The sequence below is a fragment of the Bidens hawaiensis genome, unplaced genomic scaffold (genome assembly GCF_021521415.1).
Source record: "Bidens hawaiensis isolate Kalapana, Puna unplaced genomic scaffold, B.hawaiensis_p1.1 tig00021352_1, whole genome shotgun sequence".
Lineage (NCBI taxonomy): Eukaryota > Viridiplantae > Streptophyta > Magnoliopsida > Asterales > Asteraceae > Bidens > Bidens hawaiensis.
Genome location: NW_027493308.1, coordinates 2334 through 74422, shown reverse-complemented (window position 1 = coordinate 74422; position 72089 = coordinate 2334). Strand labels below are relative to the sequence as shown.

General features: G+C 35.9%; 1 protein-coding gene and 1 pseudogene across 1 annotated transcript; both read left to right on the top strand.

Moving 5' to 3' along the window:
• The first annotated feature begins 23134 nt into the window (after positions 1 to 23134).
• On the top strand, positions 23135 to 24493 carry LOC143563279 (uncharacterized; annotated as a pseudogene).
• A 44437-nt stretch (positions 24494 to 68930) lies between these two features.
• Positions 68931 to 71937, top strand: LOC143563278 (uncharacterized). The gene is made up of 5 exons (XM_077050858.1): positions 68931 to 69075; positions 69160 to 69233; positions 70537 to 70669; positions 70762 to 71037; positions 71607 to 71937. Exons 1-5 carry the CDS (start codon positions 68956 to 68958, stop codon positions 71841 to 71843), a joined length of 840 nt encoding a protein of 279 aa, XP_076906973.1. The 5' UTR covers positions 68931 to 68955; the 3' UTR covers positions 71844 to 71937.
• The last annotated feature ends 152 nt before the right edge of the window (positions 71938 to 72089 follow it).

The following is a 72089-nucleotide window of genomic DNA, read 5'->3' as shown; positions in this document are numbered from 1 at the left end:
TCAAACATTTTTTATTTTTATTTTCTTCATTTCATAACTAGCGTTAGTTAAGGCTAGTCTACCCATAACACAATTAATAAAGAGTGAACTAGTTAGATTATTACTTTATACGTGATAGTAACGTGACATGTTAACAAATACATACTAGTTAACCCACAAGAATCTAAGTGGGTCTTCAAATATACACATGACACGAGTCACACGACAGTCAACAACGAACATGAGATTTTCACATTTAAATATGTGTATGCTTTCTTGCACAGAAACCAGGACCAGAACAATTATTTTATTAAATGTTTACACTCCATTGGACATTGGTAAGAGCTGTCTTTGACTTATTCAACACTAACTTTATATATATAAATAATATAAAACCGTTAGAGCACCAATAACGTTAAGGTTGTTGGTGTTGTCCGTTCAACATGGCACCCAACAGATGAAGAGGCAAGGGCGTCTAGCAATGTGGAGCAAAGTCCGTGTGGTGGTGGTTCGTACTTGCAAACGAGAAGACGGACAAGGAAGTGGGGCCACCGTAGCTCCCCTCACCCCCCTCACACACACATACATTCATATAAACATTATATATACCATTTTAAACTAAATCCGTCGTTCATTCTTTTTATACAAAAGTAAACATGTAAATCCAACTCGTTTGATGGCAAAACTACATGTTCTAAAACCCTTAGAAACACAAGGGTGAGAAAAGCAAGTACGAATAGAATGCACAACCAAATTAACTCGAGAGCTTTGCATGTAGCCTTTATAAGCCATAGATGTCGAAAAAAATGATCTTACAATGTAGAAAAATGTGATAAGTTGAAAAATGATCTCACAACAAAATTAACTTGAGATAAGTTGTTCTATTTTACGTATTTTTCGTATCTTTGTCTTACATTTATTAACGAAGGTGAGAAAGACGTGACATGTGGAATAAATGATAACATTGATAACATATCCTAGCTTCATGATGTAAGATGTGTTTTATAAACGTCTCAAAAGAGAAATTGATCAATAAGATCAAAGCGGCATGTGTAAGTCTATATGATTTGTCGGTCATTAAAAACTAAATATTAAAGTTTAAATCACATTTTTGGGTTGTATCCGCTAAAACTAAGAGTGTGACCATCGAATAAACTAGAACGACGAACTCTATTTACGATCAGGCCAATCAAATTTTCTATCATTATGAGTAACCAATGTTTTCTTATAAACTGAACTTCAAAGTTGTTATTGTTAACTAGTTAAAAATGTGGAAAAAGAAAACAATTTATAACAAGTCATCAATCAAACATTAACACATATACATTATAAAGTTTGCCCTTTTTAAATGTTACTCAGCTTTTTATATATAAAAAAATTAAATAATTAATAAATATACATACTCAGTTTGAACACATGCTTCCCCATGCAGCTTTCACAACAAAAGTTTTCAAACTTTTCTAGACAGATTTTGACTTCTTTACACACATTGTAGATCTTTGAAGACTGCCTCCTAGCAACCTTGCAACCACATTTTCCTTTAAAAAAATATATGTTTTTTAAATGTGGGAATCAATAATTAAAGGCATCTTAATGGTTGTAAAGAGCATCCAAAACAAGAACAACTTGCATTAAATATTAACTAATAGTGACTAATCTTGTTTTCTATTCCTATAATTGGGGGTTAATTAGATCAAGAAAGTGCAAACCACTCATTCACCAATGATACTGGTTTTCCCATTTAGATAATAATATTTAATTAACAAGTGGCTCAAATTCATAATCATGGAGATACAAAAGCAATGGACTCAAAACCTCCACAACTTTGGTTTTTTTTAAGATTCAAGAAACCACCCAAATATATAAGCAAATGAACAAAAAGATAAATATTATATGCTCATTAAACTTTGCTCCAAAATATATATATATATATATATATATATGCTCATTAATCAAACCCTAGTAACCTGTGGGACATATAATATTTAGAGGGACTGATAAAAAAAATTAAAACTTTTAAAACAGCAAGGCTTTTTTCATAAATTTGTACTAAATCATTAACATTGTATTCTTGAGTTTTTTATTTAAGGGATTGGAAAAAATAAGAAAATTTTTCTTTTTTCATTCTTCAGTTTTTTCATTATTATAAAAAAAAAGAATGAAAAGAAAACTTATGCCTTTTTCCTTCAAAACTTTTCTGTCAAATATGGCATGATTGTGAAGGAAAAGTTTATAGCTTATTACAATATTACTAATTTATCCTAACTTATTTCTCTTTTCCATGTTATTTATGAGGACATAATTGTAAAGTTACAATTTTTTTTTCATATCATTTCCTTCCGATTTAACTCAAGAATTAACGTTATCAACACTTTCTTTTCTTTTATTTTAACTCGAGAATTCATTTTAAGTATATAATTTCTTTTCCTTTCTTCCCCTATCCAATCTTATCATTTTTTTTTCTTGTATTTTAAACCCGAGGATGCAGTGTAAGAGATCTGACCCAATCTAATTCCCTATTTTGATGTTTATTTTATTATTTTTCTCATTTTATACACTCAGACAAATTTGATGAAGAATGAATAATAGATACTCTTATTCGTTAATTTTCAAATACAATATGTATATATTTTGCTCTTATAAGTAAATTAAAAAAAATATTGATGTCGGTCAAAAAAAACATTATACATCCAAATTGTAGTGTAGGTTTACCCCGCATCCTATATACTAAGTTCGTGTCATGTTTTAGTGAAGCAAAAGAGACCTCAATAATGTTAATACTAGCTAGGGTTTCTTTTCTTCTTTAGCTTTAATATACCTTTTGATATTTATGGATAATATGAAAGAGGGAAATCTTTTTTTTTCCTACATATTATGCATGAAATAAGATAAGATATAAGCATATATTTCTTTGGATGGTGCAGCATTCTTAGAACAATTAAAACAAAACAAATGGAGAAAGAATAAATTAATATAAATCTATGGGACAAAACAAATGGAGAAAGAATAAATTAATATAAATCTATGGGCTAATTTGTTGGCGTGCTAAGAACCATGAAGTTTTGTTGACGTATAAGTGGTGACATCATCGTATGGTGATACTTGTGTAGTATTTTTTTTAACCACGTATAAAACTATACCTAATACTCAAGTGAGTCTTTCTGAAACACAATATCAATTATTTATACTGATTTTAAGCTCCAGACCTAAATTACCCAGAAAAGAACCATCATTGTGGAAAAAACCCGGTGTCATATTAAATCAACATTTTTGGTTTTAAGTAGTTTAACATGAAATTAATAACAATCATAAGATAACTTTTAAATTTTAACTACAAAACACTACAAAATAATTTTTACATATGTTACAGCCATAATTGGTTCATTAGTTAAAAAGTGTAAAGATTAAGTTTTTTTTAACGACCAACAAATACTTCAAATGGACTACTAGATATATTCACCACATCGGGATACACACGTGTTCCAATATGAGAAAATTTATATAAACATTTAAATATTTACAGTATTCAATGTGGAAAATTTATTTAAATTTAAATGTTTAAAAATGTAAAGAAAAATTTGTTATATATCCATCCCATTCATATACAAGCATATAAACTTCATGTCGGCATTTAAAGTAGAAAAATTCAAAACTGTTTTAAAAAGTGTATAGGTTTTTAATTATTGTTGTCATTTTTTTCTTTTTTAAGGGGAACTTTTTTTGTTTTCCAAAAAAAGTTTTTTTTTCTTATTCTTTATTTTTATTTTTTGAATAATACTATGATGAATAGGATTATAGAAGAAACGTGAACACACAAGGTGGGTAAGATAAAAAAAATGCAAAGTGAAAGCAAATTCATAAGATACATGCATATATATTATATATGATGCTTTGCAACAATTAGGAAAAATCTATATTTTCTTTAGTTCATTTTAAAAAATGTATTATCACCGTATGTAATTAATCTTCAACGAGAAAATAAACAGAATCAGAAACTTACTCCATCATAAATGACACGTAAGCAATCTATCGAATCAACTAAACATCTATACAACTGTTTACAACAGTGTGTGCAACTATCATGTAGTGTATAAAAGCCGGATGAAGTGGGTTGCGCTCCCTTGTGGTGGTTACACTAGTTGTTTGGTGCGCATCTCTAGGGGTAGCGCCCTAAACTTAATACAATTTGCAAATGTATAGGTATGCAAGTGCGAGTTGTTATGGGTTTTGACGTGTATGTATGTAACAATGTGTCAACTTGATAACAAAAGTACATCGACTTCTAGAGTTTGTTTCACATTTATAACTACATTGATACACATATATTTAACTCATTATAAGGATACGTCTAACCTAATGTAAGTGTGCGCCTAACATCATATGTTTGACTCAAGATTGTCATTAGTTTTGATGTACATGTATATAACAAGATAAATTGCAACAACGTTTCTAACTTCTTGATGATTCTAGTTGCGTATGTTTGATTCAATGTTGTAATTAGATTTTAAATTGACGAGTCCCACATTTAACATTATAGTATTAATTTTTGTAATATTAAGTGAGTCCTAATTTTTTTATTTTAATATTATATGAATACTTTTGAATAGTAAAGGTAAGAACGGCATTTTACTTGTATTTAACTGAAAAATTTATAAGTCATTCCTAATAAAAAGCACCATTGCTACATGTGATAAAACTATTTGGTAAACCAATGGAATTATCCGTGTAATTAACTTTATAATAATTTTGTAACTACTTATGATCTTTGTGTACTTAATTAAAGGAAAAGTATTAGGTATTGAAAGAGAAACCCACTTTGAAGAGGAGAAAATATCCATTGTGTTGTTGAAGTGTTGGACTCCACTTGAAAAACACCACCTCAAACATTTATTATTTTTGTGAACAACAGAATAAATGTTGAATGATTAAAACATAATATATATTATATCAGTTATCAAGACCCACATTGAACATTAGAACCCTTAAAAGTTATAACTCACTAAGGCCAATAAATAACCCAATAATAATGAAAAAGACATCAAAATGAAATATATATTACTCGCATATTTGTTTGTCCATGATGTTAATAGTCATAGGATAAGTACATTATTACTTATATTTTCCTAATTATATGAAATTAATCCTATTATAAAAACAATTTAGTATTTTTATATTTTTAATGATCTCATATGGTGTTATGACAAGAATTTTAAATGAACAGTAACCAAATATTGACAAACTGTAGAAAAAGCTGTGCTCCAATAGGTATATAATCCTTCACATGCTCTGAGACTCAACAAGTAATTAAAAAAATAAAGCATAAATAATAGATTTATGAGTACATTGCAGTTTCGTCCAAGCGGTTTGCTAAAGTTTGCTATTGCAATCTAATAGTTTAAAATTTTCGGTTTCAGTCATTGGCCTTTCTTTTTGTTGCAATTACTCCAAGTCATCTAACTCCATCCAATTGTTTAGAAAGTTTTGTGTGTAATAAACATAAATGAAAGATTAAGGGCATTGTGGTTATTTCACACAAAACTAACAGAATAAGTGGATGGAGTTAGATTGCTTGAGTTAATGACAATTGACAACAAATGAAAGGCCACATATTGAAATCACAAATTTTAAACTAATGAAATAACCAAATTTTTAACAAGCCACATATTTAGAAACCACAAGTTACTCTTGGATTTAGATAATTTATACTGACGTTTCACTATAGGTGCATAAACATGGTATTTTTAGGAACCGGAACCAGTTTCGAGTATGATTAATAAAAGTCAAAACCGTGTCGGTTAGGAACCGGTTCCGGGTATATTATGGTATTTGACCGGGTTTTTCGGGTTTCGGGTCAGGTCGGGTAAATGTGGAACCAGTTCCGTGCAGGTCTGGTTCCGGGTACAGGTGTGGGGAGAAAAACAATACTAGATTGTACCCACGGGTTAGGTACAGATAGGAACCAGTTCTGGGTCAGATTGGAAACCGGGTATTTTGTGCACCTCTACTTTTCACTTTCACTTTCGCTTCCAATAATTAACTTATTTGGGCTTCAAAAGTAATTTTAATGAACATAACATCTTAGCCTACATACGTAGCCCAATCATCCTAAGATTGCAAAGTAGTTAATTGAAGATAAGAGTTAATTATACTAATATTAAACCTCAAATATGTTACATAAGTAAATCATAAGGACTTCTAATGTAATTAGCTACAAAGACAAAACTGGCACTTTCAAAAAGTGTACATTCTTAACTTATGATAAGAGCTAAGTTATTCTGCATAGTCTTTTAAATTTATGAAGGGTAAAAAAACACATTGAAAAGAAAAAATATAATACAATGCTGAGTAATATAATACAATGTCGAGAAAAAAAATACACAATGACGAAAATAAGCAAAAATACACAATCACATGAACAATAATTATAAAATTTATGAACTAGAAATCAAAAACAGAAATTTGAAATCTAATATCGTAGAGTTTGACGACATGGTTACAACGCCGTTAATTTGAGTTCAATCGAAGTCCGTTTGATACCATTTCTAGTTCCTACAACTTTCTCGTTTTAAATGACTACAAAAACCATATAAAACTAGCTAAAATATTTAACATAAGAAAACAACAATTAAGTTTCATAAATGTTGAAGTTTAAAACCAAACACAAATCTTTTAACTCATAGATGATAGATAATATTGGGCTAAATACCATTAAAGGAATGGGTTGGTGTCAATAAGACAAAACCCCAAAAGATAAATAAACTTTTTAGGCGTGTAAAGAAGACTTTCCACGCTCATAATTGGTGCATCTAAAACCCATCTCAAACTCACCAATTATTGTTCAAACCTCTTTATTCTTTTGATTCCTTTAAATAACTTTAACCTTACAGTGAATTTATATTTGTTTAGGGTAAACACCATATTACTAGGGAGGTGAGAGTGGTCTCGGGGGTGGGCTCCGGGAGGTCTTATGAACGCTCGGAACACCACCCCATGTCCCTCAAACCCAAAAAGAAAACATCCCGACATAGGGTCACTACATTGATTCGGGAAGGAAACAAATAAGAAAAAGAGAGGGAGGTAGGAGCAAATAGGGAAGACTGGCTTGGGGTTGGCACGAACACAACCACGTACATGGTGGTTGTGGCCTAGCGAGTTTCTGGGAATCAAGAAGACCGTACCATTCCCTCCTTTATTAGACCAATAGGTCATGGATATTTATTTTCTATATATGTAATCGAGAACAATAATATACTTCTTAAAGATCGAAGTCCTTGTAAAAATAGTAACTCGCATAAAATAAAATTAACAAAGACTGGTTGCTAAATTAAGTACTCTTTTTTCCCTATATAAGGAAAGCAAATATGATCACACTTTAGGTGCATTTTCTTTTCTGTTATATATTATCTAAATTCTAAAATCATTAATATATAAAAATCTAGACTTTTAGTTGTAACCTCTCAAGGTTTTATAGTTACTTATAAAATAATGAAAGATGAAAACAAAGGTTAAAAAACTATCTATAACACTAGGTATAGGTGTCTATGTAGCTACCAAAGTTTTATGCTAATAGTTGATTCTAGAACATCTTAACTAAAAAATAGTATACTTAGATCTCTAAAACCACATTAGTTGGACAAGTGTGATCCAAATTAAGTTCAATAATAGTATAAATTGTGAGGTTGATATGTGCATGTTCTTCGTGTCAAAAAGATATACATTGAATGTAGACATAAATCACATAATAATTCTCTTACCGTTTTCTTTAAGCATCTAATTGACAAAAGTAAATTTATAAACTCAACTAGTTATTTTGGATAACAGTTTACATGATTTATATTATATATCACATATTTTTTTTCAAGGAAATTGAAGTTTATGAAATTTATCATAATGAATAAGTTAAATGTTCTAATTCTCAACCAATCAAAATAAAAATCAATCAAGCTACAACAGAAGATTGTGAAATTCATTTTTGGTTGTGGGGTTGTGGAATAGCTTGTCGTTCGCTTATCTGTCTCTCTATTGTAATTTGACCACTTTATATTAAGTTGCATATTTCCTACATGTAACCTATCATCACAAATAAAATTTCATTTGTAGTAAAAAGAAAAGCCGAACATTGCCCTAAAAATCTAAGATCATAAAACTTGATTAATATAGTTTAGAGAGATCCAAAATAGATCGGTGACTTTTTTAAATATGCTTAAACTATTTGTGTGGTTTCCATACATTTTCTTGGGTCAAATATTTTTGTTTTTCTTTCCGGATCAAGATTCCGAAAGATGTTCCAAACGAGCTATTGTACGGTAGAGCCGGTTACTTATGGGCATGCTTGTTTCTCAACAAGCATCTTGATCAAAACACAGTTTCATCTACACACATGGTAAAGTTCAAAGATTTAAAATATTATTAGCTTTACGCTTGTCATTTAATAGTTGTGACAATATTTGGTTTGCAAGAAGAATTACAAATGAAATTATAAAAGGTATTGGGGAGCGGCCCATGGGCTTGTTGGTATGATGCATGTGTTAATGGGAATGGTTTTAAGTAACAAAAGATGTAGAAAGTAAACTTTTTAACATGATTAAGAATCGTTTCCCGAATGGAAGTTATCCTTAAAGCGAAGGAAGTGAGTCGGACCGGTTGGTGCATTGGTGTCATGGTGCTCATGGTGTCGCGCTTACCCTTGGTTACAACAATTCCAACCTTTTTTATTTAGTACTATTTGCATTGAATAATTTCTTTCAACATAACACAGTTGATTATAGTAGTAGTTTTGAACGGGACAGTCTGGGCTGTTTTATGTTAAATGGGTCAAATCAAAAAGTTCGGGCTAAAGGGACTATGGGTTTGTTAGAAATGGGCTGAAAGGTGTTTAGCCCAGAGGTACACAAATTGGGTTCTGGCCCAAACCTGTTCAGGTTGGAACCGGTTCTGGCTTAGGTCAACAAGGCTTAAAGCTGGTTTCTAACGAACCGTTGAAAAGGTTCAAAGATCGGGTTTGACCGATTTCAACGTATAGCAACCCGATTACAACACACTCATTACACATGGTGTTAAAGTCTTGCATTCAATAAAAGCCAAACTTAGCAACTAAGACTGAAATCTCTGATTTTTAACTGTGTTTGTTTTTGTATCAAGGTTGCATCTACTAATGATATCCACATGACAATGCAGTGGCACTTAAGGAACAAGGAAAGCTGATAACAAAAGGATCAATGAAAATAGAGTAAACTGTAGTTTTCGTACATGTGGTTTGTCCAATTTACGGTTTTAGTCCAATAGTTTTTAAATTATCTATTTTCGTCCTTGTGGTTTCATTTTTCTTGCAATTGAACCCGAATTCACTAACTCCGTTAAGTTTGGTCGTTAAACCTATCAGTGTGCCCCTCGCGTGAGGGGCAATTTTGTTATTTTTCTTTTGAAATACAACCCAGACTCTCACGTGAGGGGACTTAAAAATTAGGACTGGGGTTTATTATGGGAGAAAAATGACAAAACTGCCCTCACATGATAGGCACACTGATGAGTTTAACGACCAGACTTAATAAGGTTAGTGAAATCGGGTTTAATTTCAAGTAAATTGAACCACAAGGACGAAAATCGCAAATTTAAAATTATTAGACTAAAACCGCATATTTGAACAAACCACAGGGACGAAAACCGCGGTTTACTTATGAAAATATTATTAAAAAACTGCTTACGAATGCGTACGTTTTCGAAAACCCAAAAGATCAAGTTTTGTTGTTTCTGTTTCGGTTTAAGCCCAAAACTGAGCCAAAATTTTCAAACCAAAATGACAATATCAAATAGATCAAATCGAACCAAACCTATTGTAAAAAAAACAACTTTATTTAAAAACCCAAAAACCAATTTCTTTTTTTTGTGCTTTTGGTTCTGTTTGAGCCTAAAACCGAAAACTCAACAATCAGCTATAACAAAACGCTAATTTAAACTAATCATAATCTTTACCTAAGAAATGTTGAAAATATGTAAAAAAAATCAATTAAAAACTCAGGTTTTTTTTTCCAGTTTTTTTCTAACTTTCACGATTAAAAAAATGGTTTTTTAACCGGGTCAGGTATTAACCAAACTCGGTTATACCTTTCCCGTTGATTAACCGGGTACTACCCGACTCGATTAATCAGCCTACCCGGTTATTTCCCTTCAAATAATTAACCGGGTAAAAGATCAAATAATAGTCTGTCAAACTATACTTATTATAGATGCCTAACTATGTTTAACCAAATCAACCAAACTCACATACTTAACCATATCAAACAAACTAAAGAAAGACATTTTAAACCTCAAATAAAGCAAAAATGTATATAACAAAGTCAAAGCAAAAATGCCTAGGCGCATGATATGGTAGCAAACGTATACAGAAAGACCCAATAATAAATACCGCTAGGAAGACCTATAGCATGATGGTCCCGGGTATCACCCCCATAATAGCAGCACAAAAAACGATAATTGCAAAAGCAACGCACGCGAAGACTGCCATACGGAAGAACTGGTCATCATGAGGCTTGTGAGAAATGTATCTCCACAAGACATAGGCGCCAACCATCAATGATACGATGACAGAAGCCAACGTGAACACAGCACAAGCAATCAACATGTCGACAGGGAGCTTGGCCTTGGTCTTCTTCTCAATTTCCTCGATGATTTTATAGACGAATTCGAGTGTGACCCCCGCCAAAGTTATCCAGATTCCAGCCAACGTAACGATGAAGGTTCTGAAATTAGACAAATCAAGATAAAAGCATCTGCAAATTTAATTTAAGACAGAATAGTAAAAGACCTCCCTTATGTTTTAATGTTTTTTCAATGGACGCCATTTAGCAAAAGAAATGGCTATTAACATACTTGCTCAAAACTCAATGATTGAAGAAATTGCAAAAATAGGCACGTCTATTTAAAAAAATGGGTCAAAGCTGTTTATTTTGATAATTTTCTCTTATTATATTATATTATACTTTATTAATATTATTATTATATCGTTAAACTAAATTAAATAAAGCTAAAAAGGTGTGCATTCAATGCTGGTTAATAATACGTCAATAGACAAACTAATTAAATTAAAAAAATCCAAAAATACTGGTAAGAATATTACCTCAAATGGAACAAATCCAGCCATTGATGACATGTTGCTTTTCTCTCACCCGTGATGTTAGGGTTATGACGGTAAAATAAGTGTTACTTATTTTTATTTATTATTCTTGTTTTGGGCGTGGGCTCACTCTACGTCATTATTGTATTTTAAAGTCCGTTAACATTTTAACTAATAATGCAATGGGCGTAACAAATTTAATCTAACACATGACCAAGGTTTTGCTAAGTTGGTTAATAGGGAACGTTATCTCGAAATTATTAAAGCTTTTCGTTCTACGAATTTTAATAAGTCTTAACCGTCTTCGCAACAAATGTGAAGGCGGAAGAATAATCTTGATGTAAATATCCAAAACCATGCATGTCACTGATATTGCGTTTGCGTTGGCGTTTGTTCTTGTCTCGTTGATTACTGGAGTGTACACCCGCGGACCCACACTTTGAGTGTATAGATCGGCAGACCCTGTGATATTTTTTAAAAGGTATATATATGTTAAAAACCCTACAAACCGTATAAAATTATAAAATTATGACACTGACCTTGTGAAATTTTTTCCTGGGTCCGCAATTGTGTACACCATCATTAGATGTAGGCTGACCACCCCCATGCAGATAAGTTTTTCATAATGGCTAAGTTCGTATACTTCTCTTTTGACACTATCACTATCTATTTCGTTGTTCACACTCTTATTGTTCCAAGAACGTGTTGTTCCGGACACGCAAACCGGCCCACGTCAAACTGTCTGTTATTTATCCTTTCCTATTTTTTTTTGCCAATGTTGGTGACTGGAGATAACTCTCTTCAATTATTCCTGGGATGGGAGTGAGTATGATGGGTTTCAAACCCACGACCTCTAAGTTATTGTTCCAAGTCTTACGCCCCCTTAACTAACTTGAGCTACACGACGGAGACTATCCTCGTTGTTGTCCTGTTCTATGGTTTCTCAACCATCTGCTGCAATTAAGAACAAGGTAGTTCCTGTTACAAAAATAAGAATTAAGACTTTATATTTGTGTTTTTGTTTGTTAAAAATAACACAAGGACAAGGCAACATATTATGTTGGAACAAAATGGCTCTCTATGGGATTTAGACTTATATTTGACTTTTTTATTGTTATTAAGAATTTGAAATTTGATTGGTTTATTGTTGTCAAGCGGGTCACCATAACCGAGTTTGGATAACCCGTTTGGAAAGAAGAGGAATGTTGTTATCATATTGATTACGAGTTCATTTTGCTCTTGCATTTGGAGGCATAGACCTATGATTGAATAACATATAAGTAATTTAAAGTAACGTTTGACTCATATGCTTAGATTTTTAACATTATTAAAATAGGCAATGCTTATTTTGTATGTATACATTAGCGAGAAAATGAGCGTGTTCATTTTTGTTTGTTCTTCAAACGCTTGGATAAAAAGTCTAATCAGGATGATGGATTCATGCAGGATGGACCAGTTAGTATGACTAATACCTAACATTTAAGTCTAACTATGTACACGAATGAACAAACAAACATAAACAAATTAATACAATGAACAAATAAGATATGTTTGCACCTTCCAAGTTGTAAAACATGCAAAGTAGAACCAAGATACAAGTAGTTAAACTCTCATATTAGTAATAGAATGATAAACATGCAAAACATAATATTATTCAAAGTATATGTGTTACATTTACCACTTCTAAGGATGAAAACAGGAGGTTTTGGCTCCTGCTCGCCCCTATTAGTTTCGCCTATGCCGGTGGTGTGACAATACCGACCAAATAACATCAATACATATATCTAAGGATGAGCATAGGGTACCGAGTAACGATACCCATACTATACAAGTACCCACTTTTTCAAAAATTCGGCACAATGTTCGGCACCCACTTTTCTAGAAATTCGATACCCGGTTGTTCCGCACAATATTAATAAGACAAAAACACTTTATCAGTACGATATTCGATACCCATGTTTTCAGATATTCGATACTAGTATTGTACCATTATCATCCTTACATACAATAAATTTTTTTAGCCCTAAAATCATTATTTAAAAATCTATACTTTTAGTTGCTTCATTTTAAAGTTTTGTAATTTAATTTAGCTCTCATTTTACAATGCTTGATGGTAACAAATGTGTAAATTTAAATCAAATGGTAATAAGTGTATAATTACATTAAAATATGAAACAATAGTTGATTACATGACAACTAAATAACATGATTATGTTTAACATGTTACTTATTTCAAATAAAGACTTATAAGAACCACACAATTACACAAACACTTTCAACTTTCAAGTACTAACTTTGATTTTACCTGCGTGTTGCCGCGTGAAGGTTTGTTGATGGAACATAGATAAGCAAAGGCTGAAAAACATGGCTTGTACGCATAACTAGAAAACTTGTACAGTTTTACTAATTGTACTTAATTGTGTGTGTAGTCATTTTCATAATTAAAGGCTTTTAATGAAAGATTAAAAAAGGAAAAGTTTAAAATCCTTCTCATATATCATAATTATACACCAAGTATAGTTGTCTATGTGGCTACCAAAGTTTTATGTTAATTGATTGTAGAACATCTTAATTATTTGTGGGTGAGAAATAGGGGAAAAATCCCCACATTAACATGGAAAAGGTGGTGTGGGTTACGTTTTATATGTGATAGTATCTTGCTTGTAACGTCTCGTTTTTCAAAGAATAAAATTTGCTTTTATTAGCCATTAAAAAAATATAAAATAAAGAACATCTTAATTATAAAATAATATACTTAGATCTTGTGATTCTTAACTGTGTCACTTTAAGATTTTGTGATTTCATTTAGCAATCATTTTACAATTAATGATGGTCAGAAATAAATTTAAATTAAACGGTAATTAACATTACATTAAAATATGAAACAATAGTTGATCACGTATAATGACAACTAAATAACTTGAATATGTTTATCATGTACCTCTTTCAAATAGAGATTTAGAGCATCCGCAAAATAGAAGATTGTTAGGGTGTTTTTGAGAAAAAAAGAGTGTTGTAAATGAGAAGGGTGGGGTGAAATTCTTGTGAAGAATGGGTATGTGAGGGGAGGAGGAGGAGGAAGAGGATATTTATTTGAAGACTGTACAAGAATTCTTACAAATTTTCTGCAAAACAAAACTTATTTGTCTTATCGAATTGATGAATTTGTCCTATGATAATGATAATGACCCATAACAACCTCTCAATAGAACTCCTTCATTGCACCAAGTTGCTTTAAGCAACAACTTTATCCTTTATATGTATAAAGTTGCATCGACAATGACTTCCTTAACGTACCATAAAGTTAAAGTAGCCTAATTGATATAATGGTTAAAGTTTGTTACTATTTTATGAAATTTTCTCATTAATTATTCTAGCGACACTAAGTTGGCATTAGTGTTATTGTATTAGTTCGAGCTTTATGCTCTGGAATTCTTAAACCAAATTACAAATACAAATGGATAAAAAATAATTAATATAAATCTATGAGCTAATTTGTGTGCTAAGAACCATGAAGTTTTGTTGACGTATATGGTATATGTGGTGACATAGTTGTATGGTTATAATTTTATAATACTACATTATAAAATGTGAATGCATGTGGTGATTGGAGAATAATCAAATGGGAAACATAATAAAGTTAACAAACTATAAAGTTACCGTTTAATTAAGATGTGATTTGATTTATTTACATTTGAATGTGAATGACCGTGTCGAATGTGGTAATTTTCACAATGTAATTCAAACGTAATTAATGTTTTTTTTATTCACCTTTTATAACATTTCATTTAACTATAATTAAGTACTCATATATATTACTGAATTAATCACATGTCAAATAACGTGTGATTACTGATTAGTGTTTATATGGGCATTGTCTTTCAAGCACGATGTGATTACTGATTAGGGCTTATATGGGCATTGTCTTTTACGTGTAAAGCACATGGCACTATTGGCTCAGATAATGATCGATAAACAAAGCACACGGACAAGTTTGCTGACGAATACAACCTCAACTCTTTTTATAAATAAACTCAACTAGACACGTCCAAAACAATTACAATGACTTGATCTAACCCTAATTCGAATCATATTCTAACTCTAACTCGATTAAATTAACGAATATAATCAACTAGATAAACCTAATATGTTTAAACTATCAAAATCCAATTATATGTTAACCCGTTGTTTAACACACCAACCAACCTCTCGGAAGCCTCTTGCCACATCACATTAGTTTTATGTCCCGGCAAATCAATCTCTGATTCAATTATCTCCCACTCGATTTCAAGTTGCTCTACAACTACGTCTTCTCTGTTATATTCTTCATCTGAATGGAGAAAGTAACGGGTTGCATCAGATGTATAGTCTTAAGACAAATGCATTTCATATGCATTAGTATTAGTATTTAGTACATATACAAATTTGTTAAGGGGATTATTATAAAACACTTCTATGAATATATACAAAACCTGTGTTGGACGTAATTTCAGACTCCAGCCATGAGTCGGTGAATTTGAGGGACCAAGAATGACAAGTAGGTCATAGTTGGTTATGTTTCCTAATTACGTTATGTTTTCTAATTGTATTGTAATTAAAATAGGTAATGTCTTGATTAACAAGTTATGGTTAGATATTATAGAACGTGTGAGATGCAACCGAGTTAGGGTTTATCTAGATGTAACCAAGTTAAAGTTCATCAAGAGTCAAACCGAGTTAGGGTTTAAGAGATTGTAATAAGTTTTTTGAGTTATATTTTCTGATTAATATAAACACGAGTTATTTGTTTAGTTAGTGTTTGATTATCGATCCGGGACTTGAATTGGTATAAGAGCCAAGTTCAAGTAATCGATATGCGCTAGTGATAGCTCCTCCTCAAGCTACCGGTCACCACCGCCGATTATCGATTTCTTGAACTCGGCTCTGATACCAATTCAAGAACGAATTGATAAAAACACAAACGAACACACGATATCAATTCGTTCTTGAATTGGTATCAGAGCCAATTTTAAGAAATCGATATTCGCTAGTGTTCCTCCTCAAGCTACCGGTCACCACCGCCGATTATCGATTACCTTCGGATCATCAAACATCGCATTTACAAATTTCAACACTAAACCAAGCATATTGAATATGACATAATTAACTGGTGTGATGCTACAGATCACCAATGGTGGCATGTAAGTGTCTTGGCCGGGTAACACATCTAGCCTCACGGTGCACAATTCAAGCCGCTAGAATCAGTTATCCGGCCCCATGCTTTAGGCTTCGCTTCCTCCACTGTTACATTGCCCGAATTGTTACACAATATAAATCAGATCAATATACCAAATTATGAATTTTACATGAATCACAATTAAACATTAAAAATTGTGTCTGAAAAATTAAATGATTAAGCAATAATAACACACTTGTGAGACTGTCCATGCATTCTTAAACTATCATTGTCAATATCAATTCCGGTGCACTCCTTAATTTCCTTTTTAAGCATGTCATGATTGATCAAATGTAAGCTACACCAATACCACTCGACAGTTGCAAAAACAATACAAAGATATTTTCAAGGTGTGCACCTACTTTTTGTAAACTTTAACGTAGTTTAATTTTATAAAAGCACATAAAATCTGATATTTGTGTTGATCTAAACATTTTTTTAACCATAGTTTATTAAATCCTTGATTAATAAAGCAAAATACACTAAGTTTCCCTTTTTAAAAACTTTAACATAGATTAGGTTCGTCTATGATAATCCTCTAAAATTGAGGACTCGGAACGAGAATAAAAAGGGACCCACAAAAGAATCACTTTTTTATTATTCGTCTCTGATAATCCTCTAAAATTGAGGACTCGAAACGAGAATAAAAAGGGACCCACAAAAGAATCACTTTTTATTATTGTATTTCCAGACCAAAGCAACACAAAACGTAATAAACAAGTTACTAATATGACAAGTATAAAACACAAAAAAAAAAATAAAAATTAAAAAATAGTGCCATTCTTTTTAACCTGAAGAGACCTGACCCAACAAACTAAGCGGCATGCTTAACCTGAACTCGAGCAACTATAAAACTTGAACCCGAGGTCCCTTAAACGGTTTGGTTATTGGATGACACGTACCAACCACCCACGTAGCTCTATCCACATCCACATGATGCATGCATGCATATGCCTCAACGCACGCTCATTTTATTATTAATATTTCTAAGTTATTTGTTTCCAATGGTCTAGTAATGGTAGTTAGTTATTTGCATTATTTCTATGTTTTCTTCAATTCTAGGATAGTATTGTTGCATGATGTAAGCCTTTATAAGGGCCTTTGTTTTAGCTAATGAAATTAGACAAAAGTTGGAGTAAAATTCTGACGTTTTTCTCTCTATATTTTCTTACAGTCTCGCTCGCTTACGGGTTCTATCAATGGATTTGTGTTTTGGTAATTCGGGTTCACCAGAATAACACGATCTAGTTCAACAATCAAATCTCAATTTTTTTCCTACGTAATTATCCCTTACCTATTATAGCATTCATGCAATTTAATTATACAACTTTCTTTCTTTATTTAAGATGTTACACTACAAGAAATTTGCTCTGATCAGACCGCCTTTACATTACAAAGCTATACGTTCTACTATCGTCTTCTTGCGGACAATGCTTTGAGAATGCATGGATTATTGTTTGGTCTCTTTCATTTACCAATTTGTGTTTCTAACCACAATGCTTGGTAAACCAATATTACTAGTATATGTTCGAAGACATAGATCGCAAATAATAAGATACTAAAGGTTAAACATATATCAAAACGACAACACAAAATCAAAGAAATGAGCTCCGAAGAAGCATCAGTTATGTCCCAAAACTTGCAAGTAATTCATTCAGGGAAAACCGTTGTTCTTGTCTTGTTGGATCACTTCCAAGTTGCTCGGTTTTCTTGATTTTTCAACGATAAACAACAAGTAGGTGATAAAGTGATATGCAGTTTCAATCGAAAGGGCCACGCACATAACCGGATGTAGTATCCTCCTATTGTTGCTTTTAAAGAAGTAAGTGGACACAATCACGATGGGTACGAGAACAAGTACCACGTAATTCAAAATAGACGATCCATTTTGTTGTCGATCATCCAAATAAAGGCATGCCGAGCATTACATGCGACAAGCATCCCGAGCATTACATGTTGGAAGCAATTTCGGACTCAAGTAACAAGTCGGTGAACTTGAGGGACCAATGTTGACAAGCTGGTCATAGTTGGTTATATTTCCTAATTACGTTATGTTTCCTAATTGTATTGTACTTATAATAGGAATGTCTTGGCTAGGTAGTTAGGTTAGTCTATATAAACATGTCATGGTTTGACATTATAGAATGTGGTGGCGTGAGGTGTAACCGAGTTAGGGTTCATCCAAGAGTCACACACAAAATGTAACCGAGTTAGGGTTCATCTAAAGGTGAGTTGGTGTAACCGAGTTAGGGTTCATCAAGAGTTAAACTGAGTTAGGGTTTGAGGGTTTGTAATCAGTTTTTAGAGTGATATTTTCTGATTAATATAAACGCGAGTTATTCATTTAATATTCGTGTGTTGATTATCGATACAGGACTTGATTACACAGGCGAGCAGATACCCAACCCAAACTAGCTTAGGGGGGAGAAGTAACACCATCATAAGCATGAAAGGAGCAAGGAGTGCCGAGAAGCTACCAACAAATTTCAAAATGGTGTAACAGGTATTCCTCAATAGTGATCCATCATACGAATAGTAAGTGATCTTGAACACATTAGTAAGTGATCTTGAACACATTATTATTTTTCAAAGGAGACTGGCTTTTGTTTTCATATGAGTGATGAACTCGTGTCCCCGTAAATCCACAAATGAAGATAGTGCGAAGCATAAGTATGATGTATGCTAAAATCCTGAAACGATAGTTATTATCGCCAACACATGTATATATAGATCTGGAAAAGATCGAGGAACTTGGGATCATACCGTAGCTTGGCGAGTGCATATGCTGGTAATGGTGTTGGTGTCGGCGGCGCTGATGCGGAAATGACTACTTGTCCACCCATTTCAGATGGTTGGTTCTACATGTTCAAGACCAACAAGAAAGATTATAAAGATAACTATACATACAATACAATAATGGGAGTTAACTAATACTAATTGAAGCAAAGCGTTTCACTTTCACAGCGTTTGTCTATTGTGTGTTTTACGGGAGGGAGGCTCTTGTATTAGCGTTTCACTTTCCCTCCCGTAAAACACCCAATTTGTAACAAACACACAGCAACACCAAAAGTAGTAGTAGTAAATAATAATAATAATAATAATAATCTCTTTTGCCAAAATTTCAAGCTTTGAATTCTTTGTCTGTGTTCCTAAAACAAGTTTACCTGAATTAATAACTTTGCGTTTAATTAAATCTGATTTTTGATTCATTATAGCGCCTAAACTTAGACCATGCGTAGTCAAAACTAGGCACATCTGGACATTTTACGTCATGTGACGCCTAGTCAGCTTTTGGGCATTTTGCAAAAAGTGGATGTAGTAAGAAAAAGATCCCAAAACGTCTCTCTCTCCTCTCCTCTCCTCTCCTCTCCTCTCTCTACCTCTCTCTCACAAAACCCTCAAAACTCGTGTCACACCCGCGTTTTGTAGGAAATGTCTTGCCCAAAATGCCTAGCCAAAACGCCAAAATTAAAGGCCACTACGGATGGTCTTAGATATGATAAGACACAACCAAACAACAATTAATTAGTTTTAAACCAGGAACAGGAAATACCTCTTTCGATACGTGACCATTGTTCGAATCCATAACAGAATATTTTGCACTTTGCTCTCTTAATCGTTTCTGGACTTGTACTTGTGTTTGTGTTTGTGAGATCCGTTTTGATTGGTGGCTGTCATTGTACTTTTGGACTTTATCAGCTCCAACTCAACTTCTTAAGCCTTATATTATAATAATATTATGCTTTACTCCCTCCACTCTTTTCACTTAGCCCCCCATTTAGTTTCTTTGTTGTAAAATCTGGGTTGCCAAATATAAATGTATTCAGTATATGCTATACTAGAAAAATGCTTTTAATGACATACGTCTTATGACATGCATGCAGGGGATGGAGAAGAATAAGAAGATCGAAGAAGAATGTTAGGAAATCTGACAGTTGAAGCCACCTATGAACTGAATTCCAAACCACCCTTGCTATGTCACAATTCGTAAAAAGGTGATGTGTCGTTTCCAACTCTATTGAAGAAAAAGAACACATAATAAATGGAACATCTAAACCCTTGTTTGATAGATTAACCCTAGTCGTTAATCTATCCATATGAAGCCTCCAAACGATATGTTAACTTTCTTCGGTATCTTCAAATAAGAACAATTAATGGTCTTAGAAGAACTATTTGTTAATAAACTTATTTATCCCAAGAACTATTTCTTAGGTATCTTCAATTGATACTAGGAATTAGAGTAACTAGAACTATTTGTTTTTATTCAAATAAGAACATATTCCTAAAGCATTCTTTAAGATTACATAAAGCGAGATTACACAATAATTAAAGTCTAAGAAGACTATGCAATGATCGTTACAAGTCTTTCTTTTGCAAAATAATACTTATTTGTCCTATTGAATTGATGAATTTGTCTTCTAACAATGACTTATAACTTCTTCTCAACAGATTTCCCTCATCGCGTCAAGTTGCATATGCGACAACTTAAGTCTTTATTAGTAAAAAGTTGTATCAACGACTTTTTTATTGTCAACAGCTTACCAACAATATTTACGCTCGATAATAAGTTAGCATCAGTGGTAACTTTGGATTTAGTAGCAAGTTATCATCAGTACTAACTTGCATTGACGTATGAGAAGACATGTTGCCACTGATTGCTAACTTGTTGCAACTTGTCTTCTTAGTTTAAATCATGTCTTTAAACCATCCTTATTACTAATCATCAGTAGTAACTCTAGCCTTCGAAAGTAATTCACTTGTTGGTAACACCTACTTTAAATGGTTCTGGCTCGTAATACTCAGTTTGCTATCTATTCAACGCATGTGAAATTATAAGCTCTAAAATGTGACGAAAAACCAAAATCTTACAAATGATCGTTTTTGTTCCCTAAAATGAAGATAATAAGATCCAATCAAGATCTAAAGATTCTACTCAAACTTCTCAACCTACTTTCGATATCTTGTTATTTTATAGTTGTTGCGCGATAGTTTTATATGTTAAACAAGATATCATTAATTATATTACTAAATTTGTAACCATGGATACAAATATAAGGTGGTTGAATGTAGATTAAATTTACTCATGAGACCACTAATTTGTTTAGCAAGTTAGCCTTTTTCATAAACAAAGTTAATGTATAATTCTTGTTTTTCAATCACTAACTTTAGCCAAACAAGCTTTGATTTTGAATCATAAGATTTAAAACCAAAATTAAGATCTTAACAGCCATTTAATGACAGAGAGAAACTAATGTCTTAGTTTAGTAACAAGCTTCCTTTCGCCAATGGCGAAGGATATTGAGGGCCAAGGGTGGCCCCTGCCCCCTGTTTTTTCGCACAACAGTGTAAATTTAGCCGTTTTTTCGTCCAAAAGTTTTTATACGTAGTGTAATTTACCTGTTTCCGGCCAAAAATTTAAGCCCCCCCCTCGTTTATGATTTTTTAAATACATTTTGAGTTCGCCTCCCCCCTCCCGACATTCGTGTCCAAGCTTCGCCACTGCGTTTCGCTACATGCTCATCCCACGTTGAGATAAACATAAAGTCTATTCGATAGCAACTCGATAGATAACCATTATTTAAAACTAAACATTATATAAAAGTTAGACGCAACCATTATTTGACAATAGCTATGTCGAGAATGTGGACCAGAAAGCTTTAAGGCATCTACATGTGACATCCTCCCTATGAAAAAAGAAATTAAAAAGGTTGGGTGAGGTCTAATTCCTAAAGCAAAGGTGTAGTGGGCAATAGGACCCTTACATTAATGTTCTCAAACGCCTAACTGCCATCATTACTTGCCTACTTTAACTAATCACACTCATAATAATCTAATATTGTGCTAAACTATTTGTTTCCACAAAATAAACAAAGTATTAATAACTATCATTAGAACGAGATATAAAGTATAAAATTAGAGGTAAGGGTGTAATTGTCTTTTTTTTATCCTTTTCAATTTTTGTTGTTTTTTTTTTCTTAAAAATTCGGCAAGAGCGTTGAAGAAGATTATCGAAGATGTCAAATTCGGCTAGAGGGTTAAAGAAACTTATCGATTATATTGTTTTATTTATAGTTTGATTAATATTTCATGATTGTTAAAGTTATGACTGTTGATTTGTGTTGATTTTAATTGTGTTTTTTTTGTATATGCATACAATACACCAACCCCTTTATCCGGACCAGGTGCTTGGGACATCAGGAGGTCAGGAGCAAACGCTCCATTCCACGTAGCCTAACAGTCCTATATAAAACCGTGTTATGTCTATCACGTGAAAGGTAAACAAAACGAAAATGATATTGTCATTTTACCACACTTTTTATATACAAGGGTACAAAAACAATCACCAAACATGAAACTTTGATTTAATCTCATTGAAACATCACTAAAATTTGATACGTAGCTGGTTTCAAACATTTAATACAACAAAGCAATGAAAAAGCAATGGTGACATTGAACTCTGACCAAGTTGATGGTATCATGAGATTACACAAACAAAGCTCGTGGTCATCATCAAACACCTCACTTTTCCTTTTCTCATCTTATTATTTTAACATATTAAACCATATTTAAAAAAAAGTATTCTATTTTAGCAATCAATAATTACAAGATTGGTTAATTTATTCATACAAATTTAATATTGCATTTATCTACTACGTACAGATTCTTTTGAGATGATTGGGTTATTAGTGATTCAAATGGTCGTTAAAAAAAATTCATACAAAGTCTTAAATGATAAATGTTATATTAACTATCAAGGTTGCTTGTTAATTAGATTACTATTTAATTAACTTGTCTATTTAGTTCCTTAATTAATTGTTTAATTAATGTGAACAACAATAAAGTAAAAGTTAAGGCTTGTGGTAGAAAGAAGTCATCTTGTGAAGATCCCATTTGAATATTGCAAAAGTAGTAGCCATTATAAAAGCTCAAAAACATATGGTTAAAAAAGTAGCCGCTACACTACTTCATATAAGGCCAATTGTTTATGCCATTTTCATTCAAAATTTAGTCATTTTTATCACGACAGGTCACACTTCATCATCAACATCATCAACAACAAGATCTCCAGCAAAGAAACGCACAATTTCTAGCGAAATCGTGTTAAAAAAGAGATGAAAAGAAAAGAAGTGAAAAAAGGACCTTCATCAACAGATCTTTTGGTGTGTTTTCCCACAAGATCACATCTTACAATGATGCCAAAGATGATTTGTAGCCCATCGCGACTATCAAGTATAACGAGCCACAGTCGTGGTGGTGGTGGTGACGGTCGTTTGTGGTCTAAAAGGAACCCGGTGGGGTCTGAATTATCTGAGCCAAGATCTCCGAAAGTGACATGTGTGGGACAGATCAAGGCCCGACCCAAGTCTAGATCATGCAAGAATTGGCAATCAGTGATGGAAGAGATCGAAAGGATTCATAATAATAAGAAACATAGAAAGAAACATACTTGGGGTGATGCAATAGGGTTCAAGAAAGAATCCATGCAATCCTGACATCTTTAAGGAGTTTTAAGTTTAATTTGGGATGTTTTGGTGCATTTCCAACCGCAAATGTTACATCAGATGACGACGATGATATTGATAATGATAATGATAACGGTAATGAGGATGAAAGGGATCATGTAAAGAAAATAATAGGGTTTGGAGGGCATGATGATCATGATAAAGATCATGAACATGGTCATGATCATGATGAAGATATTGAAGAGGGTTCATCAAGAAGGGCATTTTCAAAGTGGCTTATGGTTTTAGAGGATAATCAAGATTGTTTGCATGGAAAAGAAGAAAATGAAAACCCTAAAGATGATGAAGAAGCTCAAGGTCCATGTGTGCCACCACCAAATGCACTCTTGTTAATGAGGTGTCGCTCCGCACCTACAAGGAGCTTATCAGAGGAGGATGAAGAACACGATGAACATGACGACGTTAATGATGGCGTTGATGATGATGATGATGATGATGATGATGATGATGATGATGATGAACATAATTTTGGAAATAAAAAGGAAAATTTGATGGAGTTGATGAAGTATGAAGGTGATTTCTATAAATTATCATGTGACATTGCAAAAGAGACATGGGTTGTTGGTGGAATTAACAAAGATTCACCTTCAAAAACATCAAAAAGATGTTCCATTGAATGTCTTAAAGAAGTTAAAGCTTGTTTACAATGATCGTGAAGTTGTTTTACTTGATTTTATGTGTTTAATCTTTACCATTTAATTAGATTTTGTTAAACTATGTATAGTTTTCATATGTTATGGCTCTATTATATTTTCTTTTTGAATAAATATATGTGACAATGATTTGATTTATTCACGTACTCTTGATACAGTTGATATACACATATTTACTTGATCGCGGTTGTCGTAATTTACTTCAATTTCTAATATAAATAGTTAAAGAAATAACTTGTAGGCAAATAACTTCAACCGAATATCTAAATCTCTTAATTCATAAATGTGATAAAAACCTAAACGACTACACGGTTGATAGATACGTTAAAAATATTGTTTATTTACTTGTCTAGAAAGAAAAAAATTACATGCTACAACATTTTTTTCTCGCGTTTTTCTCTATAAAATAATCTTTCACGTTTTATCAAATTGTATAACATTAAATATTTATTTATTTATAAATCACAATTAATCTAATTGAAATAATTAGGCCCTAAAAATTGGGTTCTAAAAAACCGGAGGGCCCACCTCAATCGGGCTAATTGCTCACATGTGTCTAGAGTCTAGACCCTTATATTTGGGCCTTGGTTGCGTGCTACTAAAGAAATGGGAGTTCAATTATTTCCCTATATTCAGAAAGAAAAATGTATACAAACTTTATGGTGTTAAATGTATCATGTTTGTGAGTTGATGGGTCGAATACGTTAATAACTTGAAAACTTGACACGAATTTGAAATCAGAGACGTGAACCTAAAAATCGTATCAAACGCATGAGATAAAACGCAACCCGAGTTTTTACGGGTTAGCACAAGCACAACCTGTTTAATCTGATTTTTCTTTTTCTTTTTTTCGCATATTAATACTATAAGTTACAAAATTCATATAAAAAATTAGTAGAATTTTAAACAGTTATGTTTGGCCTAATGTTGAGTTTTCTTTTATATATTAAATTTTGACATTTTATGTAAATTGCATACCCGGTTCTTTTAATCTATAAATTAAAACAAGTAAACTCATACCTAAGAATTTTGTGTTGGATTCATGTTGTGTTATTGACTACAAATTAAATTTATGACAGTTATTTGTTGTTGGACACGACTAAACTTCCCAATCTTATTTTCAGCTTGAAAATGAATATGTTCCAACCAACTTAAAACCGACATATTGGATCGGATCCAAACTGATTTCAAATCGACATATTGGATCAAACCTGAAACAGTTTTACTAAAGGCAGTTTCAAGTCTGGTTTGGTTGCGCATCTCTATAGACACAAGCATAGAAAAGCGACAAAAAAAAAGGAGAGAGGGAAACTTGACTTGGGGGTTTTACGATTTTGGGGTTTTGATTTCTGTTTTTAACAAATAAATACATTATTAAACAAACTAAATCACAAATCATAATACAAAGATGTTTTCATTTTAAATTTTACTCTATAAATATTACAATTTTTTGGTGCATAGGTGTCTGAGTTACAATTATTAAAGATTTTATCAATGTTTTCAATTACGAACCAGTTGTCTTACCGGTTTACTAGTCGATTTAGTTATACCAAATTTAAGAGACGTGTAACGTCACAAACAATTTAAAATGTAAAACAATATACCTCCTAAAATCCCATCTTGATATTAAAAACTGGCTTCACGCCTTCACAAGAACATACTTAAAAAAACCATTTAACATTCACATTTCACTACACAACAAAAATTAATATGCAAGCCCGATTCAAATATTCAATATATTTCATGCGGGAGAAAACATCTCAATCTCATGCGTACTTCAAATTATGTAAAAGTCTAAACCACATTGTTGGGATATTATCCCTAAGCAATAAACAGAGGCTGAACACTGGCACGTCTACAGAGGAAAAGACAAAATTGGCCCTAGCACGAGACGGTTAAAGGTCATTATCATACAAGCGCTCACGATCAAGCCAAGGGAATCTTCTGAAAAGGGACCGAAAATGGTCCCTTTGGGGACCACCTTTTCCATAGATGCAATTATTGTCGTATACTGAGCCATTGTATCAAAGCCTAACAAGTCATTTGAAATTGTGTCGTTACCGTGTTTTTTCTCAACTCATTCTCAATTATTTTTGTTGATATCTTATAATCTCTAGATAAAGTAAATATGGCTAGATCTAGTCAGGTCTTTGGTTTAAAAAAGCGCGAGGCGCAAGTTGATGGGCTCCAAACGACTAAAGGCACGGTATTTTCAAAAGACGCACCTGAGGCGCTTGAGGTGCACCTTGAAAAAGCCATGAGTCACCCACCTCTTGTACCCTATGAATCTTTTATCCGTTAAGATGTTGTATAACAAGCCTTTTAGTTTACACTTTAATGTAGTTTATATATTAAATCATATATAAAGCTTATTTAAGTCTAAATACTGAGTATATGTGGCTACAAACCTATAGGAAATATTTAAAACATTTATATATTTTACACATCGAGTAAGAAAAGCCCTTTGCTTTGGACTTTTCGCCTCAGCTCTAGACGATTTCGCCTCCCTCACACTTCTTAAAATCAAGGTCAAGTCATACAATGTTTTCTTTAACTCACATAACCAATGTGTGTACTCTGTCGATTACATATTTCATACGATTTATTAACACAAACAAAAATGCCATGAGGGATTATCCCCCGGCATCGACATGCCCCAAGCTACGAAGCCCAATGTGTAACACGAGGCCCAAACCAGTCTTACCCATTGGGTGGTACTTTACCATCAGCAGGTGGCAGTGCAGTGACAGTTGCACTTTAACATCTTCACCAAGTGTAATTATATAAGATTTTTGGAGTATTCTAACTTTTACCGTTTAAAAAAAGACATTTTTCATTGTTATGCCTTAACCCTAAGGGAGTGTTTAGGATTCCTTATTTTACCTCCTTATAACTTTTTTCCTTAAGTTAATTGTAACTTATTAACTTATTCCCTAATAATAACACGCAATACCAACACAGCTTTTAACTTTTAAAAAATTAATAAGTCATAAATTGCTTAAAATAAACAATCCCAAACACCCCTAAGTCTAGAATCCATCCGTAAAGCATTTAGCTTGTGGCAACTTAATTATCGACACAAGTGGATGATATTTATTATCCACAAAACCTATCTATGCTTCTACAATAAAAGCTAGCCTTTGTTTAAATTTAACTTAATGATATGAAGACCATATATTTTTATGTATAAATAAATTATAAATCTCTTTAAAAAATATTACATTTTTTTGTTCCAATGTAACAAAACACTTGCTGCTTAAACTAAGCAATTGGTCTTCTAGTCTAATTGCATAGAGATGACGGTTGAGGCTTGAGATTTTTACAGTCTCACATTCAAAACAGACTCATCTCCTTAATGATGTTTTTGAATAAGTCAAGTCTAAAGTCTCAAAATCAATATAAATAGTTAACATCTCTCAATAGCAAGCACTTGGATAATGGATATTATGTTAAACGTTGTTAAAAAGAACTACTTAAAACTAATAGATTCTATTGTTGAATTCATTGGTCAAATCTTATTTATTTGGTTGCACATCATTTAGACTAGCCAACCATATTTTGTTATTTTTCTTCTCTTGGTTGTTTAAGACCTTCTGGAACGATTGACCGGCTATTAGTGGGGTTTTACACCCATGGCCCGCTAGATAAAACTTAAAACTTAAAAGCATGTCAATATAAAATGTATCATAAATTAAAAAAATAAAAAAACAATAATTTAATAATCAAGACATTGTATACTTTTCAATATGGATTCCTATAGACCACATAAACCAACCAAACATCATGAAACCAAATCAAACACTCCTAAACTCAACTTGTACATTATGCAATAAAATATATACATTAATTTATTCAAAATCAATTTCAATTTTTTTTCCTTATTATAGAAATAAAAATTGACACATATGATAATAACATAACATATACATAAATATTATTATTACCTCTCACATTTATTTCCTTCTTTCTTTCCATTTTCAGCTTCTATGGATTCCGGCAACAGTGGCGGCGGCGGAGACGACGGCGGCCACGGCGGCGCCGGAGACTTATACCATAACTCTTCCACACACTTCAATCGCATAACCATTCAGTCCAATTTCTTCAATCCATTGTCTTTTTCAAAACCCCAAATTCCAAACCCTAACCCTAATTCAATATACGATCTTAATTCTCTTAATCCTCTCAATCCGGTTCAAAATTCGAATCCGGATTATGATCCGGGTACTCAGACGGATCCGAACCCGAATAAAAACCCGAAAAAACGTACACGGGCTTCCCGCCGTGCTCCGACCACCGTGATGACCACCGACACGGCGAATTTCCGGCGAATGGTTCAGCAGTACACCGGAATACCAGACTCTCCGTTTGCCACGTTATCACCGGCCAGTGGGTTTACTCGCCGGAGTGATATTTTACGGCCGGCGGCAAGTTATTTAAACTCCGGGAGTAATTTACAAATATACCCCTCCGAAAGTTACAATATTATTAAACCGCACCCGAACTTGTCGAGTTTAAATAATAATAATAATAATAATATGTTTTCGTTACAAACTTTTCCTCCGTTACAAGTTAATGTAACGGAGGTTATGGGGAATTCGGATCCTTTTGTTAGTTCGTCGTCGATGAAAAGATGGAGGGGTCAAGATGAAAATTTTGGGAACTTTGAGGGTAGGAATGGAAATTCTCAAAACGTCGTCGTTTCTAACGTTTCAATTAGAAATGACGACGAAGATGATGATGGTCGTCTTCCAGGTAACGAGGATTCGTGGATTTGTCCTTCGGATTAGTTTTGTGTAACGATTTTAGATAATGTGGGGTTAATTAAAGGGTGATTTTTGTTAATTAGTTTTGTAATTAAAATCACCGAGTATATTATTATTATTATTAGAATAAAGTTAAGTTATTAACAGTTAGTCTTGTGGATTTGTATAATGTGTGTACATTGGATGATAATTGGGGTAATAATTTTTAATGTTGTAATACTTATGCATGAAACATGAAATCCATGCACGATCATCATGTTTGTAGTTCAATTTAAATAATTATTTTTGAATGCTTAAATTTAAAAGAAAATGCATAATCTTGTTTTGATAAAAGTATGTGTATGTATGGTGTATTGTGTGTGTGTGTGTGTTTGCAATGTGTATTCATGGTCTATATATGTGTGTATATAATTCAATTAGTCATGGTTTAGATATATGCATGTGTATTCAAGGTTTGCATGTCTATGTTTAGATACTCATTATCTAATGTGTAAGCGTGTGAATAGTCTACGTATGTGTATCTGTATGCGTATCTGTATGTGTATGCGTATAAGCGTATGTGTATGTGTTAACTACTAGAATAATATTAAAGGAAAATTAGTTTATTATTGCATAATCCTTGTTAGATTCTTTTTAGCTCATTGCAACCATAAACTAATTAAACATGTTCATTTACATTGTTCTAAGGTTATATTAGCTCACACATTCCAAATTGATGTTGGAAATTTATCTACTACTATGATTACAACCATATACAAGTGTATATTGTGTTTCCTTTCTTTGATTCAAGTCTCGTCTAAAATAAAAACGCGAAATAAAAATCGTAAGCATGTGGTTTATATTCGAAAAAGTATAAATTATATCCCAATCTTGCATAATTTCCTTATGAATTAATTGGATAATTATTGAGATAAGGGACACTAATGACATGTTGATTGGTTGTTAGATCCACCTAATCCTCTATAATTACCAACAATAATTTTAAAAAGAAATGTCTTAATTTGCTATAGATATGACACGACTAAAATTGCATATCCATTTTGAGTAACTAAGTTTTTTTTAAATGGATGTTTTAATGTAATAAACATATATGTTTATCATCGTAATATATATGTATATAAATATTGAGTTTTAATAAATGAAGATGCATATATATGTTAGGATCAGTGATATAGAGGATAATGAATTAGTAAAAAAACAAAAAGATGTATCGATTACAAGGAATTTAAATATGAAGTTCAGTTTGAAAAGACAAATTTGTTCTCTCTACTAATGGAAAGTTTTATCATTTAGAGCAATTCTTTTTTGGTAATGGCTTTCTTTTAACGTACAAGATTTAATCCAGTTATCCAACGCATGTCTAATTGATATAGGAGCTAGCATATTAGTTTCTAATATTTTTTTGGTTTCGAATAATCGATTTGTTCAGTGTTTATCATTTTTGTTGGTTGGTGTAATGGTGTTTTTCTTTCAGTTATATACCGTTATCTCTAAGTTAGTTGAAAAATTTTATAAGGACTTTTGATTTGAGAATTAAAGAAAATAAATCGTTTACTTTTGAATATTAAATTTTATTTGTCAAAAAACCTTAGGGTCCTTGAAGCATCTGATTTAGTCATCGAGTTTTCTAGCCATTTTATTGTTTGTTTTGATCTTCGCAAAAACACGTCAGATTGATCTATAGAATTTGGTATTCAATCTTGGTTTTTCATATCATAACAAGAGGTTAAATACAAAATAAGATCCTAAGATCAAGGAGAACAAAAAGGAAACAGATAAACTAAACAGGCAACTAAATATGACAGCTAATATATCATAATAATTTCCTTTACTCCCCCTCAAGCTGGAGTGTGGAGATCTCGAACACCTAGCTTGCCAAGAAGATCACATAAAGGCTGAGTTCCCAAGGGCTTGGTAAAAAGATCTGCAATCTGTTGTTTGCTGGACACGTGAAGGGGCAAGATCTCACAGGATTCAACACGTTCTCGGACAAAAAAACAGTCCATTTCCACGTGTTTGGTGCGCTCGTGAAAAACTGGATTGTTTGCAATATGTTTGGCAGCTAGATTATCACAATGAAGAGGTGTAGCATCATGTATGTCAACTGTAAGATCCTTAAGCAGCGAACGAATCCAAAGAATTTCACTAACTGTAGTAGCCATAGCACGGTATTCAGCTTCCGCCGAGGAACGGGAAACTACTGACTGTTTCTTTGTTTTCCAGGATACCGGAGCACCACCCAAAAGCAGCAAATAACCCGTCCGCGAGCGTCTGGTGAAAGGACAACCCAACCAATCGGCATCACAATAACCGACAAGTTGGATTCCACCATCCTTTGGTATAAATATACCTTGACCAAGACTAGATTTTATGTAACGAAGCACGCGAAGAGCTGCATTCATGTGGTTATCTCTGGGATCGGAGACAAATTGGCTTAGTACATTGACCGCATAGGCAATGTCAGGACGCGTGGCCTGAAGATATAACAGTCTCCCGATAAGACGCCTATAAAGAGAGGCATCGACCTTGTGACTTTCAAGACATTTATCAAGCTTTAGATTTTGCTCCATGGGAAAACCACTGGGTCGACATCCAAGCTGCCCACAATCAATTAGTATATCCATGGCATATTTATGCTGACTTAGAACAATCCCATCTTCAGTCCGAGCAACCTCAATACCCAAGAAATACTTCAATGGGCCAAGATCCCTAATGCTGAAATTCGTATCCAAATGAGCTTTGGTTCTTTGAATCATATCTTCGTCATTACCAGTAATAACGACATCATCAACATAAATTAAAATTGCCACAAACTTGCTTTCATTTTGATAGGTAAAAAGGGAATGATCAGCATGAGATTGTTTATAACCAATATTTAGAAGCGAGACTGTGAACTTTTGATACCAAGTACGCGAGGCTTGCTTCAATCCGTATAGGGACTTTCTGAGACGACAAACTCTAGATTCTTCTGGATTGGAAAAACCTTGCGGTATCTTCATGTATACTTCTTCCTTTAAATCACCATGAAGAAAAGCGTTATTTACGTCCAATTGGTGTAGTGACCATCCTTTCTTGACAGCAACCGTGATCAGAGTTCGAATAGTAACCAGTTTTGCAACTGGGGCAAAAGTGTCATGGTAATCAATTCCCTCTATCTGAGTAAATCCTCTTGCCACTAGACGGGCCTTATATCTCTCGATCTCGCCATTGGGTTTGTATTTTATTTTGTAAACCCACTTCGAATCGATGGCGTGTTTCCCTTCTGGCAATTGTTCTAACGTCCATGTTTCGTTTTGTTCAAGAGCTTTAATCTCTTGCTGCATGGCATCACGCCAATCTTTATCCTGCATAGCTTCTTTGAAGGATTTTGGCTCATTTGAAACAGTAATGGCCGCTAAAAAAGCTTTGTGAGATTCCGAAAATTTGTTATAAGAAACATAATTGGAAAGAGGATGTACCGTAGAAGAAGTTCGATTGTGCACGGGTTTGGCGTGGTCTATGGATGGTGGTAGTGACACGTTGTAATCTTGTAGTCGGGATGGAGGCACCTTGATCCTTGTGTCCCGTGGAGCCAGAGGGTCAACATGAAATTCTTCAATGGCAATGTTATCCTCGATTTGTGTCTCTTCAATCGGTTCAGTAGTCTCAATGGGTTCGGTTTCCTGATAGAAATCGGACATGGCATTTTCTTCACCATTGTCGTCTTCCATATGCTTGGCATAAACATCTTCATGCCACATGGGGAGCTCAAAAATATCAGAAGTTGGATCCTTGGATTTGAGATAAGCAAATGGAAAATTATTCTCAACAAACTTGACATCACGTGAGACTATCATTTTTCCGTGCTCAAGATCAAAAATTTTGACACCTTTCGTTCCCTGTGGGTAACCCATAAACACTCCCGGTCTTCCCTTGAATTCGAATTTGTCACCTCCTGTCTCTATGCTGCTATAATAGGCTAAACACCCTAAAGTCCGCATGTGTTCATAGTCGGGTTTTTGTCCGAAAATGATCTCATAAGGGGTTTGGTTGTTAATAACCTTAGACGGAAGGCGATTAATGATGTAGACAGCCGCCTCTATGCATTCTCCCCAAAATCTCTTTGGAATGCCCCCGTTGAACATGAGAGCCCGAGCCGTTTCGAGGAGATGTCGATGTTTTCGTTCAACCACTCCGTTTTGTTGGGGTGTATGAGGACAAGTAGTTTCTGACAAAATACCCTCACGCGCATAAAATTCTTTCATGCGGTTGGAAGTGAACTCACCTCCATTGTCACTTCTTATCCGTTTGATGGTTTTTGAAAACTGGGTTTTAACCATTTGGTGAAAGTTTATCAAACAATCACTAGCTTCGCTCTTGTGCCTGATTAAAAAAATCCAAAGAGCCCTACTAAAATCATCCACAATAGTTAAGAAAAAACTTGCATGGGTTGTGGATGGTTTACGATATTTACCCCAAATGTCACAATGAATCAACTCAAAACATTCGGTAGTTTTAATAAAACTCTTAGGAAAAGGAGACCGTGTGTGTTTTGCTTTAGTACACGAATCACAAACATTGTTCTTAAAATTGAAAGAAAATTCTCTTAAAAAAGAAATATGCGATAACTTGGATTCAGATGCATGGCCCAGTCTTGAATGCCAAGTTTTTGCATCAACCTTCGTTGCCATAGCCTTCCTTTCTTGAGCCACCATCCCCATCCGATATAGACCTTCAACGCATTTACCCGTGCCAATCAACTTCCTCGAGTGTAAGTCCTGCATCACGCAAAAATCCGGAAAAAAACTTACAATACATTGTAATTCCTTTGATAGTCTACTAACAGAAAGCAAATTGCAATTGAAGTTAGGAATGTGTAAAACATCTTTGATTTTAATTCCACCAATTAGGGTGCAGTTCCCTTTAGCTTCTACCGGTATACTGTCGCCATTCGGTATCATAACAGGCGCCTCTCGTATGGCTCGAGTGCCATTTTCAAGAGACTCCTGTTTATGTACAATATGTTCGGTCGAACCCGAATCCCAGATCCAATAATCAGGTTCATTACGCTTACCAGCCATGTTTGCTTTACGAGTAGGTTCACCTTCTGTATGCTGCCCACTGCCACCAAGATGTTTCATGAGAGTTTGGTATTGTGCTTCTGTTAGGCCCGCTAGACTGGATTCGGTCTCAACGTGTGCAGCCTTCGGCTTCCCTTTGTCCATCTTACCTTTACTGGACCACCATTCGGGATAGCCTATCAATTTGAAACAGCCTTCCCGTTTATGACCATCTCTCCCGCAGTGAGAACAATGATCAACTTGTTTGCTTCGTTGAAAGCTGGAAGAACCTTCCCGTTGTCCTTGAGTTCTAAACGCAGCCGGCTCCACCTGTGTTTTTCTCATCATGGTGATTTGTTTCTGCTGTTCCTCTTCAGAAGCTAGACGATAGGCCTCTCCAAGTGTGGGAGTGGGCTTGATGGAAAGAACATGAGTTCTTATTGTTGAAAAATCCCTATCGAGACCCATCAAAAACTCATACAATCGTTCTTTGTCCTTGAATTCAGTGAGTCTTTTCCCAATGTTGCAAGTGCAATTTCCACAAGTGCATCGCGGGATGGGAAAGACAGATTGTATCTCATCCCATATCCCACGGAGCTTGGTATAATACGCCGAAACGGACGAATCATCTTGGTGGGTTATTGAGAGAGATTGTTTTAACTCATAGGCTCGAGGCGCACTCTCCTTCCCGAACCTTTCCTTCAAGTCATTCCATATTTCAGAGGAGGCGTTAGCATACTTCACACTCCCCCTGATGTCTTTATCCATCGCTGTCGTGAGCCATCCAATGATCATGGCGTCACAACGCATCCACAGCATGTAGTTGGCTGCCGCCTTTTCTGGTTTAGGGATCGTACCGTCCACGAATCCCATCTTGTTCTTTGCAAACAGAAAGTTTGTCATCTCCTTCGCCCAGTCACTATAGTTTCCGTCGGTTAAGGTTTCATTGACGTGCATCTGTTTGGGTAAGTCAGAAGGGGATAAATAATAGGGTGAGTTGGCGTCGATGGCTTCATTCTTGCCACTGCCGCTGGATTTATCTCCGGCCATCTTAGGTTACGAGCGGTGGTTCTTGAGAACCCGCTCTGATACCATATAGAATTTGGTATTCAATCTTGGTTTTTCATATCATAACAAGAGGTTAAATACAAAATAAGATCCTAAGATCAAGGAGAACAAAAAGGAAACAGATAAACTAAACAGGCAACTAAATATGACAGCTAATATATCATAATAATTTCCTTTATGATCAACGTTTCTCATAGAAAATTAAGCAATATTGCCATCTAAGCCTCTCACTCCTCTTCTCAAAATCTTGCAACCGACGAACCACCAATGTGCTAAGTTTAAGACAACATTTGTTTCTTGTTGTTATGATAAGTGACAATAGATTGATCAAACCCGTTTGGTTAAGGAACATGCATTTATATTATCCTATCATTAACATACTATTCAAGTTAACTTTGATTATTGTGTTTAATTTGTTCATTGTTAATGCAAAAGTGTAGCAATAATAATATTTATCATAAGATTCACAAAAATAGACAAACTTAAATATCTAGAATTATTATGAGCGGGCGGTTTGCTTTAGGGATGCACATATGAACAAAATCGTGTGTGAAACAACATAAGGAGGAATCAAATAAAATCTATAAACTGGATGGGAATTTATGAGTGAGGCTTTCTTATATAGTTATATCCATCTTAACTAACATGTGTCTAATTTTACCCGGTGAGCTTTTCATCCAAGTAAATTCACATTTCTTGAGTTTTTTTTAGCGTCCAGTGAATGCTCCCACTATTCGGGGTAATCTAATTGCAAAAGGTGGCACATACACCCCGATCACAGACAATGATTTGTAGCTCAAGCCCATCATCTCCTGTTCGAGGAAAACTCTTTGTTCGAATACCCACTGCTAAAAAATCATTTGGGATTGGATTCAAACTTGAGACATGCAGCCTCCATCACAAATTGTCATTTCCTCTTCAATGTCAATTGAGCTAAAACTCATTGGCCATTTCTTGAGTTTTAATAGGTTTATGAGCGCACATCAAAAATTTTGCAAAAACATCCTATGTGTTAAGTTTAGAACTTCTTGGCTAAGTTTAACTTTGATTGTTAAGCTTAGCTAAAAATTTAGTTGTATGAGTTCTTGGTGGACTTTGGTCGAATTTGATTTAGAGAGGAATTTTATATAAAACATACTTATTGTCCTCTTTTATATAACACTTTGGAGATATAAGCTATCGTGGCTCATCTTTAGGCCCAAAACTTTGAGCATGAGTGACATGTTTTGTAAAGGTGGGGGTATATATTACATTATATCAAAAATATCAATTTTACAAATATTTTTTTAATTTATAAATTAACAAACATGTTAATTAAAGACTTTTAATGTTATTAAATTTACATATTACATGATCAATGCTTGAGTAAATTTTATTTCATTTTGTCTAAAAACAATAGTATAACTATAAATACACTGATTTTAAAGATAATTAAGTTACACTTACTTGAATTAAAAATAAATAAATAAATAACTTGCAAGAGTGGTGAAGGCATGTGAGATTCTCATTGGAAATGAATGGTGTTGAGTTTTTTTTTTTTTTGAATGTTAGAGCTTTCCTCGTACTATTTACATTATAACACCTATTGCCAGGAATCGAACCTTGGACCTCTCACTCAAAGGCCAAAGCCTTTACCATCCCACCAAAGTGGAGATGGCGAATGGTGTTGAGTGGGCCTTTCTTTTATACATGGAGAATAATCTTGTTTTTATCAATCATGATGGTGAAATGATTATGCACTTCATTGTTGCTTTTCAATTTCCATCACCATTGCTTAAAAAGGTAGCATCGATTCATGGAATCATATAAACTTATTATATTACTATTATTGTCATTTGATTTGTTAAGTATCAAATTATCTAGAGAAAAATATCTATAGAAAGATCAACATGAGTTGTTGAGGTTTCATAAAACTCATCCATAAGTTTTGATGTTTCGATTGTCGTGGTAAGTAATGACTCGCAACGTTGAGGACACATCATGGAGCAAACACTTGAATGTGACAACATAGGAACTTCGTGCAATTAGAGACATTATCACATCTTTGTAGTCATTAATAGCGTGAGAAAGCAAGGGAATAGTGATATATGCATGAGCATTGTGTGTGTCTTGGAATAAACCCTAAACCCTAACCTATGTATGAAAATACTTTGAGATGAACTAAAAAAAAAGATCACTTTTTGCATACGGATTGAATCGATACACCAATAGAATAATGTGTTTGTTCATTGATCTGATTGTTTCTTGGTATTCCACCTTTCTATTGGTGTGTTAAATTGTTAAGGTCCTTAAACCCTAACAAATTATATTGAGGCCCTACTATCAATAAGTGATTTCATTGCTCTTTATTTTCAATGAAGAGGATGACATCTCTCAGATTTGGCGTCCAGAATTTTGATGGATCAAGTTATTTAACTTTGAGGAGACGAATATAAAGGCATTTATAGTTTAGTACAGTACACGTAAAGAAACAAACTCTTGCTAAAACACATATTGCAATGTTATTGTGTAAACAATCCCTAAACCATGTGTTTCAATCTTCTTGTTTCGTTAATTTAGATAATTATTCAAAAATAAAAAAGAACAAATACCAATAATAATAATAATAAATAAATAAATAAAAACTGTGCTTGTCTACCTTAGAAGCACCAACATGATCTCAAAGACCCCACTTGCACCCCGTTATACCCTCAATCTTTACCCTCTTTTGTCACTTTATATATATTTTTTAAGAAAATGATAATAAAAGAGGATTAAAGTGCTGGTAAATACTTAAATATCACCTCTATCTTGTTCCCGTTAATGGTCAATTACAAGAAAAATCATTTTATTGTTCGATCAAATCAGCATTGACTTAAAAATGGTGACCATACAAAAAGTTCCTTTCTTTTTAATAAATTTGCAAATGGATTCTATATATAGTTAAATACTTTTTATATAATCTCTATATGACTCGATGCTTATTCATGTTCATATACCATGATTTTTCCATCCTTTCTGACGTTATCCGATTCTTCTTATCCAAGATTTTACTTTTACAGAGTCGTTTTTCGTATACGTGTGATGAATCAGTGTCTATATCTTAGTATATTACCCAAAAAAGTGAGTATTAAACACTAGAAAACATTATAAAAATACACATATATATTTCTTTTGAGGTTACATCACGCTTGGGTTCGCCACTGATTTTACATTGTATTTAAGTCTGAAACTATTATGAAACTAGAAAACAAAGCTTATTTTCTTTTAATAAATATTTTCTTGTAAAATGTTTTTAAATTAATAGAATTTATTAAAAAAAATAATGAACACTGAGTTGCGTATTTTAAAACAGTTCCAAACGTCTACTGAAAATAATAATAATAACAATAATAAAAAAATAATAAACTTTATATTTAAGATTGTTCTAAGTTCATGTGAACGTATTACATATACTACTTATTTTAGGAGAAAATGCTAGAAAATATTGAATTTTTTATTGGTTAGATAGTGGTGATGATAGAATCTTATAATCATGTTATAGGGGATACATATAATGCCTATATGGGATTATAAACTTTAGTTAATCATTGTATTCTTGCTATTCATACAAGCATCTTCAAATATCTGTAAAGACGTAAAGTAAAACAAATAAAACTTTTCAAGATAAAGCCGTGGGCTGCTTCCATGAAATGTTAAAAGTACGAATAAGTTGAAAACTGTGACTTTGATGATACATTGTGGAGAATACAAGAATAATTTGATACGGTACAATGTATATTTTTCGTGCGGATTATAATCAAAGATGTGTGCGTTGTTGTCACATGGTTTTGTTTTCGACCTTGGTACGATTCAACTCATGAACAACCATATTTTTTACATTATTTGAAAAAAGGAAAAAATAATGAACAAGACATAAATAATCAGGTTTTTTTAATCATATCTAACCGGTTTAATAAACCATCATGTTGGCTGTCACTTGACTTTTTTTCTTTCTTATGCTAGATCGATTTGGCTCGGCTCATGAACAAACACAAAAACAAATCAGTTTTTAATTGTCATATTTAACCAGTTTACTAGGGTCATGTTTAGGTAATTAGGTTGACATATTTAATTAAATAGCCCGTAATCAAATTGATATGTTTAGCCTGTTTAGTTAAATAACTCATCAACTAATTTACAACATTTTCTAACCCTTGCATTATAAACCATAAACTTATTTAAGATGGTTACAACTTAATTAGAACACGTATACATAATAATGGGTTATATTCGGGTCGGGTTATTTATTTAATATTAAGAAAGAAAGAAAGAAAGAAAGAAAGAAAGAAAGAAAGAGGAAAAACGTATGGTATGGCGTATCCAATGACGTCATCACAAGATTTGATAGTGTATCAACGTAAGAAAGGGACCACACAACAACATCCGTTAGTTAAGGAGAAGTTGCCACGTGTATGTTCCATGGGCCCACCCCACTTAGCAAAATGAGGTAGTTCTCAATTTATTAATGGTAATACCCTTAACTTTTAGTCATGTTGCAGTTAGACCCCTTCATGATATTCATGTTTTCATTTAAATCCAAAAGATTCGTAAACCTGTATATGTAAACAAGCTAAGCCAAGCTTGAGCTCGGATCATTTTAACTTACGAGAGTTCGGATTGTAAGTTGGTTTGTCAAGCTCGGGCTTAGCTTTTTCATTTATTTACTAATTTATATATGTTTTTATTTATTTTTATATGTTTTGAGAAAAACCTTAATAAGCCCAAGCTTGGTTCGAATTCGTTTACGTAGTACCTTAAACGAGTCAAAGCAAAGCACGGCTTGGCCGTGTATTGTGAAAGTTATATACAAAAGTCCAAAAGAGGTAAAAAAAATTAAAAATACACAAGGCTCCACAAGCCTAAACGAACTTTTGATACAATGATCGAGATCATGTTTGATAACTAAACAATCTTTATTTGAGGGCCATGCTCGCTCGAGCAAAAAAATTTAACCTGAGCTCGAGTAGCTTACGATCGGCTTAGCTAGTTTTCACCCCTAACCTATACCAACAAGGCTGAAATAAGATGTAATCATGATACATATATGACATAGCACATTACATAGTAATAATTCAACATTTTTTTTCTACGGTTAAAAGTTAATCAAACTAGAAATTATTTTGTACATAATTATTGGTCAAAATATGCTTCAGTATCTTGGACTGTTGACTTAGCGACCATTAAACTATTGACTATGGAATATGTAAGTACTGACTAAGAAACATGTAACGGGACTAACTTAATGAAAAGGTAGGTCCCCGCAAAGCCCAGTTGGACCCGCAAGACTCACCTTGAAGAGGTACGTCTGTGCATAGACCAACTGGATCCGCAGGACCCACCATGCTCAGAGATGAAGACCTTACACGCAGTAAGCCAGCTGTCCCCGCAGGAAAGCCTCCCTTTGTACAGTACCCTGCCTGTCCCCGCAACTGTGGGTACAAGCCAAGAAGGAAGGCTACCCGCACTAACAGTAAGGCTACACGCAAAAGGCACTAACTCTTATACTTCAGTAATGTCACCTGAAGATGGAATGAGCAGGGCGGGAATATTCCCGCCCAAATGAGCCAGTATGTACGTTTCTAGAAGATCTTTTGTACTATACCTACCATGGTATGGACAAATAGACAAGATCTGGCAAAAGCAACCCATGAACCAATCACAGGGTGACAGCTCACCGACAATAGTACGAGGAGGAGCACGCTCCAGTACAAAATGTCACTATCAGCCGCTGCCTACCCACCAACTCCCATCGTGGCACGAACATAGCCCATAGTTGGTGGAAAAGGAATATTATACAGCTGGTCGTACCTGCTTGGAAACCTACATTCGGCTATAAATACTCCAACACCTTGGAACGGTATCATCATCTTCTCTCTAGCTATTTCTCTCAATATACACTTATATTCAGAGCAATCTAGTCCGATTCTCACGCCGGAGGGTGGTCACAAGGAGGAACCCCCCCTTCTCAGTGACGAGCTTACGGTGTCTGTTTTGCAGGTTGAGAAGAATAACCATCTATGCCGGACCTAACCCTCGTGGGAAACATCTACTTAACCCTAAGATTATCCTTAATCTGCCGGGGTCACTTAGTGTTTCTTCATTGGCGCCATCCTTGCATTAAGCTAGAACTAATTCTTCTTTTTCTCAGTTTTTTCAAACTTCTGGAAAGATGGTTAAGGTTACTCCGATGCCAATGCCACCGAGTGACCAAGAAACTCCGGTAACCACAACCCCAGCTACTGGGGGGAACACCGGTGAATACACGATTTTTACGAACACTACCCCGGTTACCCAAGCCAGGGCAAGTGCAGTAAACAATCCTCCCCTGGGATTCATTGATACCCAGTTGGAGAAACAACAGACGAGGCTTCCCCGACAAACACTAGATCAAGTTAAAACTTGGGCGGAAGCACGTCAGAAAGAATTCCAAGCCGAGTTGGACGAACGTTTACGTTCACTCCAACAAGCCAATGGCGAATTCGGAAGCACTCGACAACAGCTCAACATGAGCAATGATTGCGAGTATTTGGATGATGAAGATTGGGAAGAATCTGACAGTGACGCAAACCCTCGTCATAAGGCGAAAGGGAAGCGTAAAGAAGCAGACTTCCACTCGAGAAGAAATTTCGAGGGAACCTTCAAACCAAATAACACGGGGGGAAACCCACGTGACTTCTCCAAAACTTTCAGACCAATTGTTGCGAATGCGTGAACGTCCAAATTTGCAAGGGACATTGCGGAAGCAATCGCTCCAAAGAGTGCCAAACAGATGTCCAACATAGGCACTTACGATGGCATATCTGATCCGGACGATCACTTGAACAGATTTATAGCAGGGGCAACCGTCAGTAATTGGACGGAACCCACATGGTGTTACATGTTCCAGATGACGCTCGTGGGGGCAGCCAGAGCGTGGTTTGATCGTCTACCGGTCCACCACATCTATGATTGGGCAGACTTCCTGTGACATTCGTCAATTTCGGGTCACTTTTGTTATGTAAACCCGACCCGTTTGTAACCCGAACATTTCAAATATATAAAATATTGGATCTTGTCATTTAAAATATAAAATATATAAAATATTGTTTTTTTATATTATGCATTGTTTGACCATTTAAACATACCCATTTTTATGCAAACCATAAAAGAATCTTTATACCCAACCCTTCACTCCTTCCCTATATATACACACCCATCTTCTTCATTTTACTCTTGCTACATCTCCAAAAAACTCTCTCAAACTCCATAGATTCAAGGTTGTTATTTCTTATGTATTTTTTGAAGTTTTGACTTCTCAAGTCAAACTAACTATAGTCTTTCATTCTAACTTGTTCATCTAACATTACTAACTCTTGAATATGGTGGTACAACATATATATAATACACACCCCTTGTTTCCTTTATTTGTTACTTCACCGACTTTGGTTGGTTAAGTTTCGAATGTCATAAGGCAAGGCTTCATGGAGGACTTCGTGTTCTTGATATATATTTACACACACATAACTTATTATACATATCACTTATGACTAACTTCTAACCCTTTAGTTTGTTCGTATTATTTACAAGTTCCATGGTGTGGGTTTGTATAAGACTAACCTCGGTTTAACCGAAACTAGTCCAAACCGGAAACCGAACTTTTGTTTACTAGTTTTGTTAAAATAGTTGTTTAAACATGTTTATTGCTAGATTTGAGTTTCAAAAATCATTTTTACAAGTTCTTTGATATTAAGCATATGGAATCCATCTATGAACTCGTTGGGAGATGGAAACCGAACTAAACCGAAACTTTTGCTTAAAAGACTTATAGTTAACTTTTTTTGTTGTAAAATTTAAGTTTTCTTCATTTATAAACCAATATACAAGTTCTATGATATTTGGGCATGTAGAAACCATCTATGAACTATTTGTGAGATGGAGACCGAACTATACCGACTTTTACTCGCTTAAGACACACAAGTGTGTTTTTAGTTATCAAGACTTGTATATTTCTTTAAAAAAAATAGTTTACAAACTGATTTTAATTATTTTTCTTAAGTACTTGGAATAGTTGGATCCAACTTGATCTCATAACATAGTTTGGACCGACAAAACCGAACACTCGCTTAACGTGCGTTGTTAGTTCTAAACAATAGATCTACGTACTTGGTTAAGTGTTAGTATGTTTTAATGAGTTATCTCATAACAATTAATATTTTGGAAAGTTGACTTTGGGTTCGACCATTTGTCAAGACCCGAACCGACAACCCGAACACTCGTTAAAAACCCGTTTTAGTATCTTTAGCCTGTAAGGCCCCAAACCGGTAGCCCTACTTTAACGTCGGATTTACTCATAAACACAGTTCTTGCAATCAGAGTTAATTAAAACTTTCGCGGAAACGTTTACTTGAAGCATTCGTTACAAAACATTCAATCTCTTCTCTGATACTGTAAAACAAATCATTATATTTAAAACATCTTTTCTTCCATCTTAAGATGCCAGCCGTTCAATCCATGCCATGTGCCATCCTCATGCTAGTTCTTTGGTCTGATCACCTGCGTGCATACTAAAAGTCAGCTACGCTGAGTGAGTTCTAGTTAATCAACCAACTTATCATACAACCACTACATACATTATATACGTATCCGCAGACACGTAATCCACTATCTAACCTGCTCACATTACCACTTAGCCTCTTATTTACGCCTACCACTTTGCCACCTTGCCACTTTAATAACGTATAACGTTATGCCACTTTGCCACTTTAATAACGTATAACGTCATGCCACTTTGCCACTTTAATAACGTATAACGTCATGCCACTTTGCCACTTTAATAACGTGAAACGTTATGCCACTTTGCCACTTTAATAACGTATAACGTTATGCCACTTTGCCACTTTAATAACGTAAAACGTTATGCAACTTTGCCACTTTAATAACGAAGGCACGTGTAGGCTTACCCTACCACGTACTATCGTTATGCCACTAACACTCTTACTAGACTCTTGCCACTTCTAACACGCTCTACCTCTACTTGTCTACATCACGCTTCATATCATTTACATAATAAGCAAGTCACATCAACAATCATACACACATAATAACGATGGCACGTACAGGCTTTCCCTATCACGCGCTCACGTTATGCCACTAACACCCTTACTAGACTCTTGCCACTTCTAACACACTCTACCTCTACCTGCCTATATCACACTTCATATCAGTTCAGTATTTACGTAATAAACAAGTCACATCATAACATTCATACACACTATCAATCACTTGGAATTTATAATCCTTGGCGATACGTGCAATATCCGAAGATCGTTCACGTACCGACAAGCATTATAAAATATATACCTCGTATAACATCTATAGCATACACTTACCACTTAAGGTAAGTGTATTCACACTTCACATCGAGTATGCACACAGCCCCGAAAACATAACAAGGAAATGGGGCTAGAAACTCACCTGAATCCTGTTACGCTCTCCGTTAATCGTTATTCCCTTCTTGAGCTGTGCACGGCTAACTGTATAATATTTACATGTATCAATTAACTACTACTACTCATGTTGTATTTCTATCTTTATACAACCCACAACGAACGGGGGTCCGAGGGCAGCGCCCCTGGCAGCGGGGTCTAGGGGCGGCAGCCCCTAGCAGGGTCCAAGGGGCAGAGCCCCTGGCTGGGGTCGAGCTGCCAGGTCAGCTTGGAAAAATTTTATTTACATTAACTGTCTTAACACATTTTCAATTAGGTTTTTAATTTATTTTCTAATCGAACTTGACTTTAGGCGAAGTTAAACCTTAGGCGAACTTAGCTTTAGGCGAAGTTAAACCTTAGGCGAACTTAGCTTTAGGCGAAGTTAAACCTTAGGCGAACTTAGCGTTAGGCGAAGTTTTCATCAGGCGAACTTAGCTTTGCAGGCGAAGTTCATCAGGCGAACTTAGCTTGCAGGCAAAGTTGTCGGCTGCAGCTACTGTTCGTCCTTAATCATCTTCGTTTCTTAACCAAATAACTCGATTTAGGTATCCACGGAATCGTCTGACCAGCGCCTACAAACCCCAACCATCAAATCGACCTAACATCGATGTTTAAAGGGTGCGATTTAGGCATATAGGTTACGGGTTCTTTTATCAATCGATTAACCCATCAAATCGTAACCATTTTCAGTAAGTTTAGCTTTGTTGGATTCGTTTTTACCATACAAACACAGATCTATCATTTCTATACTAATCCAAACCTAAACGAACAAGTTCTCGATATAAACGTACCGTAAATGAGTCGAACTACGAACACGAGCTGGTCTTGTTGCTTTGGTTCGTCACGACGATCTAGCACCAACGAGCTCGGGTCCTCGCCTTTGGATCTTGGTTCGGGTTATGTGTTTTGGGGTGTGTAGAGATTAGGATGGATAAATGGATGGAATGGAAATGATTGGGGTTTAAGGGGGTATTTATACTCCCTTAAGCCCATGGAACAAAGGCCCATATTTTCTTTTGGTCCCTATCTAATCCCATCTAACTATCCTACTAAGTCTTCATATTTTGCTATTATTATTATCGTTCCACTAACTCGTTTATTTCACCCGACAAAATAATATATTAACTATTAGTTTAGAAATTTCGGGATGTTACATAGCCTAATGGAACTTGCATTTTAGCATTTTCCCCACCTTATTACTTAACATTGGTTAAGTAAATATTAAGGTTAGATACTTTAACCCGGTTTTGAGCAAACTTACATTTTTTAAAAGGGTTATTATTATAAATTCTTAAATAGTTACATTTTAAATCTTGAACTTTAATTGATTAGTTTTTGCAACAATTATTTTATTTAATGATCTTCAAGACAACCTTTCTAAATCCAAGACTTTCTTTTATTTAGGCTTCATACGTTAAACTCGTCGTTCCGGCAAATCTCCAAATAATCAATCTTTCAAGTTTATACTTGAACGTGAGTAACTTCATATCCCGTTTTCTATCTTTTATTTTGGGGGTGACATTTCAACTTATCTAAACTAAATGTTTTATACTTGGGGTCTTAAACCACAAACGTTGTTGTATACCTTACTTGAATAATTGCTCGATTTGGTGTTCTATGCTTATTTGACTATGTGTTTATCGCTTTTGGATGGTGGAACTATAAATCCTAGACCATTTGGCAACCCCTCATGTCAAGGTGTCGTTAACGTAATGCAATTAACGATAACTATAAAATCCTAAATTACTTGGCAACCCCTTATAGTTGGGTGTCGCTAACTTGTTAGCGATAACTATTTATCCAAGTTTATAGCTATTATTTATGGTTTTGTATACTAGTTTTGTGGCTTTTCATACTATATATCTATTGTTCAAACTTATGAATTGCTCACCAACCTTTGTGTTGATAAACTTTATTTTATGAAATGTTACAGGTTTGCATCTAGGTTGATTATGGAGTTCGGTGAAGAAAACATCACAAATACCGTTAGGATATTAGCAAAAATGAACAATATTTGATTTGCTATATTTTGTTATATTTTGTTGTATTTGAGTTATGAATATTTGGTTATGTGACATTTTCGATGTTGTGAAATGAAATGAGTTTGTTAAATATTGTAGCTTTAAATAGTGTCATGCGCTTATGAGCAATCGTTGCACCCCGGCATGTTCCGCCGTCTTTGGTCGGGGTGTGACACTTCTAGCACAAGTTCAGCCAGCACTTCAGTCAACAAAGAAAATATACTGAAGAGCAATGGACGATCCTCAACTGCATCCGAGAGGAAGACGAATCTTTGCTAGACTTCATCACTCGCTTCAACTCAAAGAAGCTAAGTCTGGGCACTATAAGCGAAGATCTTGTTCGCGCTGCTTTCATCCAGGGCGCTGAGTACCCAGAGCTCATCCGCACGTTGACAGGTAAAGATGGCATGCCATCCACGTGGGATGCCATCATGACGGCAGCTAAACGCTTTGCCGAAACGGAGAAGCAGCTGGGTAGAAATCTTCCCCAGAGCACAAACCTCTACACGCAGAGAATAAGAGAAAATAACGTCCGTACCGCCCGACAAAATAAAAGGAGGAAGCTTGGTATTTGGCAGTCAAGGATAAACTTTGACACCTCATCCAGCTCTCGCCCTCTCTTAGGCGGAATGGACAACATGCACTCGTCGAACCGGAATCTCAGATGGACGCCACTCACCAAAAGCGTCACCGAGATATTTGCCACCGAGAAGCTCCCATGGCCAAAGGCTCCAATAGTCCGACAGCGTCATAACGCTGATCAGAGCAAATCCTGTGACTTCCACGGGACAAAAGTCCACACCACGGAGGAGTGCACATCTTTGAAGGATATCGTCGAAACATTCGTCAAAGATGGGAAACTCACACACCTCGTGGCGTCAATCAAGAACGGAGGGAGGAATGACAATCGGTACAAGGGCAACGGACGAAAACCCGTCGACATCAGCATTCACATGGTTCATGGCAACGTCAGAGGAAGAAAACGACGAACAACAGAGCCAAGTGCGTGGAAGGAAGCTAAAGTGCGCTTCCCGCGTGTGCCAGGAGGGCCCAACAAAGAAGGCCCCATAGTCATCAAAAGCCAGCTGGGGCACTACATCACCTCCCGCACTCTTGCTGATAATGGCGCTTCGTCAACGGTCATGTATAGGCAGTTCTTCGACAAGCTAGACGACGAAGACAAAGAACGCCTAGAAACAGTTTACGCCTCGATGGAAGGGTTCGATGGCAGCACAAACACCCCCTTGGGTATCCTATCCTTCCCCGTCACTCTCACGGACGGGAAGTACTCCCGCATAGAAGACGTGGACTTCGTTGTAATGAGGAAGCCACACCACACATACGACATTCTCTTCGGGAGAGATGGGATGGCAAGATTTAATGTCGTGGTGTCTTCGGTCCATGGGATGATGGGATGGCCAACAGCCGAGGGCGTTGCTATGATCACGGGCATTCCCCAGGTATGCATCGCATCTGTCTCATCTAAACCTAAACCAAAAATGGCTAAACCAACCACCTCTGAACCAGAAGAATGGGCCTTCAATGGCAAATACCCTGACCAGGCTGTTACCATTGGCCCAACGATCACTAACCCCACACGCATCTTACTCAAACGCTTGTTGCAAAAAAATGCCGACATCTTCGCGTGGACACCAGCTGACATGACTGGTGTACCTCGAAGTAAGGCTGAGCATAAGCTCAAGTGTGACCCGGCATTTGCGCCGGTCATACAAAAGCGTCGCGTAATGGGTGCTGAACAGGCTAACGCGTGTAGAACCCAAGTCAAGGAACTCCTTGACGCAGGCATCGTACGCGTTAGTAAATATCAAACATGGGTTGCAAATCCCGTCATGGTACCGAAATCCAACAAACAATGGCGCATGTGCATAGATTTTAAAGACCTAAACAAAGCATGCCCCAAGAATTGTTACCCGTTACCCGAAATTGACCTTAAGGTAGATTCATTAGCACCGTTTCACCTTAAATGCTTCCTTGATGCGTATAAAGGGTACCATCAAATCCACATGGCTGTTGACGATCAGGATAAAACCACATTTCGGACGCCCGATGGTGTTAAGTAAGTGATCAAGAATATTTTTGACTGTTAAGATAACAAAAGGCCTTGTTATATTTTTAAAATACTATTATTATTGTTAAAATGAATGATGGTGTTAAGTAAGTGATCAAGAATATTTTTACTAGGTTATAGTTTTTTCGTAATGTCTATCAAGCGAAACTTTAGTTTTGCCGGGACACCGAAATTTGTTTACCTAGTTGAATTGAATTACCGAAATAATTGTAATTTCAATTTTAGTTATAGGGTTTTTCAAGACAGTTATGACTACTTTATACTTTATTTGAGAATACAATATTGCTTGTTCATGTTTAACTAATTATTAACTAGCAGGATAGAACAACTAGTTATTAGGCCGGCTGGTTACATGATACACCTAAGCTAGTGGTTCAACGTATAAGATTCTAACACAGCCCTCTCAATAAGTGTCCAATAAGTGTGCAATGTGATTAGTAATCTAGCCATATGTCTTATCTTACGTTCACCACTCAAATTATTTATTGTGTTACCGTGTAGGAACTAAGGGTTTAATCAGTTTTCAGTAATATAGTAACAGTTAGAAAAATTATCAAATCAGTTAACCCGATACTCAAAAACGATCAGATTAGTTAATCCCGATACTCGAAAGATTAGGTCCACCCCTAATTGCATTTAGTGTCATAATTAGACAATCCTCACAAGTTATTTCATAATGATCATTTTCATCTTTTTTTTACTCACTACCCCCAATTTGTAAAAGAACCCCAAAAACGAGTGAGACCCACTTGACCCACCTGACCCCACCAATTACCATTCCCCGTATTGATTCGGGCCGGAATTCAAGGGCTTATGTGACCTGATTGATATCTAATCATTTTCATCTTGAAATATCATTTTTACACTAAAAAGTAAATTATGACAAAATTTTATCATCAGATTTTTAATCTCTTTGATTGATAGTTTTGAGTGTGACTCATTATTCAGTATATTTCGTTTTTTTTATAAAAGTGATATGTTAACGATTTTTTATCTTTGTTGGTCGTTAAAAAAATATATATATGCTAACAATTTACTGAACATTAATATTTTAACGATCTTTATTAAATGTGTTATTGGAACAACATTTTTAATAAAATAGTGCCTACTTTACCTCCTAACACTATTCATTAGATTAATACCCTGAAAAACCAAAGTATATTAGTTTTAGGATATTAATCTTTTTGTACTTTTAAATTTTCATGAAAAAGTTATACAATTTTTTTTTGTATGAAACAATTCCATTTAACATGATTCAACAAACTAAATATTTATTACGCAAGTTCTACTCATTGTCGACCCTTATAAAATTTTGACACCAATCTTTCTACCCCTGTGAAAGTTTTTCTGGATTCGGCGCTGGTTTTATTGCCGATAAGTAGATATGTTGATTTGTGAAAAGAAACTATACTAACAAGTAAAACTGTAAAATCCCATATTTGATTATTTTCTAAGCATACCAAAATCCAAAATAAAACACTTTTAGACTTCTTTGTTGGGCCAATGAACAAAGAGGTTACTTGGTGCAACCAGCCCACTTTGTTAATACCATATTGTCCAATGGACATGTCCAAGTTTAAGATAACATAAATGGACCTCAAGAAGTTCGTATGTTTTCTAGAGGTGTACAAAAAAACCGGTTTGGGACCGGTTTTAGGCAAACCGAACCGAACCGGTTTGGGTTTAAAACCGGTTTCCAAACCAACCCAAACCGCCAGTTTCAGGACCGGTTCCCCTTCAAATATATCAAACCGGTTTTAAAACCGAACTGGTTTGAGAAAAACCGGTTTAAAACCAGTTAAACCGGTTTAAAACCGATGAAACCGGTTTATAAACCGGACCGAACCGGTGTGACCAGGTCGGCCTATATTGCTTCGAAACCGGTTTATAAACCAAACCGGTTTGAGTCAAACCGGTTTTGACTAACCGTTGACCAAACCGGTTCGGTTTATAAACTGGTTCAGTTTGGGTTTAAAACCGGCTTTGTACACCTCTATGTTTTTAATTAATTGTAAAATACATTTTTGTTAATAGTATAATTACTCTATTACTCTATTTAATATAGTTACAACCTACGAAAATGCCATCGAGTAGACTTTTTCTTCACTTCGTATGCTTCAAATTGTAAATGTTTATAAAAGTTATCGATTAAGTTTTAGGTTCTAACAAGTTATTTTAGTGTTAAAGACGTATATATGTTACCGTTAAACTAGAAGTGGGCTCGATAAGAGACGTAAAGCCACGCATATTGAATGATAGTAAGGCTGTTGTAACACCCCGACCAAAGGCGGATTATACATCGGGGCGCCACATATTGTTTCATTACTCGTGACACTATTGGGTGTCAATATTTAATAAATATATATTCATTCACGCACGCGCAACGTAAGCACAGGATATCATAATCAACATAAATCAATATATTATAAGGCAAAGTATTCGAACAACAATAACTTGTCTTGATACATTTTAATCTAGGTCCAAAAGTAAAAACGTCCTACGTGTCCACAAGCTCCAAATGTAGCTACAGCAAACCTAAACATGTGTTAAAATAAAACGTCAAACACTTGCGTGTTGGTGAGAAATCAAGTTTAATAGATAATAATAGATAACAATAATCACTGCGCGCAACACGTGTATGTCTGGTGTTTAACAAGGGTGTAGACAGATTGTGATCAAGCCTAAATAGATCATAGCTCATAGTTCAATCCGTGCTCCCAATTGAGCACAAAAACAAGAAAACATCTGTGCAAGTGTAAACAAAGAAAACCGTAAACGATAGGTCTCCCGTGTTCATCTAATGGATCCATGAAAACTTCGGAATAGGCCGAACAAAGCGGTTAATGATACACACATACAAATAAACAGCCAAGTAAACGTCCTCAACACATGGGATACTGCGCGACTAAAGTTCATAAACAAGTTTAAGACTCAAGTTTGTACGAACACATGAACATTCCAAAACATTAAAAATAAAAAAAAGGGATTAGGTACGAGATTACTCACTTGATAAACGGTGCGGTGAAAGATAAAGCAAGAACCAACTCTTAACAAGCAAAGTTATCCTATAATTAAAGATTATCGTTTTAATGATTTGTTTTAAGTCTTGATTATAAGTTAGCATAATTAATAAGTAAATTATTATATATTATATATTATATATTACCGGAAATCAGGGCAGAACAGGAAGGAAGACGGAGGCAGAGAGGGAAGCGGCTAAGGAAGAACAACGGCAAGGAGCAAGAGAGAACAGGAGAGTTTAAGTGCTTTGTGTGTGTAGTGTTAGGAAAATAACATTATTATTTATAGGAAAACCCTAGGGAACACAATCCCTAGAAAAGAGGAAAAGATCTTCAACAGGATCAAGCAAAAGATAACAAAAGCAAAAAGGTTCCAAAAGCAAAAGATATCAAAAGATATGGCAGCTGCAGGGGACAAGAGAAAGCTGACAGGGAACAGTAAACAGGCATGGGAGGGTCAGATAAAGGTATTGGTCAAAGCATGGAAAAGCAGATCTCAAAAGATAATGTCAGTCACTTTTTCTGTCAACCAATGGGGTTGGTGCGCATGCTGCGCCGAAAGTGGCTTTTCAGACATAAGACAGGTCAGGTCAACAGCACAGAAGATAAGACATCACAAAAGTAAACAGCTGGATTAAACAGAAGAAAAGACTCAAAGGGTTTAGCGCGAGAAGGCTCGAACGCGCGAGCGCGAAGGCAGACACAGAAGGTCAAGAGTGCGCGAGCGCGAAGGCAGACAGAACCAACCTTAGCGCGCCGCGGGAAGAACTAAAATTCTAAGCGCGCCGCGGGAAGAACTTCAATTCTAAGCGCGTCGCGGGAAGAACTATAATCCTTAGCGCGCTGCGGGGACAGTTCGCCTCGCGTATCGCAGCAACAGACGGTCTTCACGCAGGCTTCCTTGTAAGGAGTCTGGCGCGTGGAACTGCGCAGACAACCTTAGGCGGGAAGAAACAAAGGACAAGGAGTTAAAGGGGTTCAAGACTAGGGCGGGACGGCGACAGGAGAAAAGAAGAGGCGGGACGGCGACAAGAGGGACAAGGAGGCGGGAAGGAAGGAAATTATATTATTAGTAATATATATTTTAAATGTCAAGTTTTAAAAGAAAATAATTAAATTTTAAATCATAAAAAGAATCGGATCAGAAAACGGGTACCTGGGTCGGGTCGGATGGGGCAGATGTCACAGTCTCCCCTAATTTAAGAAATTTCGTCCCGAAATTTATCTCGAAGTAGGTTGCGCAGAGAACAGGTGCGGGTACTTGATCTTCATTTGATCTTCCCTTTCCCATGTAAACTCGGCTCCGCGCTTGGACTGCCAACGAACTTTCACGATAGGGATGCGACTGCGCTTGGTTTGCTTTACCTCGCGATCCAAAATCTCAACAGGCTTCTCAACGAAATGCATGGATTCATCAACTTGAACTTCATCAAGTGGTATGTGAAGGTTCTCGTCAGCTAGACATTTCTTGAGATTGGATACATGGAACGTTGGATGCACATTGCTGAGCGCGGGCGGCAGGTCAAGTTTGTAGGCAACTTTTCCTACGCGCGCGAGAATCTTGAACGGACCAACATAACGAGGCGCAAGCTTACCTTTCTTCCCAAAGCGGACAACACCCTTCCAGGGCGACACTTTGAGGAGAACAAGATCACCAACTTGAAATTCGAGAGGCTTCCGCCTGCGATCTGCGTAACTCTTCTGTCGGCTTCTGGCAGTCAGCAGATGATCACGGATCTTGGCGATTTTATCGGTTGTCTCTTGAACTAGTTCGGGTCCTGTGATTTGAACTTCACCCACTTCGCTCCAGCAAATCGGTGAGCGGCACTTTCGACCGTAAAGTGCTTCAAATGGGGCCATACCAATGCTGGAATGATAGCTGTTATTATAAGAGAACTCGATCAAAGGCAGGTGCGAATCCCAATTACCTCCAAAATCAAGAACACTAGATCGTAGCATATCCTCAAGGGTTTGAATGGTTCGCTCAGACTGTCCGTCAGTCTGAGGATGATATGCAGTACTCATGTCCAAGCGAGTTCCTAGCGCAGATTGGAGAGATTTCCAAAAGCGGGATATAAAACGGCCATCGCGATCGGATATGATGCTCAAAGGAGTACCATGGCGGCAGACAATTTCCTTGACATAAAGCTGCGCGAGTTGCTCAACACGGTAGTTTTCACGAATGGGCAGAAAGTGAGCAGACTTAGTCAATCGATCCACTATTACCCAAATGCTATCATGTTTGCTTGCAGTCAAAGGTAACTTGGTGATAAAGTCCATTGCTATACTTTCCCATTTCCACGTAGGAATTTCTGGTTGTTCGAGCAAACCAGATGGGCGTTGATGTTCAGCTTTTACCTTAGAACAAGTCAGGCATTTAGCTACGAACACAGCAATATCCTTTTTCATACCGGGCCACCAATAAGTAATGCGCAAATCCTTGTACATCTTATCAGCGCCGGGATGAATAGAATACCGAGATTTATGCGCTTCACTCAGGATATCAGCGCGAAGATTCTCATCAAAGGGAATCCAGATGCGATTGAGATAGCAGAGAATTCCACTCAGATTAGGGACAAAATGCGCTTCCGCGCCACACGCTAACTCGGCGCGAAGGTTACCATTGCTGATGGATGCGCGCTGCGCGTCACGAATGCGCGATTCAAGGTTGCTTTGGATCAGCGCGAAGTGAAGCTGCGTGCGCGGCAAGATACAGTTAAGCTGGCAGGGTTTACGGCTGAGCGCATCGGCTACCACATTAGCCTTACCAGGATGATACCGGCTCTCACAATCGTAATCGCTGATGAGTTCGTTCCATCGGCGTTGTCTCATGTTAAGTTCCTTTTGATCAAAGATATGCTGAAGGCTTTTATGGTCAGTGTAAAGGATACACTTAGTACCATAAAGGTAGTGTCTCCAGATCTTCAAGGCAAATACGACTGCACCAAGTTCGAGATCGTGAGTCGTATAATTCTTTTCATGAACCTTGAGTTGCCTTGATGCGTAAGCGATAACCTTGCCTCGTTGCATAAGAACACAACCGAGACCTTGGTTGGAGGCATCGCAGTACACGACAAAATCATCATTACCCTCAGGTAGTGCTAGAACATGAGCTTCACACAGCAATCTCTTGAGCGTTAGAAAGGCTTCTTCTTGCTTCGAGCCCCAAATATACGGTTTGCCTTTGTGCGTTAAAGCTGTTAAAGGCAATGCGATCTTTGAGAAGTTCGAAATAAATCGCCGATAGTAACCAGCTAAGCCCAAAAAGGAACGGATTTCGGTAGGAGTGGATGGCGTAATCCAGTTCTTGATTGCTTCAATCTTGGATGGGTCGACATGAATACCCATCTTGTTTACAACATGACCAAGAAACTGTACTTCATCAGACCAAAATTCACACTTGGAAAGCTTAGCATAGAGTTGCTCAGTTCGAAGCTTCTGCAACACCAACCGAAGATGTTGCTCATGCTCGGCCTTGGTCTTAGAATACACTAGAACATCATCGATAAACACGATCACAAATCGGTCCAAGAAAGGTCTACACACCCGGTTCATTAGATCCATGAAAACGGCGGGTGCGTTGGTTAAACCGAAGGACATGACCAAGAATTCAAAATGGCCATAACGAGTTCGAAAAGCAGTCTTGGGAATATCCTCTTCGCGGATACGCAACTGGTGATAACCAGAACGGAGATCGATCTTGGAGAAACAAGAGGCACCTTGGAGTTGATCAAAGAGGTCGTCAATACGCGGTAAGGGATACCGGTTTTTAATGGTGAGTTTGTTCAACTCGCGGTAATCAATACACATGCGAAACGTACCATCTTTCTTTTTAACGAACAACACCGGAGCACCCCAGGGCGAAGAGCTAGGGCGAATGAATCCTTTAGCGGTCAACTCTTGAAGTTGGCTTGCCAATTCTTGCATTTCGGCGGGTGCAAGACGATAAGGAGATTTGGCTACGGGGGAAGCACCAGGGACAAGATCAACACGAAACTCGACTTCACGAGCGGGAGGGATACCAGGGAGATCATCGGGAAAAACTTCAGGGAAGTCACGCACAACAGGGATATCACGAAGTTTCTTCTTTCCTTCATCGGGTTTAACCACATGGGCTAAATATGCAACACATTTCTTCCGCATAAGCCTTTGGGCTTCAGCGCAGGACATAAGCTTAAGTCCGCGGGAGGGTTTTTCGCCGTAGATATGAAGATCACCATTTTCTCGAGGAATGCGAATCAACTTCTTGGCGCAAATAACTTCGGCGCGATTCTTCGAGAGCCAGTCCATGCCAATAATAACATCAAAACTTCCAAGAGGCATGGGGATGGGGTCGATTAGAAAATCGTTTTCATTAAGGTTAAGCGTGCAATCCTTGATCACAGAGTTTATTAAAATAGTTTCACCATTAGCCAATTCAACTGAAAAGCTTTCACTTAAGTTAATGCGCGGTCGCGCAAGCTTCTGCTCAAAAGCGCGAGAGATAAAACTTCTATCGGCGCCAGTATCAAAAAGTATAGATGCATATTGTCCGTTAAGTAAAAATGTACCATTAACTACGTCATTATTCGCTTGCGCTTGGTGCGCGGTTATGTTAAAAGCTCGTCCGCGCGTCGCTTAGTTGGAAATTTGGTTAACCGGATTTGCTTGTGTAATTTGCACTTGTAGCCTCGGGCACGCGTTCCGGAAATGACTGGGATCACCGCAGTTATAGCACGACCTGGGTCGTGGAGTATGGTAAGTTGGTTGAGGGTTTTGCGGGTAGGTTGGTGGTGTTTGCGCGATTGGGTTAGCGGGAGGGACTCTACAGTACTCAGCAGAGTGACCAGCGCGGCCACATCGGTTACATTGTCGACACGGGGTTTGGGTTGGGTGATGATGTCTACAGGTTGGGCAAAAGGGTTGGGTTCCGGTGTAAGGTTTCTTGATTGGCGGGGCAGGGAGTGCTGGATTGGTTAAGGCATAACTGTGGACTATAGGGGGAGTTGGGTAGGTTGACAGTGGGTTAGGCGCGTAAACTGGAGGTTGGTAGGCGGGTTGCTGGACAATGGGCGGGTTGGTAAGCGCGTAAACTTGTCTGCGCCTACGTTTCGGGTTGTTATGGTGTGAGGGTTCAGGTTTGGTTTCTGTTGGTTCTGGGACAGTCTTGGTGGGTTTGGTCTTTTCGGCTCCCCGCAGGAACAGAGTTCCTGCCCTGACATGGTTGTCGCTGAGCACAGCGGCCAACTCGATGGCGTCAGAGAGGGTTGCTGGGTTTCTGGCCCATACAGAGTCTTGAATTTCCATGGGAAGACCCCCAAGAAACTTCTCGATGGCTCGGCGGGAAGGGGTAACTAGGTGTGGGACAAGCAAGCTTAATTCATGGAAGCGCGTCGCGTACTCGCGCGCTTCGCCACTGTATTGCTTCAAGTTCCAAAATTCTTCCTCCAGGCGCTTTACTTCGTTGGGAGGGCAGAATTCTCGCGTCAAGAGATCCTTAAATTCCTCCCAGAGCATGCTGGAAGCAGCTTCTGCGCCACGCGCATGAGCTACTCCATTCCACCATGTAAGCGCCCTTGCTTCCAGGACACTGGAGGCATTGGGTGTGGAGGAAAGTGTTTTCAATCTTTTCGAGCCATTGGAGCATCACGGTGGCTCCTTCAAGCCCTGTGAATTTCGGAGGGTTACCCGCATTGAAGGATTTAATATTGTAACCGGAGGTGTTGGTATTGTTTTGGCTCAAAGCTTGGGCTATTGCGGCGGCCATTTCCCGGGAACGTTGCTGCCTACGTCTGCGCGAGGCTTCTCTCCTCTGATGACGGCGAGATAGCGGAGGCATTCTATAAAAGTTTTAGTTTTTGTTAACATCTTGGTTTTAGCGCAAAGTATAACCTTATAAAGCTCGGTTTCGCGGAGTTAAATGCTATCAAATGTAAAATATGAATTTAAATGCAAACTTAATAAAGGTAATGAATTCGAATTGAAAATCGACAATTCATGTATCACCATGACCTTCCGAATTCTCAATTTAAAATGACGAGTAAACGAGTATTGGAGATTGACGATTCATGTATCACCATGACTTTTCAATCCTCAATATAAAATATACAAGAAAATGAGTATTGGAGGTTGACAATTCATGTATCACCATGACTTTTCAAGTCTCCAACCTCAGAACATAATCGTAAATGGAATTTGAAAATCAACTATTCATGTATCACCATGACTTTTCGGATTTTCAATCCCAACAAACGAATAGGTAAGTAAAACCAATAAAAATCGAAATTCAGCAAAAATCGAAATATCGCGAAATAAAACATAAAACCATACGCTGCGTCTGCGCAAGCATGTTTATAAATAACGAGTAATTAACAATAAGCGCGTAAACATGAAATTTCTCTCATGCGCGAGAAGGGACTCTTAGGTATTCTAGGCCGTTACGTCTAACCACCAATCCTAAAGTCAACGAGCTCTGATACCAATCTGTAACACCCCGACCAAAGGCGGATTATACATCGGGGCGCCACATATTGTTTCATTACTCGTGACACTATTGGGTGTCAATATTTAATAAATATATATTCATTCACGCACGCGCAACGTAAGCACAGGATATCATAATCAACATAAATCAATATATTATAAGGCAAAGTATTCGAACAACAATAACTTGTCTTGATACATTTTAATCTAGGTCCAAAAGTAAAAACGTCCTACGTGTCCACAAGCTCCAAATGTAGCTACAGCAAACCTGAACATGTGTTAAAATAAAACGTCAAACACTTGCGTGTTGGTGAGAAATCAAGTTTAATAGATAATAATAGATAACAATAATCACTGCGCGCAACACGTGTATGTCTGGTGTTTAACAAGGGTGTAGACAGATTGTGATCAAGCCTAAATAGATCATAGCTCATAGTTCAATCCGTGCTCCCAATTGAGCACAAAAACAAGAAAACATCTGTGCAAGTGTAAACAAAGAAAACCGTAAACGATAGGTCTCCCGTGTTCATCTAATGGATCCATGAAAACTTCGGAATAGGCCGAACAAAGCGGTTAATGATACACACATACAAATAAACAGCCAAGTAAACGTCCTCAACACATGGGATACTGCGCGACTAAAGTTCATAAACAAGTTTAAGACTCAAGTTTGTACGAACACATGAACATTCCAAAACATTAAAAATAAAAAAAAGGGATTAGGTACGAGATTACTCACTTGATAAACGGTGCGGTGAAAGATAAAGCAAGAACCAACTCTTAACAAGCAAAGTTATCCTATAATTAAAGATTATCGTTTTAATGATTTGTTTTAAGTCTTGATTATAAGTTAGCATAATTAATAAGTAAATTATTATATATTATATATTATATATTACCGGAAATCAGGGCAGAACAGGAAGGAAGACGGAGGCAGAGAGGGAAGCGGCTAAGGAAGAACAACGGCAAGGAGCAAGAGAGAACATGAGAGTTTAAGTGCTTTGTGTGTGTAGTGTTAGGAAAATAACATTATTATTTATAGGAAAACCCTAGGGAACACAATCCCTAGAAAAGAGGAAAAGATCTTCAACAGGATCAAGCAAAAGATAACAAAAGCAAAAAGGTTCCAAAAGCAAAAGATATCAAAAGATATGGCAGCTGCAGGGGACAAGAGAAAGCTGACAGGGAACAGTAAACAGGCATGGGAGGGTCAGATAAAGGTATTGGTCAAAGCATGGAAAAGCAGATCTCAAAAGATAATGTCAGTCACTTTTTCTGTCAACCAATGGGGTTGGTGCGCATGCTGCGCCGAAAGTGGCTTTTCAGACATAAGACAGGTCAGGTCAACAGCACAGAAGATAAGACATCACAAAAGTAAACAGCTGGATTAAACAGAAGAAAAGACTCAAAGGGTTTAGCGCGAGAAGGCTCGAACGCGCGAGCGCGAAGGCAGACACAGAAGGTCAAGAGTGCGCGAGCGCGAAGGCAGACAGAACCAACCTTAGCGCGCCGCGGGAAGAACTAAAATTCTAAGCGCGCCGCGGGAAGAACTTCAATTCTAAGCGCGTCGCGGGAAGAACTATAATCCTTAGCGCGCTGCGGGGACAGTTCGCCTCGCGTATCGCAGCAACAGACGGTCTTCACGCAGGCTTCCTTGTAAGGAGTCTGGCGCGTGGAACTGCGCAGACAACCTTAGGCGGGAAGAAACAAAGGACAAGGAGTTAAAGGGGTTCAAGACTAGGGCGGGACGGCGACAGGAGAAAAGAAGAGGCGGGACGGCGACAAGAGGGACAAGGAGGCGGGAAGGAAGGAAATTATATTATTAGTAATGTATATTTTAAATGTCAAGTTTTAAAAGAAAATAATTAAATTTTAAATCATAAAAAGAATCGGATCAGAAAACGGGTACCTGGGTCGGGTCGGATGGGGCAGATGTCACAGCTGTTCAAAAAGCTCGCGGCTCGAAGCTCGCTCGAAAGAGCTCAGAGAAAGCTCGCTCGAAATCGGCTCGATTGTAAACGAGTCGAGCCTAGCTCGACTCGATTTCTAAATGAGCCGAGCCTGAGCTAGCCCCGGCTCGACTCGAGCTCGCTCGATAGGCTCGCTCGATTGGCTCGAACTATTTTATTTTAATTTATTATATATGTATATATATCCACATGCATATAATTATCGAGCCTAATTATTTTAACACATGGGATTTCCTTTAATCCAGCCCAATTTCCTTTCTCACTCCATAGTTCATATTCATAATTCAATATACTGAGTAACTGAGAGATGGGATTTCATAGTTCACACACTTAATAATCAGTATACGTTTCATTTTTCACCCTAACCCTAGCCGCTCATATTCACCTTCGCCGCCGGCCGCCACTCATATTCACCTCCGCCATTGGCCGCCGCTCATAGATAATACTTCTCTGCTTAATTTTGTATTTGGTTTGGTTTAGACTTTTTGAACATATTTTGTTTTCGATGGTGTTATTAGACGTGTTTATTTAGCTTGTATTTGGTTGGTGTTGATCTCAACATCATATTTATTTAGTTTAACATGATGGTTGCATATAATTTTTATTATTACAGGTAAACTCGAGCCAAATCGAGTCGAACCGAGCTTGAGCTCAAATTTTTAGCTCGATTAAAAGCTCGAGCCGAGCTTGAGCTCAAATTTTTAGCTCGATTAAGAGCTCGAGCTCGAGCCAAGCCAGCTCGATTGAATATCGAGCCGAGCTTGAGCTTGCCGTGGCTCGGGCTCGGCTCGGCTCGGCTCGGCTCGTGAACAAGCCTAAATGATAGTAATTAGTATATTTTTCAAGTAATAAATTTGGAATGTGACTCTTGTAAATAAATAAAAAGTATTAAATTGTTGGGTGAAAAAATACAATTAATGAGTAAAAAGCTTTGGTTATCCTTTTATGTTTGATACCAACAAAGACCAAGTTTTTATATAACTAAACTTTGATTATCATGTCATCAAACTTTAAAAAGGCATAGTTTCGACGGTTCGTTAGAAACACGCCGCATTGATGGTCGTGAGCTAGGGTTAGTGTTCACGCACATCAATGCAAGCACAACACAAAAGTTCACTGTATCCGCCACATGGTCCCTAGGCGGTTGTAGTCGTTGGTCATGAACCACCATGTTCGCTAACTCTTTGACGTTTGATTTAGATATCAATGAGATCAAATCTCCGGGATGTATTCCCGTCATCACCTCAAGTGTCACAATCCCAAAGCTATAGACGTCACACTTCTCGTTCACTTCCAAGGAATACGCGAGTTCTACAACACACAAACATATCATGTGTTAAAACCAAAAACAAAAACTAACACACAAGTGTTTAGTGTTTACATTCCAACTTTGTAACATGATATAAATTTATCTTCCACAACCACAAATTTTCTTAATTTTACAAAAGTAAATTCGCCAAACTTAATAAATATCAGTTTTTGTCATATGGATTGTATTATTTTTTTTATTGAACGACCATTTAATTGTATTATCTCTGCATGAATCCAAGAAAGTGCATGTCTGTAGTTTTTATAAATGATTTTTTGCACTGCATTTACTGTGGAAACAACTTATGAGTCTTTTAAACATTTTTTTTTCTTTTTTTACTAAATTTCCGTAGCAACACGCGGGATAAAATGCTAGTTATACTATATATATAAAATGTGATATCATGATATCATATTCCTGCTTAGCGATCATAAAGTTTTTTTTTTCGAATTAGCATCTTCTTGTTTATTTTAGGTGACAAAATATGGTGATTTCATTGCGGTGAGTTTGTTTGTGGTCAATACTAAGTTAATATCCAGTAATAATGGTAACTTATTATTAGGAACTTAAGCAAAATATGGTGATTTCATAGACACAAATGGCATGTATATATGGTATCCACTTGACTCATTAGTTCATAATTTCATATACAAAGCTTCAAGCAAAAAGAGAGCCAAACATATCCAAATGAGACATGACATGCTTCAATAAATTTGTCATGACAATAAGCAACGCGTCTTGTCACTTTACCAAATTAATCACTTGCGAAAAGACATGTCCGTAACGCAATAGAAATTAACTCTTGCTTGTATACGGAGATGATGTGAAAATCATCAAACTTTCGCAATCAGATATAAGATTAAGACTTTAAAATCTCTTGCTTATCTTTTTATGGACAATCAGGATCATTTTGTATGTATAGCGATCATACAACTGTGGTATGCTTAGTGGATAAACTTTAACATCTTCTTGAAGTAGTATATGGATGGACAAACTCATAACACATTCTCGAATTATGGGTCGAAACATAATTTAGTCATGCCAAAATGTTTCAAACTTCTCTCGTGTAGTTTAATTGAATATCTCTCTCTCTTTCTCTCTCTCTCTCTCTCTCTCTCTCTATATATATATATATATATATATATATATATTAGGAGATCCGATAATCGCCAGATCGTTGGAATAAATTGAAATACATGTAATCGGAACATTGGAAGGGGGGGGGGGTTGATCTTTTTTTAGAAACGACAAACAAAGAACAAAGGATAAGAGCCGTTTGACAAGGTAATGTGCCAAAATACCGTAAGGTTAACAAGTATAAAATTGTATATTGTATTTTTTTGCTAAACAAGTTGTATCATGTCTAAACACTAGGGATCCAATTTTCTAGCCCTATAAGGACATAATGAACCTTTCCATCGGCCTAAAAAAACACATCTTGTGGATAAAAAATAAAACGAAGCTTTCTCTTTTACAATGTTCTTAATGATGTATCTTTGATTTCTTTTAACTTCTATCTACATTGAGGCTAGAGGCGTAGACAACTTTTAGGGAACGAGGTTTGACCAACCCCGTATAAATTGTTTTGTTAGTGTTATATATTCATATCTTTTGACTTCGTATCCATAGAAATTTCGACATCGAACCCACATAAAACCCAATCATAAGGGATAGACAATCGATATGTGAGCGTGACAATAAGCTGATATAAATTTCGCTTATACGACACCAAACTTTTGCAATCGTATATAAGTCTTAGAAACATGTTGGAAGATTTGTTGCATTTATAAAGATCTTTTAGTTACACATACATTTCATCTATGAGTAGTAGTGAATCCATAACTTAGATTAAATATGAAATTTATAAATTGATTATAGTTGCTAAATTCATTACTAGAAGTTATTAAACTGAGTTTTCTTCAGATTATTATATTCTAAAATAACAACACATTGGTTGCTAAAATTGTTACTATTTCATGAAAGGTACTAGACGGAAAAAAGTTAAAAGGCGGTTCTTTTTTTGTGTATGTATAACAATCATACAGGTATACAATTGTGGCGTGCTTAGCGGATAAACTTTGTTTATACTAAAATCTGATGTCATCTTCCTGCTTAGCGATCATAAAGTTTTTCTTTCTTACTTCTATTTATGTTAATGTCTTTGTAGCTTGTCAATACGACTATTTTAGGTGGCAAAATATGGTGATTCTATAGCGGTGAATTTGTATACAGTCAATATTAAGGTGTTGTTTGTTTTTCTAAACAAATGTCTGCATAAACCGCGCGCAGGCATTGTCATATGCAGATTGTTTGTTTTTTTAAGACGTTTCATTAAAAAACGTCTTCGGGAACTCTTCTTGATGCAGATTTGTCTCATCTACTTCTAAAATCTTCTAAGGTCTGCAGAACACTACCACCTACCAACACTCACTGTCCGCCACCAACCAACACCCATTGTCCGCCACCACCAACATCCATGCAGAGGGTTAAACATCACCACCTACCAACACCCACTGTCCGCTGCCCACCACCATCAACCATCCACTGTCCGCCACCACTAGCATCCATGCAGAGGGTTAAACACCAACACCCATTGTCCGCCACCCACCACCACCCACCATCCACTGTCTGCCACCACCAACATCCACCACCCACCACCGCCGACCATCACCATCACAACCCACCATCTGCCACTACCACTGTCCACCGTCTACCACCATCGTCGGTCACCACTGTCCACTAAACACCACCACCCGCTACCACAGTTCGTACACCACCACCAGTTTATTTTATCAATCTATAGATGTTAAAAACAAACAGTTCTCTTAGTCAACCTCTTCTTTTACATATGTCTACAAATATAATTCGCAGACAGCAAACATTTTACCTTTGAAAAACAAACAACACCTAAGTTAATATCTAGTTATAATGGTAACTTATTATTAGGAACTTAAGAAAAATAGCTACAAGTATATTCCAAAATAGAGTCCGCTTTGAGTCCCCAAAAAGTTTGCACTTACCTTCATACACACACACTAGATTCATACACACATGTGGCATGTATGGTATCCACTTGACTCATTTGTTCATAACTTCATGTACAAAGGTACACGTATGGTGACCACTGATCAAGCTCTAATTGTTCAAGCAAAAAGAGAGCCAAACATATCCAAATGAGACATGACATGTTTCAATTTTGTCATGACAATAAGTAACTCGTCTTCACTTTACTAAATTAATCGCTTGCGAAAAGACATGTCGTAAGGTAATAGAATCTCTTGCGTATATATGTAGATGGCGTGAAGGGCATCAAACTTTCGCGATCAGATATGAGATTTAAGACTTCAAAACTTTCGGCTCATTTACTTTGAGGAGTTGAAATTATAACTTGCTAAGCTCAAGCTTGGCTCGTGAAAAGCTAATTTAGCCAACTCGTGGCTTGTCGACCTTTACTAGTTTATCACTAGGGTTGCTAAAGTAATTTACGGTTTAGAGAAAAACATTTGTGTTCATTGAGTCAACTTGTTCAAACAAATCAAAGTTTTTTATTTTATTTTATTTTATAGATTAAAATTTCAAGATTTGTTAAGTTTGTACTTGGTAGCTTTTAGTATGCTAGGATGGTAACCAGATGACCCTAAAACGATTACAGTAACTTGTAATCGGTATGTAAGTGTGACACATAAAACGATATAAATTTTGCTTATATGTGGTACCAAACTTTCGCAATCATATATAAGTCTTAGAATCATGTTGGAAGATTTGTTGCATTTATAAAGATCTTTTACATATACATTTCATCTATAATTTTAATATGAAATTTATAAATTGATTATAGTTGCTAAATTCATTACTAGAAAAGTTGATAAAATTATTAAACTGAATTTTCTTCAGATTATTATATTCTAAAATAACAACACATTAGTTGCTAAAATTGTTACTATTTCATGAAAGGTACTAGACGGAAATTTAGGCTTTATTTGGCAACAAGTTATTTACAAAAATAGCAACGTTATAATTATTTCTTAATTTCTGATATTTATATTGCAAAAACCACACATATATGTATGATTTACATAAAGCCATACAATTATACCCATGGGATTTATTTATAAATTCAAAATTTTGTATTGATTAGTTCATCTAAACTCAATAAAACTATAATTAGGCTGGTTGTTGCGGTTTAAGTGTTTTAATGTTTGTGGCACCCAATGTTGTAAAAATCGCTAGTCGTTAATCGGGCGGTGGAGTGGGGACTACCATACAATACTAAACATGTATAACAGAAGAACTTAATTTATAAAAATAGTTTTGTGACAGGTATGTGAGGAGTTCATTTGGTCTGTAAACCCCATACGATTGATGTGGGATAGGTCACATATATTGCAATGGTTTTATTTCATTACAAGTGACCCTCCTTATTGGTTAAGACTGGCTCATCCAAACAAAACGTACGAGTTGGTTCCTATACCACTGTTAGTTATGAATTTAAAAAGAATAAATACTGAGAAAAATCTCACAAATGACAAATTTGTTCACTATATCTATAATCGAGCTAAATTTGGTGTATCATAAGTGAAACTCATAGTTAGTTGTTGCATGATGTCAATTGGTTATTAATACAAGCTAAAACTAAAGGCCTAACTATTACAAAATGACCTTAAAATACCAATATTACACTTTCAGTCCTTGTTCTCTATTACAATATTAAAGGCATTGTGTCACAAATATTTATATGCGTGTTATAATTTATTCATATTTCATACAGATATTTATATACATGGTATCAGTTATTCATTTATTTCATTTATACACTTAATAAAAAATCAATTTGGTGTAGAGAACTGAAGAGAAAAAATATAAAAATTCTAGCTATACCATATACATTAAAATCATCCAGACGATTATAATGAGGTCGTAGATAAACGAGCAACAAGCTGCAACGCAACCCCCTTTTTAGATAGCAAACTCAATCCTACTAGAAACAAAGTTTTGGTTTGTAGAGGCCGATAAATTACTATGCACGACCCTTTGAACCATGTTCAAAAAGTCAACGGCCTTTGGGGCTAACAAACCAAATGTGTCAAAGACAAAAGGATAAACACGTGTTGATTCTATAAACAAGATATTACTGCAAGTGTTTCTTTATCCACTACATCTAATCAACATTAACTAGAAGTTTTTACCTAAAGTTCGTTATATTTTTAACGCATATCACTTCTACATTAAGAATAACCAATTCGGGGTACTCAAGTTTAGGGGTTGTTTGGTAATCTGTATTGAGTCATAAAAATGTATAATCGATTCAAATGTAGCCTCTAAATCATTCGACATGTTTCTGAAACTTGCCCATTATAAAGCTTCATACACCATTAAATTAAGTCTTTTAAGTGAACCAAACATATTATACCTTTAACCGATTCAGGGCTAATTTAAAAGAATGCAAATAGAAGAAGGGCAATTTAAGAAACACACAATAAAGTAAGGAGACACAAATCTGGCAGTCGCAAGCACATATTCTCCAAAAAGCAAAGCCCCAAACAGGCGGAACATATTTTCAAAATTTAGTACTCCACTCCCACTGCCAGCTAACTGTATACCTTGAGTGATCATGAATACATGTTTTCCTATATTACATGTTTGCCCTCATATAATATACATTTATCAAGTGTGATCACAAGAGTTTCAATTCTTACACATTTTATCAAAGTTTTTAAAAGCAAGGACATAAGATAAAGGTTGCTAAACACGAGAGAGCTTGTTTGGATAATTAACATGTGTTTATCCTATTTGCCTTTGACACTTTTGGTTTCTTAGCTCCAGATATCATGGGCCTTTTGAACAGAGTTCAGAAAGTCGTGCATAGTAATTTATCGGCCCATAAGAACCGAAACTTTGTTTTTAGTATGATTAAGTTTGCTATCCAATATGGGGTTGCGACGCAGCTTGTTACCGGCTTACTTGCCACTTCATTGTAAATCATTTGGATAATTTTATAGAAGTTTTCAATTGTCTAAAAAAAGTTCTGGGTCGAATTGGACGGGAGATGAGATTCTTCAATAAAGATCCCGGTGGTTCAACCGATGATGATTGTGGAGCAAGGCATGTGGATAAAGTCATAAAGATGAATGTGGAGAAGCGAAAACAAGTGTAATGATACGTGTAAAATTGTTAATATATATAACATTTTGTGATATAAGCTTAGACTAAAGTATATTGATGAATAGTAACCATATGTGAGAGAAACCTGATTTGATATTTGACATATATATGGCTTAATACAACAAAGTTGGGTTGGTGAATTGATTTTTATTCTTGTTATCTAATTGTTTTCGAGTTAATAACTAGTAAGATACTGGTCTTAACTCTTACGTTGATTATTTAAATGTAAGAAGTATTTTTTTTCTAGCAATTAATGTCAAAAAGAGACTGTATCACTTGTTCGAAATAAAACATCGTGTAGAGAAAAAAAAATGCTTAAGCAAATATTAAATCAAAGCGTGTTAAATACACGAATAGTTAATTATCATATTGTTATAACTTTTAGCTAATACGAGTAGTAAATATTTTATATTGCATGCGATAGTCATCGTGTAACTAAGTGCGCACGGTGTACACGAGTCGAGCCGAGCCTAAGCTTGACTAGGTTCAAGCTCGGCTTGTCTTGACTTACGAGGGAGCTCAATTAAGGTTGGATCAATTGATCGATCTAGTGTACATTTATATAAATGAGCCAAAGCTTAGCTTGAGCTTGGTTGTAGCTTGTGAGTAGATGTGGGAAAATAAACCAGGTTAACCAAACCAAAATCAAATCGGTTTGAAACTGATTATGTATAAACCAGGTAACCAATCCAAAACTAGGCAAAAACCAGTCAAAACTCGAACCGAAACCGACCGTGCAACTGGTTTCAACCAGAATTAAAACCGGTCATAAACCGCTTTTGAATTTTTTTTATCCAAACCGAACTGGTTTCTAGTTTTAAACTGGTTTATGCACCTAGCAGACTTTCTTAATTGTCAAGATTTTTGGAATAGTTATTATAACTTTTAAGTATAGTTAGGGGACCAAATACATAACTATACAATAATATAAATAGTAGGAAAGGTGAAGGATGTTAAATGGTTAGAATCCACATTTTCAAAAAAATTAGTCCATCCATCAATAACACTTGAAACAAACAAACACTTAAAACGCCGTCGTTTAGAATTTGAAACACTCAGATCATCGACGACAACAACAACAATGGCGAATAATAATAATACTCCGGTGAGAAAACCCAACGCTTCAACCGCCGATCTGTTAACTTGGTCGGAAACTCATTCACTCTCCTCCGTTAAGCGATCATCCAACCGTTCTCATATGGTAATAATATTAATAATTACATGTTATAGTTTATTACATTTTGTTAGTTAAATAATAAATGATGTTTGATGAAATGAATTGTAGCCGTCGGATGGGATAAGTAAGGTGGTGTTTGGAGGTCAGGTTACTGATGAAGAAGTTGAGAGCTTGAATAAGAGGTAGCTTTCGTTGTTTGTATGTTTTAGATCTATTAGTTGGTTTATTTAATATGCTGTTTATTAATTGATGTTATTATTATAATGATAATATATTATTACCAGATTTAGTGGCAGAATTACAATTAGTGATTTGGATGAGATCGGTACCGAAAATGTGAGAAATTCAACTGATTTTTTTGAATCGGTATTATTATTATTATTATTATTATTATTATTATTATTATTATTATTATTTGGAGTAGTAGGATGAGATCGGCACCGAAAATGTGTGAAATTTAATATGCTGTTTATTAACAATAATAATAATAATAATATCTTCTTGTTTATTATTATTATTATTATTATTATTTAAAATAACAAAAGAGTACTGGTACCGATTGTGTTGGGTCGGTTTGGTAAGGCGCTGATTGGTATCGATACCATTAAATATAATGAAACCGAATGGTATCGATACCAATAACATGAAAACCGAGTAATGGTACCAGTTATGTTAGGTAGCGGTATTCGGTTAAAAAAAAGCTTCTATTTTTTGAAGTGTATTTTTTAAATATTTGTCAAGTCGATAAAATTTGCATTTTGATATCAGAGTGAAGTTGATAAAACAATCAGTTCTAGATTTAATAGTCAAGTACATGATTATCGGTACATAAAAATTAAAGGAAATCCATTGACAGTTAAATTTAAAAAAAAGGATTTTGCTTGTTTAGTTATCGAGCCTGAACTTGAGTCTTGTGTTGTTCTAAAGTTTACCTTTTATGGACTTCTATGTATTAATTAATTTCACATTGCACAGCTGTTCTCGAGCCAAGCTTTGGCTCGTTTAAAGTTTTTCTTAAAATATATAAAAAGTATTAAAAACTTATATAAGTTAATTATTACTAAATAATAAGTGAGCTGAGCTCGAGCTTGAAAACAATTCACGGGCCAAGCTCGACTTTTAGAAAAGGGGATCGAAATGAGGCGATTTGCGCCATGTGGCGCCCAGTCAGCAAAGGGTAGGTTTTTATTTTTGGGGTGTAATGGTGTTGTAGCCTCATACATATATATATCACACACACACACATATAATAATAATAATAATAATAATAATAACAATAATACACACAACACAGGCGAGGAAAACTCATCCCCCCCCCCCTCTTATCGCCCCGGGGGAGGGGGGTTGAAAATGGTTATCGCCCCAAAACTATCACTTTGCTCGCCCACTACGGGCTGCCTCAGAAGACTTGAACTTGATTTGTAAACCATTTCGCCTGTGAAAAATATATATATTTTAAATAAAACTTTGTGCATATTGTTTCAGGAAACCTGTTTCAGGGTTCAAGTTAAAGGAGATAACCGGAAGTGGTATATTCGCAGCCGGAGAAAACGGTGCAGAAGACACCGATGCTGCAAATGGCATCCCATCAAACCCAACCAGCATTCGAATGTATCAGGTTGACCATTTGACCATTTACAAGCTATTAACTTATTATCTTTAAATGTTGAAAAAAATATAAAGTATTAATTTTGTTTTGTTAATAACCAGCAAGCGGTTGCTGGAATCAGTCACATATCATTTGGCGATGAAGAAACCGTGTCTCCTAAAAAGTCAATCTCTGAAGCCAAGCAACGGGAGTTAAGTGGCACGTTGGACAGTGAATCTGAAGCGCGGTTGAAGAAACAAATTTCGGATGCGAAGAATAAGGAACTTAGCGGACATAACATCTTTGCACCGCCACCTGAAATTCAACCCCACCCATTGGCTGCCCATGCACCGGCTTTGAGGGAGTCTATTACCATTGGTGAAACCGCTCCCAATAATGTACGTATATCCACCATAGTTTCTTATGTTACTTATACATGCGTGTGTCTATACGTTTCTGTGTGTGTGTTTGTATATATAATACGCATATATACAATGGAACGGAGAACACTAAATATTGCGCAAAAACTTAACAAGTGAACCATTTTGATTTTTTAATCGTAAACGTTTTTAAAATAAAAGAAAATGATTGATATACAATGTGTATGTATATGCATAGATTTGTTTTGGAATCTACAGGAACCGCATAAATCACTTGTACATTGCACATTATTAATGATTTAATGAGATAGTGGGCAGGCGTTTATTCAACCGTTTTTTATGTAACACTTAAAGCAAGAGATACAAGTGGATTTATGCAGTTCTCGTGGTTCTCAACATATTTCTCGTTTCTGAATCGAACACACTCTTATATATGCACACACATATATAATCATGCCAAGTCTATTTATTATTATTATTATTATTATTATTATTATTATTATTATTATTATTATTTAGAAGTTTCAAACAACATCCAAATATTATTGTATACATTTTTAAATATTACAACCGGTTGTGTTGGTTAGGGAGACTCGGTGATCAAGACAGCGAAAAAGATCCCAAACCAAAAGCTAACCGAGCTGTCGGGGAATAATATTTTCAAAGGAGATGAGGGTTCGGTTGGCGTGGAAAAGCCGTTGAGTTCAGCGAAGCTTCGGGAAATGAGTGGGAGTGATATTTTTGCTGATGGGAAAGCGGAGACCCGAGACTACTTAAGCGCGCGCAAGCCTCCGGGTGGTGAGAGCAGTATTGCATTGGTGTAATTGGTTTTTTTTGCGTATTTTGCTGATATTATTTATTTGTGGGATGTTGATGTTTGGAGTTTTGGCTAATTGGTGTTGGTTTTGTTCATAATCAAGTTGTTTGTGATATTGATTGAATTTGACAATTTAAAATTTTAGTTACTTAAAAATAAAGTGAATGTGAATTAGAATTAGAAAAAAGCAAAAGTAAAGATAGAAATTGATGTGACGGCATCTGATAGAGACCTGTTGAGTGGGTAAAGTTTT

What these genes read in the sequence shown, in the direction of transcription:
- LOC143563278 (XM_077050858.1), top strand. Translation starts at nt 68,956, where the DNA reads ATGGCGAATAATAATAATACTCCGGTGAGAAAACCCAACGCTTCAACC. An exon ending in CATCCAACCGTTCTCATATG is followed by an intron (nt 69,076 to 69,159) that starts GTAATAATATTA and finishes AATGAATTGTAG; the next exon opens with CCGTCGGATGGGATAAGTAA. An exon ending in CCAGCATTCGAATGTATCAG is followed by an intron (nt 70,670 to 70,761) that starts GTTGACCATTTG and finishes GTTAATAACCAG; the next exon opens with CAAGCGGTTGCTGGAATCAG.